Source organism: Monodelphis domestica, chromosome 2 (assembly GCF_027887165.1).
Source record: "Monodelphis domestica isolate mMonDom1 chromosome 2, mMonDom1.pri, whole genome shotgun sequence".
Classification (NCBI taxonomy): domain Eukaryota; kingdom Metazoa; phylum Chordata; class Mammalia; order Didelphimorphia; family Didelphidae; genus Monodelphis; species Monodelphis domestica.
The window spans coordinates 164,765,072-164,836,636 of record NC_077228.1 but is presented as its reverse complement, the minus strand read 5'-3'; the positions used below and the strand labels follow the sequence as shown (position 1 = coordinate 164,836,636).

General features: G+C 43.2%; 2 protein-coding genes across 2 annotated transcripts; one reads left to right on the top strand and one right to left on the bottom strand.

The window, feature by feature from the left end:
• Window positions 1–21,804: 21,804 nt before the first annotated feature.
• Window positions 21,805–43,109, top strand: KCNJ9 (potassium inwardly rectifying channel subfamily J member 9). Its single transcript, XM_001379439.4, has 4 exons — window positions 21,805–22,007; window positions 24,745–25,678; window positions 34,201–34,547; window positions 42,994–43,109. The coding sequence occupies exons 2-3, from the start codon at window positions 24,769–24,771 to the stop codon at window positions 34,530–34,532; spliced, it is 1,242 nt and encodes a 413-aa protein (XP_001379476.2). The 5' UTR covers window positions 21,805–22,007; window positions 24,745–24,768; the 3' UTR covers window positions 34,533–34,547; window positions 42,994–43,109.
• A 128-nt stretch (window positions 43,110–43,237) lies between these two features.
• IGSF8 (immunoglobulin superfamily member 8) lies at window positions 43,238–53,071 on the bottom strand. Its single transcript, XM_056816173.1, has 8 exons — window positions 52,570–53,071; window positions 48,124–48,359; window positions 46,712–46,850; window positions 45,771–46,232; window positions 44,958–45,365; window positions 44,299–44,712; window positions 43,833–43,965; window positions 43,238–43,569 (listed from the first exon to the last, which is right to left on the bottom strand). Exons 1-7 carry the CDS (start codon window positions 52,637–52,639, stop codon window positions 43,850–43,852), a joined length of 1,845 nt encoding a protein of 614 aa, XP_056672151.1. The 5' UTR covers window positions 52,640–53,071; the 3' UTR covers window positions 43,238–43,569; window positions 43,833–43,849.
• Between the last annotated feature and the right edge of the window lie 18,494 nt (window positions 53,072–71,565).

Here is a 71,565-nt window from a genome sequence, read left to right as displayed (position 1 = left end):
AGTCCTCTATCTGTACCCTGCCATCCTCTCTAGCATATAGCTCCTACAATCACAATTCCCTGTAGCAATCATTCTACCTTTCTTGCTTGTCTTTCTAAGTCAAGCTCCTAAAAGGGGAAAAGGGGAAGAGAATAAGCCTACTGTGTGTCAAGAACTATGCTAATCACTTTTTACATTTAATTTTCACAACAAAACCCTGTAAATTAGGTGTAGATTTTAATTTAATTCTCACAACAAAACCCTGTAAAGTAGGTATAGATATTATCCCCATTTTACAGTTGAGAATTGAGGTAGACAGAGAGATGAAGTGATTTATCCTATGATATATAGTAGTAATATTAGTTAGCATTTATATAGACTTACTATGTGCCAGGCATTTATAAATGCTTTCTCATTTGTTCCACACAACAACCCTAGCAAGTAAATGCTATTATTATCTTCTTTTTACAGATGAGGAAACTGAAGCAAACAGAGGTTAAATAACTTGTCTAGGGTCATGCAGATAGTAAGTATCTGAGGCTAGATTTTAACTGAAGTCTTCCCATCTCCAAGTCCAGCACTCTACCACTTCTAGAAAAAGCTGTCTCTACTACTGCCTCTACTTCTTCTCTTCTCTTATTCCTTTGCAATTTGGCCTCTGACCTTAGTACTCAAATAAAATTGCTCTCTGCAAAGTTACTAGATCTCTTATAATGATCTTTTCTCAGTCTTCAAATGTACCTCTCTGCACCGTTTAATATAGTTGATCTTACACTCTATTCCTATACATGTTCTCCTCTCCAAGTTTTCAAGACACAATATATTCTCCTGTTTCTCCTGTCTGACCTTGCTAGTGAATCATTCATATATATACTGTAACTATGAGTGTTCCTCAAGGCTCTGTCTTGGATTTTTTCCTATTCTGATTCTATATTCCCTCACTTGGTTATTACATTACCTCCCCATTGGTTTAATTATAATTTCTATAGAGATGACTCATATATGTGTATATATGTATACATTATATATTTAAAATATTTATATATGTATATATCACAGGGTCATATATTTGGAGTTGGAAGGGACCTAAGAAATTAGTCATTGCTTTTGTTGTTCAATCATTTTTCAGTCATATGTGACTTTGGGTGACCCCATTTGGAATTTTCTTGGCAAAGACACTGGAGTAGTTGGCCATTTCCTTCTTCAGCTTATTTAGCAAATGATGAACTGAGGCAAACAGAGTTGTGTCTTGCCCAGGGTCATGTTACTAAGTGTTGAGGCCAGATTTTAACTCCAAAAAGATGGCTCTTCCTGCCTCTAGAATTGGTGATCTATCCACTACACCACATAGTTACCTCATCCATCCTATTGATTCTAGCTCCAGGGGACTTCTGGGTTAACATGGCTGCAATCTAGACGCGAATTGCTTCCTCTCCCTGGCACCAAACGAAATAGACTACCTCAAAAGAGCATAAAAATCACCTTTGGAAGAATGGAGGGACTCTCCAGTACCCCGCAGAAACAAAGGTATGTGTGGCTTGAACATTTCCACACTATAAGAAGGAGGAAAAGCCTGCACAAAAACGTGAACTGAGCCGTCCTTCCCCTCCCCAAAACCCTCCCCCCACCAAACCAGAGTAAGGTATCAGAGTGCTCGCTGGGACAGCGAGTGAGTGAGGAACATCTCTCAGGGGGCACACCAGGGTCTTTGGGATCTAAAGACTGCAAGGAAACGACTTCTCAGGGCGGTTTCACAGGAGAATCCTGCGCTGAGCAAAGGGGTGGCCGTGCTGAACACAGGAGAGGTTGCACTGAGCAAAGGGGCAGCTGCGCTGAGCAAAGGGGCGGCTGTGCTGAGCAAAGGGGCGGCTGTGCTGAGCAAAGGGGTGGCTGCGCTGAGCAAAGGGGTGGCTGTGCTGAGCAAAGGGGCGGCCTCGCTGAACACAGGGGCAGCTGCGCTGAGAACAGGGGCCTGCACTCTAAGAAACCTCAGAGGCTGGGAAGAACTAGTCTGAGGCAACCTAAATTCACAGAAAACCCACCCATATCACCCAGACCCCAGACCAAAAAGGAAAGGGGAACAAAACCACCAAAGGGATGGCTCACATGGCCCCAAATCAAGCCTCCAGGAAAAAAGGGAAAAAGGTGACTATGAAAACTTTTATGGTGGGAGTACCCAAGGAAAAGAAGAAAAAAATGGTGAAACCCAAACAAAATCAAAACATGCCTCCCAAAATGGAAATTATCCACAAGCTCTGGAAGAACTCAAATTGGAGCTTACTCAAAAAAAGGAAACCTTCTGGAAAGAAAAATGGGAGAAAGAGATCAGCAGTCTGATAGACAAGACTTTACAATTGGAGAAAGAGCTGGAAGCATCTAATAGAAGGGCAGACAAAGCTGAAAAGCAAAACCAGTCCCTAACGACCAGAATTAAGCAACTGGAAGACACTGAGCATGCAAAACAGCAATAATTAATAAAGAAAAGCCAAAAAAAAAATAGAATTAGAAGAAAACATAAAATATCTCACTGAAAAGGTCACAGACCTGGAAAACAGAGGAAGAAGAGACAACGTGAGAATTATTGGTCTGCCGGAAAAACCAGAGATAAACAAAAACATTGATGCTATACTACAGGAGATTATAGAAGAAAATTGCCCACATGTTCTGGAGCAAGGGGGCAAAATAGAAATAGAAAGGGTTCATAGAACACCCTCTATACTAAATCCCCAAAAGACAACCCCCAGGAATGTAATCAAGAGCTTCCAAGAAAAGGAGAAAATCCTACAAGAAGCTAAGAAGAGGAGCTTCAGATATAGGGGGGTTCCCATAAGGATCACACATGACTTAGTGGCTAACACACTAAGAGACCGCAAAGCATGGAACATGATATTTAGAAAGGCAAGAGAGCTGAGTCTCCAACCAAGAATCAACTACCCAGCAAAACTGACTATATACTTCCAGGGGAAAGTATGGGCATTCAACAAAATAGAAGATTTCCAAGCATTTGCCAAGAAAAGACCAGAACTTAGTGGAAATTTTGATATCCAATCACAGAAAGCAAGAGAAACATGAAAAGGTAAATATGAAAGAAAGAGAAAAGTAGATAAATCTTATCTTTTTCTTTAAGTCAAACTCTCTTCTATAAGGACTATATTTACATCAAATTAGATATATTAATATGTGAGGAAAATGTACTGTGTAACTCAAAAATTGTATGCACAATAAGAGTAGTTAGAAGAATCATGCATAGAGAAAGATTGGGGCATCAAGAAGATTTTGTGAAAGGGGGGACAAAGAAAGGAAAAGGGAGGGAGGAAGCATCGACAATACTAAGACTTACTTCAAGAAATGGGGGGGGGGACTAAATAGAATAATCTTTCCCATACAACTAGTCTGAGTTGTGTCTGAGGCCAGATTTGAACTCAGGAAAATAAGTCAAGCCCAATACTCTATCCACTGCTCCACCTAATTGCCCTATGCTAAGGATATTTCTAAAGCATAGATCTGACTATGTCACTCCTATGCTCAGAAAGTTCTGATGGTTTCCTATTGCCTCTATGTTCAAATATAAATTCCTCCCTCTGTTGGACATTTAAAGCCTTTCACAATCTCACTCAAGCCTCCCTTTCCAAGATTGTTGAAAACCATTCTCTTTCATACACTCGAAGTTCCAGCCAAACCAGCTAAATGACATTTTATCTCTGTCCTCCAAGTTCTTCTAAATCCTGTCCCTGTAATGAGCCCCCTTCTTATTTCTATCTCTTAGAATCCTTTGCCTTTTTCAAAGCTCAGTTCAAGGTCTACTTCTTCCCTGAGGCCTTTTCTTTATATATATATATATATATTTTTAAATTTTTTTTAAAACCCTTACCTTCCTTCTTGGAGTCAATACTGTGTATTGGCTCCAAGGCAGAAGAGTGGTAAGGGCTAGCAATGGGGGTCAAGTGACTTGCCCAGGGTCATACAGCTAGGAAGTGTCTGAGGCCAGATTTGAACCTAGGACATCCCATCTCTAGGGCTGGTTCTCAAGTCACTGAACTACCCAGCTGCCCCCTTGAGGCCTCTTCTGACCCTATAGACTGGTCCCTTTATTCCCAAATTATTTATATATAATTTCTATTTACTTATATGTAGGCAAGGCACATGTTCAGATTTGCCTTTATTTGTGTTTTACATAGCAGGTGCAGAAATTTCTTGCCTTTCAAGAAAGATTTCATGTAGGAGGTAGTATTTGTTTGAAGAAGATACAAGAGGGTAGCTAGTTAGCTCAGTGAATTGAGAGCCAGATCTAAAGAAGGATGGATGGTGGGTGGTACTGGGTTCAATTATGACCTCAGATATTTCCTAGCTGGGCAAGTCACTGAATCCCCATTGCCTACCCCTTAGAACTCGCTTACCTTGGAATCAACACACAATATTGGATATAAGACAACAGATAAGAATTTTTTTAAAGAAGATAACAACACAGGGATCTTTGGGGGGCTGCCCTCTCATTGAATGTTTCTGACAGGCTTACACCATGTGATGAGGGAAAGGGCTCTAATTGACTGCTAAGCCTAAAGAACAGATGAACTCAGAAGAACTTTGTAGATCTGCAAAAGGGTGGCCTGACCCTCATTTCCTTTCTGTCAAACTCTGAGTATAGCTATGTGATTTTGGACTGCCTCCCAAGCCAAATGGAGAGAAGGTTAACTGTCTTGTGGCTCTTTCCCATCTAGCCGTGGTGGCTGTTAATATATGAACACTTCGGTCTCTTTGTATTTTCTCTTTACAAATCAGAGGTGAATGAGTATCCAGAAAGAGAATTGTTTAGGTGAAAACATTACAATGATTCCCTCTTTTAAAAAGCTTTTAGATTCATACTTGTGATCTTTAAATTTTCTAATTTAATTTTTATTCTAAATTTGGACACAATTAAATGGATTTTTCCATTTCCATTGGATAATAGTAATAGCAATAACTAATATTTATATGGCACTTACTTTGTGCCAAGCATTTTACAATTATTATCTCATTTGATCCTCACAACAGCCTTAGGAAGGAGGTGCTATTATCATCCCTACTTTATAGATAAAGAAGCCCAAACTAATAAGTTAAATGTCTGAGACCAGATATGAACTCAGGCCTTTCTGATTCTAGGGCTGTAATTCTATCTATATAAAGACATCTATTAGGAAAGCTAAGTATTGCAGAATATATGCTTTTGAACTGTGGTGATGTGGTAGAGAAGACAAAAAAATTTTATTATAAAGATATTTTATTTTACCAATTACATGTAATAACAAATTTCCACACAAGTTTTTTGAAGTTAGATGATTCAAATCACCTCACTCTTTCCCTTCTTTCCTCTCTCCAGAGTTGGCAAGCAATTCAATCTGGGGTACGCATGTATTATCATGCAAAACATAATTCCATATTGTTCACTTTTGTAAGAAAGTAATCATATAAACCCCAACTCCCAAAATAAAAACAAATGAAATAAAGTGAAAAATTGTATGCTTTGATGGATGGACATCTGATTCTAGCAGTTCTTTCTCTTTGTCATAAGTCCCTCAGAATTGTCCTGGATCCTTGTATTGCTGATGGTAGTTAATTGATCACCCCACAATATTGCTGTTACTGTGTACAATATTCTCCTGGTTCTACTTATTTCACTCTTCATAACTTCCTGTGGATCTTTCCAGCTTTTCCTGAAATCATTCCGCTTATCATTTCTTACAGTGCAATAGTATTCCATCACAATCATACCACAATTTGTTCAGCCATTCACCAATTGATTGGCATCCTCTCAAATTCCAATTCTTTGCCACCACAAAAAGAATAGCTATAAATATTTTTGTACAAGTAGATTTTTTCCTCCTTTTAAAAAAATCTCTTTGGGATACAGACCTAGTAGGGGTATTATTGGATGAAAGGGTATGGTAGCCCTTTGGGTATAGTTCCAAATTGCCCTCCAAAATGGTTATATCAGTTCACAGAGCCACCAGCAATGCATTACTGTCCCAATTTGCCACATCTCCTCCAACATTTATCACTTTCCTTTTCTGTCCTATTCGCCAATATGATAGTTGTGAGGTGATACCTCTTGCTTTAATTTGCATTTCTCTAATGAAGAGTGATTTAGAATACTTTTTCATATGATTATTGAGAACTTTGATTTCTTCATCCGAAAACTTGTCAGTTGGGAAATGAATTGTATTCTTATAAATTTGACTTAGTTTTCTATATATTTGAGAAATGAGACATTTATCAGAGAAATTTGTTACAAAATTTCCCCCAGTTTGTTGTTTTCCTTCTAATCTTGGTTACATTGATTTTGTTTGTACAAAAACCTTTTAGTTTAATATAGTCAAAATTATTCATTTTACATCTTGTAATGTCCTCTGTTTCTTATTTGGTCATAAATTCTTTCCTTTTCCTGACAGGTAGACTGTTTTATGTCTGGAGAAGACTTCTGCAAGTCCTTTAGGCAATAAAGAGATCAAATAAGTCAGTACTTAAAGAAATTAATTCTGACTATACTGGAAGATCAAATATTGGAGCTGAAGCTTAAGTATTTTGGCCACATAATGAGAAGACAGGGACTCACTGGAAAAGACCCTGATGTTGAGAAAGATGGATATCAAAAGGAGAAGGGGACAGCAGAGGATGAAATAGATAGATAATGCCATGGAAACAAAAAACATGAACTTGGACAGACTTTGAGAGATAGTGGAGGATAGAAGGGCTTGGTGTACTATGGTCCATAAGATTGTGAAGAGTTGAACATGACTGAAAGATTGGACAACATTTTCTCCATTGTGCCACCTAGATGCCCAGTATAACAGAAAAAGAGAATCATAAGAAAATTGAAGCTCCCTATACTGTACAGTTTATTTTTCTTTTATATATAATGTATGTCTATGTACATCTATATGTTATAAATATGTATAATATGTAATTCAATATAATCAATTCAACATGTAGTTGACAATGTAGTAGACAATTTAAAAATTGTCCTACATTAATTTGCTTATGATGTCATCCTTTATGTCTAAATCATGCAACTGTGATTTATTCCTGGTCTTTTTTCTGCTCTCTTATGCATTTTGTTGTTGTTGTTAAAAATGCTTCAATCACTTTCTTTTCTTTCTTTTCATTTTTTTGTTATGGTCTCCCCTTCCCTGCTCTCCCTGCCCTCCTCACCTCCATTTGGAAATAAATAAATATAAATGAACCCTTGTAACAAATATGGATAGTCAAACAAAACAAATTGCTACTTTGGCTAAGCCCCAAAATGCATGTCTTAATCTACATCTTGGTTCATCATCTCTATCTACAAGTGCCTAGCAAGCATCAGTCCTCAGGGACAGTATATTGTTACACTTACAAGTTCCTAGATACTTCAGAGTTGTTTTTTCTTTATAATGTTATTATATGAATTGTTTTCCTGTTTCTACTCCTTTTGCTCTGCATTAATTCTTGCAGTTCCTCAAATGTTTCCCTAAAACTTTCTCATCTGTCATTTCTTACAGTGCAATAATATTCCATTATATTCCTAGAAGATAATTTTTTTAGTTATTGTCTAATTGATGGGCATCTTCTTTGTTTTTATTTCTTTGCTACAACAAAAAAGTCAATATTTTTGTATGTATGTATCCTTTTTCTTTTTTTAATCTTTTTGGTGGTTTGGGGTTAACAATGGTATTTCTGGGTCAAATGATACATATTGTTTAGTGAAATTTTGGGTGTGCTTCCAAATCATTTTCTAGGTCAACTGAGCTATGGTATTCACAGGTATGCCAACAGTGGATTAATGTACCTATTTTCCTACAGTCCCTTCAATTTTTGTTATTTTCCAATTTTGTCATCTTTGCCAATCTCATGGGTGAGGGGTAAAAATTTAAGAGTTGCTTCAATTTGCATACCTTTTTAATTAATGATTTGGAGCATTTTTTTTAACATGATTGTTGATAGTTTGGATTTCTTCCTTTGAAAACTGAGCATGCATATCCTTGTGCCATTTATATATTGGCTTTTGTTTTTATAAATTTGAATCTGTGCCTCATATAATTAGAATATGAGAACTTTATCAGAGAAATTTACTGCAAAGATATTTTCCCCATTTAATTGATTCTCCTGATTTTAGCTGCATTGGTTTTGTTTGTGCAAAACCTTTTTAATTTTTTGCAATCAAAACTGTCCATTTTGAGCAAGGGACATGAATAGGTAATTTCAAGTAAAGAAATCAAAACTATCAATAAGCACATGAAAAAGTGTTCTAAATCTCTTATAATTAGAGAAATACAAATCAAAACAAGTCTGAGGTATCACCTCACACCTATCAGATTGACTAACATGACAGCAATGGAAAGTAATGAATGCTGGAAGGGATGTGGCAAAGTTGGGACATTAATGCATTGCTGGTGGAGTTGGAATTGATCCAACCATTCTGGAGGGCAATTTGGAACTATGCCCAAAGGGCACTAAAAGACTGTCTGCCCTTTGATCCAGCCATAACACTGCTGGGTTTGTACCCCAAAGAGATAATAAGGAAAAAGACATGTACAAGAATATTCATAGCTGCTCTCTTTGTGATGGCAAAAAATTGGAAAATGAGGGGCTGTCCTTCAAATGGGGAATGGATGAAGAAATTGTGGTATCTGTTGGTGATGGAATACTATTGTGCTCAGAGGAATAATAAACTGGAGGAATTCCATGTGAACTCGAACGACCTCCAGGAATTGATGCAGAGTGAGAGGAGCAGAACCAGGAGAACATTGTATACAGAGACTGATACACTGTGGTACAATAGAATGTAATGAACCTCTCCATTAGTGGCAATGCAGTGATCCTGAACAACTCTGAGGGATTTACAAGAAAGAACATTTTCCACATTCAGAGGAAAAACTGAGAAAGTAGAAACAGAGAAGAAAAGCAACTGCTTGATCACATGGGTCAATAGGATGGGGGGATGACTAGGGATATGACTAATTCTAAGCAATCACCCTAGTGCAAATATTAATAATATGAAAATAGGTCTTGATCAATGATACATGTAAAACCCAATGGAATTGTGCATCAGCTACAGGGTGGGGGCAGGGGAGGGGAGGGGAGGGAAAGAACATGAATCATTTAACCATGGAAAAGTATTCTAAATTAATTAAATAAAATTTTTCAATTAAAAAAACTGTCTATTTTATCTTCTGTGATTCTCTCTGTCCCTTGCTTGGTGATAAACCCTTCCCCTCTCCATAGATCTGAAAGATAATTTCGCCCCTGCTCCTTGAATTTGTTTATTGTGTTACATTTTATGTCTAAGTCATATTAGTTTGGAGCTTAATACTTAATTTCTGCCAGACTATTTTTCGATTTTCCCAGTAATTTTTGTTGAATAGGGGTCTTTAACCCAGTAGTTGTGTCTTTGAGTTTAATGAATACTGTGCTGCTGTGTTCAATATCTAATCTGTTCTACTGAATGATCTTTCTATTTTTTAAACAGTACCAAATAGTTTTAATGATTACGCTTTTGTAGTATACTTTGGTATCTGCTACTGCTACTTTTCCTTTCATGCACTTCTTTTCTCTGTTATTTCTCTTGGGATTCTTGATTTTTTGTTCTTCAAGGTAAATTTTGTTATTTCTTTTTTCTAGTTCTAAAAAACAATCCTTTGAAAGGAAAGAAACAAATATTTGTTAAATGCTCATTATTTACCAGATGCTTTATAACTATTACCTCCATTTTAATTTCACAAAAACCCTGGAAATGTAGGCACTATTATTATGTCCACTTTACAAATGAAGAAACTGAGGAAGCCAGGGGTTAAATGGCTTGCCAGGGTCACAAAACTAGGAAGTGTCTAAGGACACATTGGAACTCAGGCCTTCCTGATTCCAAATCAAGTTGTACTACCTAGCTACATCTATGTAGTTTGCTTAGTATGGCACTAAATAAGTTAATTAATTTAAATAGTATTGCCATGGCTTGTCCCAAGGTAATTAATATTTCTCCAGTTATTTAAGTCTATCTTTCTTGTTTGTTATGAGTTTTTTGTTTGTATATTTAGGCAAAGTCCCAAATATTTCATGCGCCCTGCTATTATTCTTTTCCCATATCTTCTGACTGGGTTTTGTTGGTAACATAGAAATCTAGATGATATGTACAGATTTATTCTATAACCTGTAACTTTACTGAATTGATTCTTTAGTGTTCTCTAGCTAGATATCTGAAAAACCAGGTTATTTTATTTCATTTTTGCCTATATTTAGTTTATTGTCTTATTTGCTATAAAAAGTATTTCTGGCATTATGTTAAATAGTGGTGGGGATATTGGACATCTTCACCTTTGGCATTATTGGAAAAACCTCTAGCCTGTCTCTACTATACATAATGTTTGCTTTTGGTATTAGGTAAATACCATATTCAAGAAAGGTCCATTTATTCCTATGCTTTCTAGTGTTTTTTAACAGAAATGAATTTTGTAAAAAACAAAACTTTTTTTCATCATTTATTGATATAATCATTTGAGGTTGTTTTTTTTTTTAACTTTACCTATCGTGTTTGTAATTTTCATTATATTAAACAAAACTTAGATCCCTAATATAAATCTATATAGTCTTTAATCTTTTTTATATGTTGTTATAGTCTTTTTTTTTTACTAATGTTATAATGAATATTTTGTTCATCAGGGATATTGGCCTATAGATTTGTTCTATACTTTATCTCTCCCTGGTTTAGATATCAAAACTATATTTATATCATAGATCATAGAATTTGGAAGGATGCGGGTCTTTCTTTTTTTTTAAGTTGCATAACATTAGAATTAATTGTTCTTTGAATGTTTAATAAAATTCATTTTAAAATACATCTGGTTCATTGTCTCCCCTTTGGAAAGATTATTTGTGGCTTGTTCAAATCTTTTTTCTGATAGGACAAATAAAATAATCTAGCTCTTCTGTAAGCCTGGGTATTTCAAATTTTTATAAGTGATTCCATTTCATTTTTATGTTTTTTTTAAATCTCTTATTTTCAAATTTTCTATTTTGGTGTTTAGTTGTGTTTTTAAAAATGTCTGGCATTTCTAATTTTTTTAATTGTATGCTTAATTGTGTCAGTTCTTTTTCTTGCTAATAAAAGCATTTGTTTTCCCATTAAGAAAGTCTCCTGGGGTAAGCTAGGTGGCTCAGTGGATTTAGAGTCAGACCCAGAGATAGGAGGTCCTGGGTTCAAATATGACCTCCAGATACTTCCTAGCTGTGTGACGCTGGGCAAGTCACTTGACCCTCATTGCTTAGACCTTACCACTCTTCCACCTTAGAACCAATACACAGTATTATTTCTAGGATGTGTATTAGGGGATTATTTTAAGTGGGAAATGATAATTCAAGATCAGATATGCCAATTGCCTCTCTTCTCCCTCCTTCCTCCCTTCACCCTCCCTGTCTTAGCTCCCTCTTCCCTTCCTCCTCCTCCCCCAATTAGTTGATTCTTCTGTTAGTAGCACTGAAGTCAGCTCAAAGTGAGTATTATATCAAACAAAAGCACTCTCTCTCTCTCTTTTCTAAATTTAAGTAAGGGGGTTTATTTGGGGAAAGGGGAAAGGTAAGAAATTGAAGGGAGATAGGGTTTGAGGTTTCCCTAATACTAAGACAATTCCTAAATTTGAAGGTGGTGGAATAAAGTTCAGATTTGGGAAAATGGTCAACAGTTTTGAAGATCCAGTCACTGTAGTATAGTAGAGAGAAAACAGAGAGCAAGACCTTTGTCCTTCCTCCTTTCTGTACCCAGGGCAAGAGACCAAGTTTTTCAGTTTGCCTCTTCCTTTTTCAAGGATCCTTCCTGGTCCCCATTCTACTTAGAATGTCCATCTTGATTGACAGTTTCTGCAGTCCTAGCTTCTCCAGCTCTATTGCAGACCTTTCCCATTTTCTCTACTCCACAACATTACAGATGGAAGGTAAGATTTTATAAATGAAAATTTTTTTAATTAAAAAAAAAAAGCTTTTTAAAGAGTCTCCTGAGGGCTATTTTAGCTGTAAAGTCTTAGCTTGTTTCTTGGTTTGGATCTGTGATTTGCTTCTGCTTGTTTCTATTCTGAGCTTCAACAGAATTCTGACAGAGTTTTGACTTTTTTTTAAAAAATACTGTCTTTGGGTTCTCGATTTCTTTAATTAAATATTCTATTGTTTCTATAATTTTTCTTTGACCAGCCAATTTTTTAGTATTAAGCTATTCAGTTTCCGATTAATATTAACCCTCTCTTCAAAGGATCTTTATTGACTATATTTTTAATTATATTGTGGTCAGTAAATGATTTATTCAGAATTCTTGCTCTTCTACATTTGTTTATGAGATTTTTATGACTCATTATGTGGCCAGTTTTTGTACAGGTGCCATATATAAATGAGAAATATATAAATTCCTTTCCATTCCTAGTCACTAGTCATCTTTCATTTTTCTAAAGTTCTATTCAAGCCTTTAACTTCTTCTTTATCTTTATTTTAGATTTGTCTAAATCTGAAGGGGATACATGAAAGTACCTTCCAACTGATCAAATGTAATCACCTTCCTATGTTTCTCTTGACTCTGTGTTTGCATTTCAATGATTCTGCTTTATTCTGGTCTTTTCATTGGAACTTCTTGGAAGTCCTATTTTTCCTTTAGCATCTATTTTTTTCCCTCATAGAATTATACTGTTTTGCCAGAAATCTTATTCTTGATTGTTAGCCTTTATCTTTTGTCTTTTGAAATATTGTATTTCCCTTCTTATATCACATCTTGCATGATGCTAACTGTGGCCCTTTGGCACTTGAATTGTCTTTTTAACTACCTAAAGTATTTTTTCTTTCACCTGGAAACTCTGGAATTTCCTTTAATCTTTCTTCTTATCTCATGTAGGCTTTGCTTTCTGTTCTGTTTATTCTAGATTTCAAAAAAGTAAATTCTTGTGCAATCTTCTAAACAATTAACTTTCATTAACATTCTCTCTTCTCTTCAAATGTAATTGACTTTACTACTAAAAGCAATGCAATAATCCAGGACAGAAAGAATGCTATCCACATCTAGAGAAAGAACTGTGGGAGTAGAAATCCAGAAGAAAAAATATGATTTTCACTTGTTTATATGGGTGTATGATTTGGGGTTTTGGTTTTAAAAGATTACTCTATTACAAAAATGAATTATATGAAAATAGGATTTGAGTGATAATATATGTATAACCCTGTGAAATTGCTTGTCAACTCTGGGAATGGGGAGGGAAGAGGGTAAAGCGACAACAAGAATCATATAACCATGGGGGAAAATTAAAAAATTAATTTAATATTTAAAAAGTCTCTCTTCCCCTAGAGGTTGTTTTCTTTAACATTCATTTCTTATCTCTTCTTTCCTTTCTTTCAGAAACACTTATGGTTCTTATGGTCATGTCATTCTTTTCTCTGAAACTTTCTCTGGACTTATTATAATTTTCTCTTCTGGAATTATCTCTTGGACTTTTCTCAGTTCAAGGTATTTCTTCATTGTGTTAACCACTTTCTTCTCTTTATTTATATTTCTAGCCTCAATTTCTTTTTTTAATTTTTATTTATTTATTTATTGAGTCAATTTAGAACATTATTCCTTGGTTACAAGAATCATATTATTTCCCTCCCCTCCCTTCCCCCCATCCTTCCCATAGCTGATGCGCAATTTTACTGGGTATTACATGTGTCCTTGATCAAAACCTATTTCCATGTTGTTGGTGTTTGCATTAGGATGCTCATTTAGAGACTACATCCCCAATCATTCCCCTCTACTCATGTAATCCAGCAGTTGTTTTTTTTTCTGTGTTTCTACTCCCACAGTTTTTCCTCTGAATGTAGATAGATGCCTCCAAGTTGTTCAGGATCACTGCATTGCCACTAATGGAGAAGTCCATTACATTTGATTGTACGACAGTGTATCAGTCTCTGTGTACAATGTTCTCCTGTTCTGCTCCTGTCACTCTGCATCAATTCCTGGAGGTTGTTCCAGTTCACATGGAATTCCTCCAGTTTATTATTCCTTTGAGCACAATAGTATTCCATCACCAACATATACCACATTTTCTTCAGCCATTTCCCAGTTGAAGGGCATCCCCTCATTTTCCAATTTTTTTGCCAACACAAAGAGCACAGCTACAAATATTCTTGTACAAGTCTTTTTCCTTATTATCTCTTTGGGGTACAAAACCAGCAGTGTTATGGCTGGATCAAAGGGCAGACAGTCTTTTAGTGCCCTTTGGGCATAGTTCCAAATTGCCCTCCAGAATGGTTGGATCAATTCACAACTCCACCAGCAATGCATTAATGTCCCTACTTTGCCACAGCCCCTCCAACATTCATTACTTTCCATTGCTGTCATGTTAGCCAATCTGCTAGGTGTGAGGTGATTTTTTGATTTTCAGAGTTGTTTTGATTTGCATCTCTCTGATTATAAGAGATTTAGAACACTTTTTCATGTGCTTATTAATCATTTTGATTTCTTTACCTGAAAATTGCCTATTCATGTCCCTTGCTCATTTATCAATTGGAGAATGGCTTGATTTTTTGTACAATTGATTTAGCTCTCTATAAAGTTGAGTAGTTAGACCCTTGTCAGAGGTTTTTGTTATGAAGATTGTTTCACAATTTGTTGCTTCCCTTCTAATTTTGTTGTATTGGTTTTGGTTGTACAGAAACTTTTTAATTTGATGTAATCAAAATTATTGATTTTACATTTTGTGATTTTTTTCTAGCTCTTGTTTGGTTTTAAAATCTTTCCTTTCCCAAAGATCTTTACCCTCAATTTCTGAACTGGGGTTTTGTGTTTGGGTCAGACTCTGCTCCATGCTCTTAGATGGTGTGGGCAAGTCCTATTCCTCTAGTGGTACATAAAACTAGGAACCACGTTCTATAGGAATTTCTCGGTTTGGTTTCAGTCTCCTAGTGACGCAACTTAGATGTTGGTATTGGTTCTCCTTTTCTTCTTATGTAGTTTGAAACTGATTTGGCTTCTATCCCTTGTTGTAAGCCTAGTGGGTCTCAAAAATATGTTGTTTGTGTTGGTAACAGGTCTCCGAGGAGACCCTAGATACTGTGTTTCCCAGGTTCTGCCTTGGCCCTTTCTCCTGCTGTGGCTCAAGAATGGGCTAGTTGGGTACTACAATTCCTGTGTGCTGACTTGTCCTTATTCCTACTGTGCCTTAGGCAGGGCTGCCCAGGCACTGACTTGCTTGAGCCTTGAACTTCCATGATGTTGCAAACTGTGTTGTCTGGGCACTTGCCTAGTGCAGTCTTTTGTGCATTCTCTGGGGCTCTCGGTTACTGAGAGCCGAGCTGCCTGGATGCTGTACATTGTGCTGCCTTCATAGTGCCAGTCTGGCACTGTCCTCTGCTATGCCTTCTTTAAGGTTGACTGGCCAGTGAGTGCTGTGCTGCCTGGGCACAGTGCCTGGGCACTGATCTGGCCTCATCTCCTGCTATTCCTCTGGCAGACTGCCTATGTGCGAACTGGCCTTATCTTATTTTTGGTTTGGGTCCTTGCTTTCTTTTGATTGCCCAGGCCTGTTTCTGCTCTGCGACTCTGAGTGATGGAATTTATTATTGCTCTTTTGCAATGTTTTATTTTTTGTTTGTTTTGTTTTTGCTGTAGTCCTGGACTAGGTAGAGGAACTTATACATTTTTCTCTTTGGTTTTCTTTACCATTGTTCCTTCTGGCACATTTCTAGAACTCACCTAGTTCTTAATACAAAGTTGTCTTCCCACTTACATTGTGAGTGTCTGGAGGTCTGGTTCTGGCAGTGTTCACTAGAATAGTAGTGGCCTACAGCTGTGGAAGGGCAGTTAGGTGGCACAGTGGATAGAGCACTAGAGTCAGGAAGACCTGAGTTCAAATCTGACCTTAAGTATTTAACAGCTGCATGACCCTGGGCAAGCCACGTAACCCTCTTTGCCTCAGTTTCTGCATCTGTAAAATGAACTAGAGATGGAAATGACATACCACTCTGGTCTCTCTGACAAGGGACCCCACAGTCTTAGAAGAGTCACAAAGAGTCAGAAACACTGAAACAAGTGAACAATGTCTATAGAACGTTCTATATCAGGAGAGGATTAATATTCTGAGGACAAATATAGTGTTACTAAAGGGTGATAGCAGCTTCAGGGAACAAGAGCCCTGATGGAGGAGAGAATTCCAGCTCTGGACTCAAGAAAAACTTGGATCTTAGTAACCCAGCTGAATAGCCCATCTAGCAGAGAACTATATGTAAGGGGAACTTCATAAAGATTCAGTGAAGGTACTGTGCTGCACAATAGTTTATTTATAGTTTTATTTGGGGGTTTTGGTTTTATGTGAGTATACTCTTACAACAATGACCAATATGGAAGTATGTTTTACATGATAACCCACATCAAATTAGAGACCTAAGAGAGCAGAGGGAAGGGAGGGAGGGATTTTAAAATTTTAATTTTATTGATTAATTTAGAATATTTTTCCATGGTTACATGACTCATGTTCTTTCCCTCCCCTCCTCCTACCCCTTCCTATAGCCAACAAGCAATTCTACTGGGTTTTACATGTGTCATTGATCAAGACTTATTTCCATATTATTAATATTTGCATCAGGGTGATTGTTTAGAGTCTATATCCCCAATCATATCCCCATTGACCCATGTGATCAAGCAGTTGTTTTTCTTCTGTGTTTCTGCTCCCACAGTTCTTTCTCTGGAGGTGGATAGTGTTCTTTCTCAAAAGTCTCTCAGAAATGTTTTGGATCATTGCATTGCTGCTTGGAGAGAAGTGGAAGGGAGGGAGGGAGGGAGACAATTTGGATCTTATAATTTTGGAAAACAAGGAAGGGAGACAAGGACTTCCAGGAATAGGATCTGGGAGGCATTTTGTCATAATCTTTTTTTTTTGTTTGGTTTTTGCATATAGCTCACTAATGTTGTACTTGAAGTCTAAAGTCAATCTCCCCCTGTTGTGTATGTGGGAGAATGTTCCCCTGGTTTGGGGGGAAGTATTCTTACTGTAAGATTTCAGTAAATGATCTTTCTAAAAGTTAATGGAGGCTATTGGCCGATTATTAATAGAGAGCATTCTAGTTGAGGTTTGGAAAAGACAGGGCAAGAAGCACAATCAACAGAATTTCCCTTAGAACCCTGATCCAAAGAGAAATAGTCTTTCACATCCCCTTGGGACCCAACTTCCCAATTCCCCTTGGGAGTTCAGGTAGTAAGCCCAGAGAACACATGTAAGTGTACATGTCTTCCCTACACTTGCTCTCAGACTAAGCTCCTGGATGCAGGAAGTTTTTTGTTTTTGTTTTTGCTTATTGTAGCACAAGTGCTTAGCATAGCACTTGGCACTTAGTAGGTGATTAATAAAAGTTTGTTGGTTGATTGATTGGTGGATTGAATTTTTCATCTGTAAAATAACCTGGAGAAGGAAATGGCAAACCACTCCAATATTTTTACCAAGAAAACTTCAAATGCATCACGAAGAGCCAGACATGACAGAAAAATGACTAAAAAAACTGCAATTGTACCAATCTCACAGTGTTGTGACAAAAGCATTTTTAACTCTTAAAGCACTATATATAAATAAGACATATTCTGCCCTTATAATTGTATCTCAAGTCTTTCTCCTTCAGAAAATGATCCGAGTTACACCCTCCAATCTCTAAATAACCAATACTATCTCTAATCTTGTCCCAAACCATTCTTACAACTATTTTTATGTATTTCTATTAATGTTCTAAATGTCTGCTTTTTTTCCACTCAATAAACCATGAACTCCCTAAAGGCTAAGAAACATGCCCTATCTCTATTCTATGCACTAAGGCAGTGATGGTGAACCTTTTAGAGATGGAGTGCTGGACCCTGCCCCCACCCCACCCACCAGAACTAATGTTGTGCCCCTCCCCAACAGAGTGCCAGGTGTGCCCTGCTCCCCCCTTACTTCACACAGGGGAGGGAGGAAGTGTTCCCATTGGGGTGCTGGGCAGAGGGGTAGGTGAAGTAAATAATGTCCTTAGCAAGTGTAGAGAAGGGGGAGAGAAGTAGCCCAAGTGCTCTGCTCCCCTCCAATTCTTCTGCCTGTGAGCTGCCCCCTTTACCTCCTATAAACTCCCATTGTGCTGCTGGGCAGAAAAGGGTGGGGGATATGAAAAAAATGTTGTCAGGCACAGTGGAGAGGGGGAGGGGAGCAGCCCCACCCAAGTCCCTCTGCCTTTCTAATAACAAACTGAGGTGGGTGGGGGTGATGTATGGCCTCGTGCCCACAGAGAGCACCCTGTGTGCCATCTTTGGCACCTGTGCCATAGGTTCACTATCACTGCACTAGGGCATAGGATGCTATTATATTCCCTGTGACCATTCAATAAATATTTGATGATTATTGGGCAAGTGAGGTTAGACTACAAGAAGGACTTCCTAACTACCACCAGGGACACTAGAATGGGAGGTTTATGCAAGTAGTAGTCTCTGTTTTCCTCGAGAGCTCTAAGAGCAAGAGAGATCTTCCTTAATAAATGTGTCTTGAATTGAATTGAATATGACATCCCAAGAGCACAGCCAACCTTAGGAGTCTGTTTTTCTCTCCTCTAGGAAATGGGGCCAGGTCCATGCAAATGTGGCCTTGTGAGGAGTTTGATTTCCTCTGCTCAAGCCCCTGGCACAGTGGTGCCAACTTGAGCTGCCCCTTGGCAAGACAGATAGGGGCAGGCCAGCAGCTCCAGGCTCAGATGACAGGGCTGTGGCCAGAAGGCGTGGATGATGAGTAGGGCTTTAATAGTCTCCTTGATGCCAATCTTGGGCTGAAAACCCGATATTTCCACTTAGAACAACAAGAAACATGAAGGTGGGGCACTGGTTTGGGGAATGGAGTGGGGAGGGGATGTATCTGGAGTGCCCCCTGCAGATCACATCCATAGGTGTCAGGAGGGGGAGGCAGAAGACAATTTATTCAAATGTTCATTAAATGCCTACCATGTGCAAAGCCTTAGCCAGGTTCTAGGGAAAGATATATCCTGCCCTCAAGAATCTTATCATCCCCTTGGCAAACATGCTTATAATACAGAATAGAATATGCTAAGTACACAGCTCAGTACAAATCATGGATTATAGAACACAGCAACACGCAGGGTTGAGCAACCTTTTCTAAACTATCATTGGACAGATGAAGGACTATCAAAGGACTGAAGACTTACTCAGCTAAGGGCAAACAGCTAGTGAGTAGCTGATTTGGGATTTGAATCTAAACCTTCTGATTCTCAATCCAATACTTATCCACCACGTATCCTCTCCAAGAAAGGAAATCCTAACCATTTCCAGGATTCTTCCTCAGTGGCAAGACTGCAAAGTAGATGCCATTATTATTCTCATTTTGCAGTTGAGGAAACTGAGGTGAGCAGAGGCTAGGTGACTTGCCTTGTGTCATAAAGCTAATAAGCATCTAAGGTCAAATTTGAACTCACGTGTTCCCACCTCCAGACTCAGTCCTCTATCCATTGTACCACCTAACAATTGGATAGAATGAAGGACTTGTAATCTGGAAGACATGAATCAAATCAGGCCTCTCCCACTTACTAATTGTGTGGCCCTGGGCAAGTCATTTAACCTCTCTTTGCCTCCATTTCCCTATCTGAAAAAGGGAGATAATAAAAGCACCTGCTATTTAGGTTTGTTACAAGAATCAAATGAGTTAATGTATGTAAAGTGTTTCTCTTTTTTCCTTTTCTTTTTAACCCTTACCTTCTGTCTTAGAATTGATAAGTATTGCTTCCCAGGCAGAAGAGAAGTAAGAGCAAGGCAACTGCCCAGGGTTACATAGCTAGGTAGTGTCTGAAGCCACATTTGAACCCAGGACTTCTAATCCAGGCTTGACTCTACCCTGTGAATGCAGTAAAGTATTTTTCAAAACTTAAAGCACTATATCAATGTTAATGAGGAAGAAGAGGGAAGAGGAGGACAATGACGATGACCCTCCCCAAGTCTAGTTAAGTGGTTAACAAAAATTCAGCCCATTACTCCGCCTATGTGAAAGAACATGCTGATTCTTACATTCTGCTAGCACAGACTTCAAGAAGCCAGGGCTAGACTATCCATGCTAACACGAGGAATCAAAGTGGGATACCAGAGGAGAACATAATGGTAAAGAATGATAATAATCTTTTTGACATCTTGTATTGGGATAGTATCACACACTTAAAAGCTCTTCTGATGCTTCGCTGCAGAGTGGCTGTGGAGCTAATCAGGGAAGACACAAACTCTGCCAGACCTTACTGAAGTGGAATGACACTTTGAGTGCGAGTCTTGGGAGAGTGTCCATTTGCCATTGGAGGAGGCATCTGTAAAATTGGGGTAATAATAGTACCTATTTCCCAAGGATAGTTGTGAGGATCAAATGAAACAGTATTTCTGGAAGCAACTAGGTAGCATAGTGGATAAAATACCAGGTCTGGAGTCAGGAGGACTCAGGTTCAAATTTGACCCCAGACACTTTCTAGGTGTATAACTCTGTACAAGTCACTTGACCCCCATTGCCTAGCCCTTATTGCTTTTCTGCCTTGGAACCAATATTTAGTATTGATTCTAAGGCAGAAGGTAAGGGTTTTTTAAATGTCATTAAATATATGGAAGAGTAATAACAACAACAACATTCGTAGCTACATTTATCTAGTGTCTACTATGTGTCACTGTGCTAAGTGCTTAACAAAGTTTCTTTTTAAAAAAAAAAAAAACACCCTTACTTTCTGTCTTAGAATCAAAACTAAGTGTCAGTTCCAAGGCAGAAGAGCAGTAAGGGCTAGGCAATGGGGGTCAAGTGACTTGTACAGAGTTATACACCTAGAAAGTGTCTGGGGTCAAATTTGAACCTGAGTCCTCCTGACTCCAGACCTGGTATTTTATCCACTATGCTACCTAGTTGCTTCCAGAAATACTGTTTCATTTGATCCTCACAACTATCCTTGGGAGATAGGTACTATTATTACCCCAATTTTACAGATGAGGAAACTAAGGCAAACAGAAGCTAAATGACTTGCCCAAGGTCACAACTAGTAAGTATCTGAGGTCACATTTTAACTCACATCTTTCTGACTTTAGTCCCCAGCATTCTATCTACTATAGCACTTCTGCCTCTGTGGATCATTGAAGGGACTACCTACATAGATGGAATCATGCTTGTATTATGTATCTTTTAAATGTTTTTATATTATTTTAAGGTGATACAATGAATCAGTGAATTAGGTAAAGGGAAAAGGATACTGGGATTATATGTATATATATATATATATGTAATATATATATATAATAAAGGAACTGAAGCACAAAGAACTTAAGATTATTTATGTGACTTACTCTGGATTTCATAGCCCCTAACTTTCTGCCTGCTAATACTTCCTCAATGCCTGTGCCACTTCTTTTGATCAACCTGAGACTCCTCTCAATCTCCCCTGCACTCACTTCAGGGTAAAGTTGGACTAATACAACCTGAAGAATCTCATGGTTGGTTGGATTCAAGTCAGGGAGGAGCTCATTTTGCCTATATATTCCTAAAAGATGTGATTTTACCTTTTCCTCTTGGGGGAGATCTCTGATATCCCCAGGAAGCCCAGCTCTGCTCCTATCTTCAAACCTATTAGATCCCCAAAAGGAAAAGGAGTTTCTGTAGACTTCATTGGTGGTAGAGGGGGGGAGGTCTGGTGCAAGGAGTGGAGAGGAGTGTGGTAAATATTAGCTAAAAATAACCCTAGTGTGTTGATCAGCATCTAGTGGTACCCAGGATTGGGGGAGAGTAGAGAGAGGGCGGGAGCCGTCGCCTAGGAGGCCACCAGACTGGTTACCGTGGAAACAAGCAGGAGCAGGGGAGCCTGGGAAGTTAGGATGACACAGATAGCCAGTCCTGGTCGGAGCTGCCGCTAAATTTAGGAAAAACATTGGTGTCCTCGACTTCCAATCTCCTGGGGGGGCTGCCCTGGGGGGGGAGGTGTCAGGGGCATGGACGCCACCCCCCGGGGGGCCCTGCTGCTGTCTCCTCTGCTCCCTATGCACTGTGAGTTGAGTTGTGGATGGGGGATTCAGGGTCTGGGGGTCCCGGTTTCTGTGGCAATAGGGAGGATGGGATGAGGGATGGGGGGATTAGATCCCTTAAATTCTCTTCAGACCACCTTGTGGAAGGTTACTCTCCCAATACTCATATTTTCCACTGCCTGTGGTGTATGTTTTGGGAGGGGGCAGTGATACAAAAGGAGACTGAAGGACTGAGGATCTTTGGGAATGGGGAAAAGGAGAGTCCACAGAGGATAAGGTAGGAAGGTGGGGAGAAATGCAAAGAGAGACTGGGTAAATCCTGGGATGGAAAGTGATTTGGGTCTTTTCACACCCTACAAGGGAGAGGGAAGTCTCTCTCTAACCTAACAGGAACAAAGGGGTTAGGACGGGAAAAGAATGGGAGGAGGGTCAGTCCTAATTCTGGAATAATGCATGAGGGGAGAAGGTTACTAAAGACTGTTCTGAGGGAGATGAATGTCTGGATTCCATTCATAGCCCTGAGAAGGAGGGTCATCTAGCAGACAGGATGGGAGAAAGAACACCAGAGACTGTAATGGAGCTGGACCACTTTGAGAGGGGCTAGAGGGCCAGCTGAGTAATTTTTTGAGTGGCCTAGGACTTCTGAGTTGGCAAATGCTTAGAAATCACTCCAGGAGGACAATTCTAGCCGCAGTGGAGGAAAAAAGAGGTCAGTGATGGGAGGAGGGGGGAGAGGGAAGGAATTGTCTGTTACCATCCTGTTCAAAGTTAGGGTAATACTACACTGTGTGGTTAGAATGGTATTCCCTGAGCTTTCCTGGAGAATATCCAGGAATGGTCTGTCCCTGGGGGCCCTGAAACATTTTTTTCAAGTTCCTCTCCTATAGAGGATATGGCTATAATAGCTCTAGGGCCTGTAGGTAAAAATCTAGACAATTTTTCTGCAGATCCTGGACAGATTCTGAAGCCAACAGTGACCCTTCTATCAATTCCTCTCCCTCTCTTCCACTCCATAATATCCCTCTTCCCTGTTATTACCATCCTTTTTCATTCTGTTCTCTATATTCTCTAATTATCAACTTAAGTTGGACTCCATATAATTTGGGGTTGGAGTCCAGGCAACTTTCAGGTGCTGATTGCTGGAAGAGGTCTTTTGTGATGGAGAAAAAGAAAGGAGGGGATAACAGGACTAATCAGGATAAGATTCATGGAAAAGGCCAAAATTAGGGAAGGGGAAAGAGTGGATTAGTCAATGTAAAATAGGAGGCTATGCCAGATGCTAAGAGGGATGAGGAAGAGGGATCTGAAGAGGATAGGATGTGGACTAGAGCTTCATTTTATTGTTCTAATATTTTTCTTCAAATGGAGAAATCCAGGCACATTGAGAGACAGAACCCACCACCAGTTATTCTGAAGGTACAAGTCCAGCCTCCTTTAAACTCAATTCTGTTGCCCTCTTTATTTCTGAGGCCCTCATGGTCTAAAGGAGGGCACTTCTCTCTTTCTCATCTTTCTTTCATTGAACAGGACCAAAAGAAAACTGGGCTAACCTTGCAGCAAAGAGGATGGTGACTAGACCTCAATTAGAATTTCTAGAGGGAGTTTCCCTAGCCCAGAAAGCCTCCACTTATTTTCTAAACCCAGAGTTCCATTTTGGCCTTCCTATAGAGGTAAAATAGTATTAGTGGAAAGACTCCTGGATTTAAAGTCAGAAGATGAGATTGAGCCTAAATTAAAGCAGAGAAGGCACATCACCTCTCTGACCTTCAGTTTCTTCATCTGTAAAAGAGGGATAAAAATATTTGCACCACCTTCCCTGCAGGCTTATTGTAAGGAAAGAATTTTGTAAACCATGAAGAGCTAAATAAATAAGAGCTATTATTATCTCCTTATGGGGGTAGAGAAGAATGGGGGATTGAGGTGAGATGGGTGGAAGGATGAAAGACTCATTTTTCACATTTCCAGAGTAAAGGGAAAGGAGAACTGGGAAGGCAACAATGAAGAAGAGAAGGGGTGGCCAGAAATAATTCATAAAAAATTGTGTTTTAGGTCCTGGACAGGGTAAAATGGCAGTAATTCCTAGTACAGAAAGAATGGAGGCTATTTAGTAAAATGGAATGTATAGAGCTCTCTCTGGATTAGGATGCAGGTACCTTGAATTTCCATGAGATTAAAGAATGTTTACATAAATTTAATTAAAACCCACTAACATGCATTTAAAAATACTAATAACTTATGTGTACCCTTAGAGCTTTAGGGTTTGCTCAGTCCATTACTTTCTGTCTCATCTGATCCTTACAACTCTATGAGGTAGATGATACCTCACAGGTGATGACACTGCAAACACCATCTTCATTGTATATCTCACTGTGTGCTGGGCATTATTCGAAGGGTTGGGAATAAAAGGCAAAAAATGAAGTCTGTCTTCAAGGAGCTACTAAGAGTAGCATTCTACTTTTAGAGCTAGAAGAGGCTTTGGAGATCACCTAGGCAAACGCATCATTTGACAAACGAGGAGCCTGAGGGCCAGGGAGGTGAAGTCCGTGTCACCCTGCCCAAGGTGACAGAGGTAAAAGTGGGCAGGTAAGAGATTAGAATTCAGGTCCTCTGATGCTAAATGCAACTCATTGGTTCTCTCTGCACGCCTGCCAGTCAGGGCCACTGAAGGTGAAGCAGAGGTGGAAATGGAGAGAGGTTCGTTCGGTTTCAGTACCTCCAGACCTCGTTCTAACTTTGCACTGTCCCCTCCATCCCCGCAGCCTACGAGAACCGTCGCTGCTGACATGGCTCAGGAAAACTCAGCCTTCTCTCCTGGGCCCGAGGAGCCCCCCGGGGGTCTCCCCCGCGCCCTGACGGCGCGTGCTGAGCCGCGTGAGCCTCCTGAGCGTCAACCCCGACGTGGCCGCCAGCGCTATGTAGAGAAGGACGGCAAGTGCAATGTACAGCAGGGCAACGTGCGGGAGACGTACCGCTACTTGACAGACATCTTCACCACGCTGGTGGACCTGCAGTGGAGGCTCAGTTTGCTCTTTTTCGTGCTCGCCTATGCGCTCACCTGGCTCTTTTTCGGCGCCATCTGGTGGCTAATCGCCTACGGCCGAGGGGACCTGGAGCACCTGGAGGACACGACGTGGACGCCTTGCGTGAACAACCTCAACGGCTTCGTGGCCGCCTTCCTCTTCTCCATCGAAACCGAGACCACCATCGGCTACGGGCACCGCGTCATCACGGACCAGTGCCCCGAGGGTATCGCGCTGCTGCTGCTGCAGGCCATCCTGGGCTCCATGGTCAATGCCTTCATGGTGGGCTGCATGTTCGTCAAGATCTCGCAGCCCAACAAGCGCGCCGCTACGCTCGTCTTCTCCTCGCACGCCGTGGTATCACTGCGTGACGGGCGCCTGTGCCTCATGTTCCGCGTGGGTGACCTGCGCTCGTCTCACATCGTGGAAGCCTCGATCCGCGCTAAACTCATCCGCTCGCGCCAGACGCTCGAGGGCGAGTTCATCCCCCTGCACCAGACCGACCTCAGTGTCGGCTTTGACACTGGCGATGACCGTCTCTTCCTTGTCTCCCCACTTGTTATCAGTCACGAGATAGATGCCTCCAGCCCCTTCTGGGAGGCGTCACGCCGTGCCCTCGAGAGGGACGACTTCGAGATCGTGGTGATCCTTGAGGGCATGGTGGAGGCCACTGGTGCGGGGACTGGGGCAGGGAAGAAGGGGGCAGGGTGGGGGTGAAGAATATGAGGGGGTTAGAAGACAGGGAGAGTGGGAAATGGGGCAAGTACCCGTGGTGGGAGAAGAGAGGATTATAGACATTTTTATGAATATGTGGAAAGGAGGACAACTAGGACAGTGTGGAGAAGGTAATGCCCTCTGGCAGATGGGCAGGAGGTTGAAGGGCAAGAAGATAAGAGATTATAGACCTAAGGGATTAATGGAGAATTGTTCAAAGGTAGACAAAGGAATGGGAAGAGCTGCTTTAGAGGCTGAGGAATAGAGCGGAAGATGGAGATTAAAGTAGAACAAAGTATTGGGGAGGCTTGGGGATGGGGAGGGAGATGCAAAATCTGGAAATTTTAAGAGTTGGAAGGAACCTTCGAGGTTATGTTATCCCAGAACAGGAATCTTCTCTACAGCAACCCCAGAGGGGAAAACAAGCAAACAAACCTCATCACTATCTGAGGCAGCCCATTTCACTTTTGGTCGACTCAAATTGTTGTGAAATTTTTCTTTATTTGAACCTGAAATCTATCTCTTTGCACCTTCTACCTTTTGTTCCTAGGCTTGACCCTTTGGAATCAAGCAAAAAAGTCTAATCCTTCTCCTGCATAACCTTCAAATATTTGAAGACAGCTCTCACATCTTTCTAAGTCTTCTTTTCTCCAAGATAAACATTCCCAGATTTTAGGAAGACAATCTCCAGGCCCTTTACACCCTTTAGACACTCTCAAGCTTATCAATGTCCACCCTAAATTATGGTACCCAAAATTAAACACAATACCCCAGATGAGGTCTGATTAGGTCAAAGTACAGCAGAATTATCACCTTTGTTCTGTGCCTCTCAGCACAACCTAAGAATGCATTCACTTTTTTAGCTGCAGACAACAGACAGGTGTCTGGGAAATAGGGAAGTATAAAGTTAGGGGAATGGATGGGCAAAGTTACAGAACAGAAGAGGGACTAGGGATACTAGAAGGTGGGGAAGGTTTTTTTTTTTTTTAAGTTGAATCACCCTGAGATTGGAAAATCTGGGGGGAATTACAGCCAAATGGCTGGGAGAGGAGAGAAACAGGCCCAGAGACCCAGAGAAGAGCAGGGGCTGAGACTGCAAATAAAATTGGAAGTGGGAGAAGGGTAATTAAGTAACCCAGTGTAGGGTAAAGGATAGAGACAAGGAAATAGGAGTGTGGGGCAAGGGACAAGTGCCTGGGAGGTCAGAATATGAGGACACATAGAGATGGAGGTGCTCATTTGGAGCAAAGAAATGCATTGTTTCTGTGTCAGTGCCTTTAAATGGTCTTCTCTAAAAGTTCTCCCTCCACCTCGCCATTCTAACTCTCCTTCCCAGTCTCTCAAAGATTGAGGGATATTGGGAAGGAGCTTAAGGTCATCAGAGAATGGTACCCAGTCACTGAAGAACTGTAGGTTGAGACATCCCCTACTCCCAAAGCTGAGAGCTTTCAAATTGCCATCTGGTCGTCTCAGAGCTCCTGCTGCCCCCTGCTGGTTTCTCCCTGTCAAACGAATGTGTCAGAATCAACCTCTTCAGCATCTACCCCTTCTCCCAATATTTCAACTAGCCTCAATCTTGTTCGTTTTATTATCTCCCCATCATTCCATCATGCCTCTGGGGCACCACTCCAGTCTTCTCCCTTCTCTTCCTAGTGCTTCTAAAGTCACTAATCCACTTGCCTCTTTCCTCATCATTATCCCCCGATACCTGTCCCTCCCCCCACATTACCCCAACCTAATTCCAATAGTACTTCATATGCCATGGGAAAAATAAAATCTTATTCTACCCAGAGATATCTCAGGTTACAGGTTCATAGTTTTGAGAAGGAAATTGGTCTTCTATGGCAGATCTATAGGGATATATCTATGGGTCTAACTTTCCTGAACTTATTTACTAATACCAAAGTATTGTTGTCAGTTCTGGGCACCATACTTTTTAAATGATGTTGGCAAAGTTGGCAAACGTACCCAAAGGAGCATAATCAAGTTGATGAAACCTTAAATTCTTGTCACAGGAAGGACAATTGAGGGAATGTGGGGTGTTTGATTTGGAAATGACTAATGACATGTGAGAGCTGACTTCAAACCTATGTACAACTGTAGAAGAGAATAGACTCATTCCCTGCTTCCCAAGAAAGCTGAGCTAGAGAGGGTAAAGAGGTAAGACATATAGGGCAACACATCTTGACTCAACATAACTACAGATTGACTAACAATGAAACAGATTGCTTCTCAAAGGATAGTCATCATCATCATTAGAAATGTTTAAGCAGAGATTAAATGTCCAGTCTCTTAATGCTGAGGAGGAGCTTGAAAATCTAATCACTGAACCATAGGAACTAAAAGTTTTAAGGGATCTTAAAGATCTCCCTTAACAATTGTAAAGAATGTCCCACTGAAAAACCAACCGAGAGAGGGTCTCCTCGCCAAAGAACCAAGGAAGCAAACACAATATCATTTGCAAGTAGTTATTCAGCTTTTATGAGACTTCCAGGATTGGAGAACCCAATTAGCCACTCAAAAAGCATTTATAAAGCACCTACCATACAAGACAATGATAGTAAATGTGGTATAAGTGGATAGGTTTTTAAGTCTCATCAGCTGTGTGACTACAGGTAAGATATTCAATCTGTTAGTCTTCTAAATGACTCTCTAGACTATAACTACATGATCATTTCCAGATCATGCTTCCTGTATTCTGTCCATATTCCTTACCCCCTTTTCATTAGTGCTTGGACTCTGCTGCAGGGACTCTGAGCTCTAATGAGAGAGTTTTTACCTTATCTTTCCTGGAACCAGGTCTCTACTTCATTTTTCAGCCATTTTTAAACCATGCCACTACTCACATTCCCTTCTCCTTTCTTCCTCCCCTTTATGTGTTCATTGTCTTTCCTCTTTAGAATTTAAGTTCCTTAAACTTATTCTCTTTGGTCCTAGAGAGCAAAACTGGAATTACAGGGTAAAAGTTACAAAGAGTCAAGCCTAGGCATGATATAAGCAAAAAAATTCCTAACAATTAGCTCTATTTAAAAAAAACAGAATGGGCTGCCTCATTAATTAGTAGGTTCTCCGTTATTTGAAATTTTCAAGCACAGGTTGGATGATCATTTCTGGTTTATGTTTGTACAGGGAATTTCTATCCAAAGATGAATTGAACTAAATGGACTCTGAGGTCCCTTCCAACCCAGAAATTCCATGATTATATTATAAAGTTCATAGTAAAAGACAAAGAACAGATTCAGAACACAGAGGGAATGATGGAAGGACCGAAGAATGTGAAGAGAATAGGGGATTTGAGAGTTCAAGATCATGAAGGTTTTGAGTCAAGATGAAATCTGCCAAGGGTAGCCAAGGTCGAGGAAAGAGAGGGTTGAGGAAGCTGATGAAGGGGAGGCCAAACCATGCAAGGAAGCTTATCACCTTAAATGAGAGACTGGGCATGGACAAGGAATGTTAAGGTAGAAAGAAACACCTACAAAACATCCTTTTAGTAAAGTGTCCTAGAACTTTGTTGGTAGAAGTCAAACTTACTTATTTTACCTTTTTTTTTTTTTAAAGCAAGACATTTGCTCTAGCCCTGCAGCACCTATCATCTTCTCCAAAACCTTTCAAATATTTTGGCGTCATAGCAGGCCCATCTGTCAGTTGTGTTAATATCCTAGGATGTAAAGTCCAAGAGCCAAGTCATCAGGATCTATTGATTTGAATTATTGAGGTCAGCCAAATATTGTACTGTCAACTCCTCAACTAGCTTGGCTTTCCATTTGTGGCTAGCCATTTTTATTCTGTCTTTCCTCATCTGAGGATCCTCCCCCTTGGAAGATTAAATAGAAACAATATAAACGGATTAGTTCTACCTTCTTACCATCATTAGTTATAATATTTTCATTGCCTAAAGCAACGATTTCATCCCTTCTTCAGTCTTCTCCACGTGGCCACTCCCCACAATTTATAGAAAATAAAAACAAGGGGGCAGCTAGGTGGCTCAGTGGATTGAGAGTCAGGCCTAGAGATGGGAGGTTCTGGGTTCAAATTTGGCCTCAGATACTTCCTAGCTGTGTGACCCTGGGCAAGTCACTTGACCCCCATTGCCTAGCCCTTACCACTCTTCTGCCTTGGAGCCAATGCACAGTATTGACTCCAAGATGGAAGGTAAGGGTTTAAAAACAAAAAACAAAACAAACAAATAAAAAAATCAAAAATTCCTTTAGAGGCAGCTCAACATAGTAAGTAGGGCATTGGATTTACAGTAAAGAATCTTCTGGTTCTTCTCCCTTAATTCTGTATCAGTTCATTTAAGTAATCTCAGGTTTCACTGAAACCATCCCTCTTATTATTTCTTAAGGCACAAAAGCATTCCAATTTGGTTATCCATTTCCCAATTAATGGGCATCCACTTACCTTCCAATTCTTTGTTTCCACCAAATGAAACTGCTATAAATACTTTTGTATATAAAGACCCCTCTTTCCTGATCTCTTTGCGAGTAGAGGCGTGGTAGTAATATTGCTAGGTCAAAGAGTATGTATAGTTTAATTACTCTGGGGACATAGTTCCAAATTGCTTTTCAGAATAGCTGGACCAATTCACAGCTTCATCAATAGGTCATTAATGTGCCTGTTTTCCCACAGGCCCTCCAACATTTGTCAGTCTGCTAGGGGTGAGGTTCAGCTTTGCTTTAATTTGCATTTCTCTGATTTGAATTATGTTTTCATATGGCTATTGATATCTTGAATTTCTTCCTTTGAATATGCCTATTCATACCCTTTGACCATTTATCAATGGCAATATGTCTTCCTTAATGTAATTTCCACTGATGAAAACCTGTTTCTGATCCTGAACTATTTGACAGTGACAAGAGCTTTGTGGTGAGAACTTGCCTTTTCTCATCTTCAATAACTGTGTCTGCTAAGGAGGCAGGGCTCCATTATCTTCAGAAGCAGTTGCCAGGATGCATCTTCACAAGAGTTGCTTCCCAGTGTGACGGCTTCAGGGGGGAGGCTGGTGGTTTGGAAAGTGCTCTCACTCCCTGGATTCATGGACTTACTTATGCCTGGGTGAAGGTGGGCCTCTTCTTCACGGTGATTACTCCCCTCAATGATGGCTCTAAAGCCCTGGCTGGAAGCCAGGGACGAGGGTCTGGGGGCTCAGGGTTTGAGAGAAGGTGATTGTTGAGGTGGTAACAGTGTTTTGACTTGCCTGGCACATTCTGCCTCCTGTCTTTCCCTCAGGGTGCCTTGCTGCTTCAGTAGGCTGGCTTGCCTGCCTTGTAGATGGCAATTGGTAGGGATGGCTGGTCCCTTTTCCACGAGAGCTATTTCCCCTAATAATAGTTTCAAGAGCTGGGCTAGAAACAAAGCTACTGATCTGGGGGATGTTGCTATTCCCAGCTCTTGGACCTATCTGGTGGCAGATGGCATTGGTAGTGGTAAGGAAGGGATTACTTCTCTCAGTAACAAAAGCTTATAGGTTTATAAAGCACTTCCCTCATAACAATTCTGAGATGTAGGTTTTTTATGTTGTTGTTCAATCATTTTCAGTTGGTTTACCTCTTTGTGACTCTATTTGGGTTTTGTTTTTATTTTTTTGGCAAAGATACCAGCATGGTTTGCCCTTTCTTTCTCCAGCTCATTTTGTAGCTAAGGAAACTGAGGCCAGCAGGGATAAGTGACTTGCCTAGGGTCACACAGCCAATAAATCTCTGAGGTCAAATTTGAACTCAGGAAGTTAAGCCTTCCTGTCTCCAGGCATGGCACTCTAGCCACTGTACCACCCAGTTGCCTTAAGAGGTAGGTAGTACAGGTATTATTATGTACATTTTTAACCTCACCCACAATTTCATCCATCCTAGGAGTTCCCAATGAGGAACTTCCTATATAATGCAGATTGCAACCTTCTAGTCCCAAAGTTACCTTGGGATAAGCGGATAGTGGCTTGCCCAAGGTTACACAGTTAGAAGTTTGAGGAACAAGTCTGAAGCCTGACTGATGGCTATCCCTCTCCTCTATACACGATTGCTTCCCTAGTCCCATTTTACACATCAGCAAACTGAACCTGAGAGATGAAGTGACTTGCAAGTATCAGAGGTCTCCTGATCTCACTACCATTTCTTCTGCAAATAGGCAGAGTGGTAAAGCAGAGTCATGAAAACCCAGTTCTGACTCATCTTCCTGAGTTCAAATCTGGCCTCAAATTCTTACTAGCAAGTCACTGAACTATGATGACCTCAGCTTCCTCATGCGATGGTGAATGAAATAGCAAATCACTCCAGTATCTTTGCCAAGAAAACCCCAAATGTGTTCACAAAGAGTCAGAGATGACTAAAACAACTGAGTAACAACAATTACTAGCATAATTGCCTATGAGGTCTAATTTGCTTCCTAGAAATTACAGTCTCTCGGAGCAGGTAGGTTGCTCAGAGGATGGAGAGCCAGATGTGGAAATGGAAAGCCCTGAGTTCAAATCTAGCCTCAAACATTTCCTAGTTTTGTGACACTGGGCAAATCATTTAATCCCGAGTGTCTAGTCCTTACCCCTCTTCTGCCTTGGAACCTATACTTAGTATTGATTCTAAGACAGAAGATAAGGGTTTTAAAAAATAAAAGAAAGTCGTATCTCTAGCTGCCACTGATTTTTACTTATTCTTTTGAATTTAGGCAACTGAGGCCATGGGTAATGCTTTGTCCCTTTTGGGATACTCTCCCCCATGAGCATGCTCCTATAGCATGCTACTCCATCAATACATCAACAGAGATTCATGAAGTGACAATTATGTGCCAAGAATTTGCTAAGCACTGACAATACAAAGATAATAATGGAAATAATTCCTGTCTTCAAGGAGTTTACATTCGAATGAGGGAGACGATATGTACATCTATGTTTACACAAAATAAATACAAAGTTTTTGAGGACACAAGGAGGAGCTATTATGAGGAAGAAAGGCTTCATGTAAAAGGCTGTAAGCCTTGAAAGAAAGCAAAAATTCTAAGAGGTGGAAGAGAGTGAGGAATACGTTCATTCAAGGTAAGGGCACTGGCTGGTACAAAGACATGGAAATAGAAGATGGAGGGTCAAGAGTAAAGAATATAAAGAACTCCAGTTTGGCTGGACTGCAGCATGGAATGGACAATAAGGCTATAAAGAGAGTCTGGGGCCATGTTGTAAAGACCTTTAAATGCCTAACAGAAGGAAGGGGGAAAACATTTATTATGTGCCTACTGTGTGCCAGGCACAGGCCTAAGCATTTACAATTATTTTTTCATTGGATCTTCACAATAAGCCTGGGAGATAAGGACTCTTATCATCCCCATTTTACATTTGAGGAAACTGAGGCAGACAGAGGTTAAGTGACTCGCCCAGGTCACAGAGCTACTTTGTGTCTGAGGTTGGGTTTGAACTCAGGTCTGACTGCAAGCCCAATGCTTGATTGTGCCACCTAGCTGTTTCAAGGTGATTCAGGAGGAGGGATCACACTTGATTCTAGAAGCAATAGTCATTGAAGTTTCTTGAATAGGGGAGTGACATTGTCAGACTTAAACTTTAGGAAAATAACTTTGTTAACTGTGGAGAAGAGGGAGACTTGAGTCAGAGAGACCCATTAGTAGGCAATCCAATAAGCCCAACAAGAAGCTATGCAATTCTGAGCTAAAATAGTGGCTATGTGAATGGAGAGAAAGGGTTGCAAGGAATATAGCAGTTATAAAGGGATTTTGCCTTTGTTGTATCTATTATAGATAAAGATACAACATAGATATTCATGATACCAAGTTCTTAAAATTTTTCCTTTCTCTTTTCATTTTAACGCCCACTATATCATGTTCCCAGGACACCAGGAAAATATGTTTTACTAGCCCTTGTTGAGTGTATTTTATTCCTACCCAAGGACCAAATATTCTTCTCTTTTAAGTAATAGTCTCTCCTTTGACAGCTAAGAAAACTGAGGCAGAGAGGCTTAGAGATTTGACTGCTAAGTAAGAATAGAGCTAAAAATAAAACCAGTACCTGGTCCACCTGAAATGAGATACAGAGTAGTGGATAAGATCTTTGTAAAATAAATTCCAGTATTAGGAGGGGTGGTGGACTAGGTGATTTGCAAGACCCTTTTCATCAGAAAATTATAATAGCAAATGGGCATATTCCTAGACCATTCTAGGAGACAGGAAGGTATTGAGAGATATAAGGTGGTCAGTAGGGGGCATCCTTCTGGAAGATGGGAATGTGAATCAAAGTTTTAACAAATCTGAAAGGAGGAAAAAGATAGGGAAGAAGAATGATTTAGCAATAAAATATAATAGTATCCATAATAAGGTGGGGAAGAAATAAGGTGAAGTGAAGATGCTGAGTGCATGTGGGAGGGTCTCTAAGATGCCAAGCAGAGGAGGGCTGAAGAAGCCTTGGGATGAAATAAAGTTTTTAGGGATGACAGAGGGAAGGATGGAGTCAGGAAGCCCTTTCTTGACTCCTTCTGCTCTTCCAATTCCTAGGGATGACATGCCAAGCCAGGAGTTCCTATCTGGTGGATGAGGTGCTGTGGGGTCACCGCTTCATGTCCGTACTGAGCCTGGAGGACGGCTTCTATGAGGTGGACTATGCCAGCTTCCATGAGACCTTCGAGGTGCCCACACCCTCCTGCAGTGCCCGAGAGCTGGCTGAGGCTGCTGCTCGGCTTGACGCGCATCTCTACTGGTCCATCCCCAGCCGGCTGGATGAGAAGGTGGAGGAGGAAGGGGCTGGAGAAGGGCCGGACTGGGGAAATGGAGGAGACAAAGAGAAGAATGGCCGCCTGCCGCCCCCAGAGAGTGAGTCCAAGGTGTAGCTATAGCCAGAAGAGGTAGGATATGCCCCTTCCTCACTATCTTCCAACCCCCAGTGTCAGACAGATGGCTAGGATCAGGATAGACAGGAAGAATGGCAGCGGAGAAGCCCAAGTGGAAAAGAGAAAAAGACTTAAATACCTAGAAAAAGGCTGAAGTTCAATGGGCCTTTTAGAATCTCAAGTCTAGGATCAACTTTGGGGGGGAGAGAGCTAGTGCAGATGTTAGGGGTAGGATGGAGAAACTATCCATTTGCCATGGAGATAGGGTGGGATAGGAGAGGGGTTATGGATCATTGCAGTTGTGTTTGTTATGAAACCTAATTAAACATAGAAACACATATGAGTGGGAGAGGGTCAGATCAGTATTTGGGTGAAAGATATTAGGGGGAGAGAAACAGGATTTAATGCACATATGAGAATTCAGAGTTTTATGGGAAGATGGGTAGAGAAATGGATGGAGTGATAGGATTAAGATTAGATTGGATTAAATTGTTGAATGGATAGATATAGGAAATTGTGTGGGAAGCTGAGAAGTTGGATGGATGAATGGAAAGACAGAGGGAGAGAGAAAGAGAGATACATGGATGGTAGCTGAGTGGGTAGGAATGAATGGCAGAATGGATAGAATTTCGATAGGTGGTAAAATAGGAGGGAGGAAGAAGAATATAAGAATTTCTCTTGCTGTAGGCTTGTAGGGCAGAGAGCTCTGTGTGAGAGGTGAGAGGAGATAGAATCTGTGCCTGTTGGGAGGAAAGGAGCCATGGATAGCTGGCTCTTCAGATGGGCTTTTAAAAAACTTCTATATTAAAAGAATTATATGTATATACAGATCTATTTTTTAACTGTGGGGTGGGATGGGGGTGGTAAGGGTTTGAAGATGATTCCAGTACATTGAAGGTAGCTCCAGGGCAGGTGAGGGTCAGAGGAAACTAAGAAAGGGCATCACAAGTGGTAGAGGGCATTGTGAAGGGTGGTGGGCATTCAGACAGGGGTTATGTAAGCCAGAGCTGAAGAAGGAAGGTCTTCTATCATTGCTATCACTTTTGAGTAAGTTGGGAGATGGAGGAAAGAGAGACTCAATCAGTGCTATTGAATGGGCACAGACCTGGGCACCATTGGGAGAGGCAATGGGACATGAGAACTAGCCCCTGTTCCTTGCCGTCCTTTTGGTAAGAAAGAATAAGCATATGAAAAAAACTGAACAGACAATATACCAATCGAGGAAAATCAGCCTAACTCAGACTGAAACTAAGTCCCGAGCAGTGCCAAATAATAAACAGATAAGCTAGGAAAGGGTAAAGGTCTTGGAGGATGCCTTTATCCCGACTTCTGAAGCATTTAAGATATCTGGGCAAAGAAAGGCCCTTCTTTCTGGGTAGAGGCAATACATAGAGATAGGGAGGTGGTAATGGGAGCTGACAAGCTTGGCAGAAACAGGGAAAGTGGGGTTCCTGAGCATGGCGCAGAGAAATGAGCCTTGAATCTCAAGATTAAGAATTTGGATTTTACAGAGTTGGTATCAAGGAATTATTGATGATTTTTCAAAGGTTCAATAAGCATTGGTTAAGTTCTTTAAAAAAACAACCAAAAAAAACTCTTACCTTCTACCTTAGAATTAATACTGTATTGGTGTCAAGACAGAAGAATAGTAAGGGCTAGGCAATGGGAGTTAAGTGACTTGCCTGGGGCCATACAGTTAGGAAGTACCTGAGATCAAATTTGAACCCAGGACCTCCTATTTCTAGGTCTGGCTCTGAATCCACTAAGTCACCTAGCTCCCCCACCCCCATTGCTAATGTACCAGGCACTGAGGTTACAAAGGCAAAAATGAAACAGTCCCTGCCCTCAGGGAGCTTATATTCTATTGGAGGAAAACAACATTTGCACAGGTTAATAAATAGAAATTTAGGAATAAGGACCAGATCAGTGATTTCACTAGAAAAGAAATGTGCTGGTTGAAGAAATTCCCTCCACCAAATTCTCTTTATCAGTGTAATAGTTGGCGCCTTCTCTGCAACTTTTTAATCTTTGAGAGGTTCCTAGATCTCTGAAAAGATTAAGTGACTTGCCCAGGGCTACAAAGCCAGTATAGGTCAGAGGCAGGACTTAACCTGTCTTCCTAGATTCTCTCTCCACTACATACACAGCAAATATGCCACAACTGGGGAGGAGTAAGGATGCAGAGAGAAGTACAGGAAAGGATGAGGAATCACAGATGATGCCTCTAGGACTGAGCTGAGCCACGTAGGGATGAGCCCTGTAACGATGAGGAAGGAGAGCATTTCAGGAAGGGAGTGTGTGTGTAGGGGCAGGTGGGCAAAGGCACAGAGACAGGAGGGATAGATATAGAGAACAGAAGGAGAGTGACATAGACTTATGACGAAAGTGCACTTTGGGAAGATTTGTCTGATGATGACTGTAAAGAGAGAAGGGTGGCACAGACCTCCGGAGGGAATTAGGAGGCAATCGCAGTAACTAGTCCATGAGAGGACTGGAGGAAATGGCATTTAAACTGGTCTTCAAAGGTTTAAAGGCTGGATGTGAGCTGGGGTTCCATCAGTTGATTCCCTGGGACTTATTCCTCTGAGAAACAAGGACCTGAATTAGAGTGGTGGCCGTGGAAAGGGAGACGATCTCTTGGCCAATAAAGATGACCAGGATATGATAATGGGCGGAATAAGAGAAGTGAAAGAGAGCAAAGGTTCAAAGATGACTTTAACTGTGACTGTGGCCTGCTGTCTGTCTGGGCTGCTCGGACTGGGAGCCCCCCAGAATAATCTCCCCTTCATAACCTCTTATATCTTGTCTGCCCTTCCCATCCTTCTGCCCCAGTAATTAAAAGAGTAGATGATGAGGGATAGGGGTGGGGGCAAAGCTCAGATGGTAAAGTGGGATGAGAGGGAGGCAAAACCTCTGGGGCCATTCTTCTTTTAAAAAAAAAAAAGTGAAAGGAAACATGGCCACTGGCCAAGAGCACCAGGACCCTGGTCCTGCCTGCCCCCAGAAGGGAGGGAGGCCGTATTGGACAATCCTGGCTTAGTAAGGGTCCTTTGCTCCACATCTCTGACTTCATACTCGCTCCTGCTCTTTAATAAACTTACAGCCCTTCTGGGGGGGAAGAACCCTGGTCCCATGTCTGGTCTGTCCCAAGCTTAATGGAGTGACAATGTGTGTGTGTGTGTGTGTGTGTGTGTGTGTGTGTGTTGGGAGGAGTGGATAGGGATGGGAATAAATAATAAATTAATAAATAACAAAATTCTCCTGGAGTAGGGTTGATAGAAGACACGTAAGAACCAAAAGTTTTTAAACTCTTACCTTCTATCTTAGAATCAATACTGTGTATTGGTGCCAAGGCAGAAAAGTGGTAAGGGCTAGGCAATGGGGGTCAAGTGACTAGCCCAGGGTCACACAGCTGGGAAGTATCAGAGGCCAAATTTGAACCCGGGACCTCCTGTCTCTAGGTCTAGCTCTCCATCCACTGAGCCACTCAGCTACCCACACAGGACATTTAAGGTCCTTTCCAAAATTATAATGACTATTATTATGACTACCAATAGTAACAGATGATAATTATGTAGTGCCTAAGGTTTTTACCACACCTTTCATACATTTTCTCATTTGATCCTCACAACAATCTACACGAGGTAGGTACTATAGGTATTTTTATTCCATGTTGACAGATGAGGAAACTGAGATTCGAAGAACGGAAGTGATTCTGCCATGGTCATGCAGGTAATAAGCATGAAAGGCAGCATGGTTGTTTGCCAAATGTGTAGGAGACGTGACATTGAGAGCCAAATTTATCTGGATGCTAGAGGCAGGATCCCCAAAGATCCCAGCAGACTGGGATGACGGATCAAATCCCATGGCTTCATCTGCCTGCACCGTCCCTCTACCAGTGTAGATCACAGCTCCTTTTTTTAAATTTCATTTAATGGATTAATTAAGAGAATTTTCCCACGGTTACATGATTTATGTTCTTTCCCTCCTCTCCTCCCACCCCCATCCCATAGCCAACGTGCAGTTCCACAGCTCCTTTCTATCTGAACAGATGGATTTGGAGAGTTATTCCATTCTCAGAACTTCAATAACCCAGTGATTATCCAGGTAATGACTTCCCTGTCATTTAGCTAAACGGTCTTCAGGCAGAAGATATCATTAGGTCTCAGGGTGGTGCCGTGGAGATAGTACCTGTCTGGGAGTCAGGAAGACCTGTGTTCAAATCCACATTCAGATAGTTACTAGCTGTGTGAAACCTCTGTTTACTTCAGTTTCCTCCTCTGTAAAATGGGGATAATAATAACACTTACCTCCCAGGGTTGTTATGAGGAGCAAATGAGAGATAATAATTCTAAGTGCTTAGCATAATACATGGAACATAGCAAACACTATATGAATGTTAGCCATTCTTTTTCTCTCACATGAGGAGTGCACAGAGAGTCTTTCAGTCTGGTCAAGACTTGACAATGCGTTCGTTGCCTCTAAGAACTAAGATTTACCTCCATACCATAATGAAACATGGAATAAGACTCTGGGAGGAGGATCAGGATCGAATCAGCTGGAATTCAATAGGGATGTGTGTAAATTCCTAGACTTGACTTCAAGAAATCAACAACCTAAGGGCAGGATGAGGGAGATCCCGTTGCTGGGAAAAGAGGTGCTGGTTTCAGTGGGTTGAGAGCTTAATATATCAACAGCTTATCATAGTGGCCAAAACCCCCTGAAAAATGTATTCCCATCCTTCTTTGAATAGTATAATGTCCAGAACAAAGGTGATGACAGTGCTCTGTCCTTGTAGTCCCATTTGAAATATTGCATTTCCTTTCTAGATATCCTATTTTAGGAAGGACCTTGACGAACAAGAACCCTTCCAAAGGATAACTAGCATGGAAAGGAAATTGGAGTCCATGCCATGTAAGGATCATTTGAGGGGAATAGGAGGCTCAGTTTGGCAAAACAAAAAATTATGGGAGATGTAATAACAGTTCTCAGGTGTCTGGAGGGTTGTCACCTAGAAGAAAGATTAGACATTTTGTGCTTAGCCCCAGTAGGCATGACCAACACAGGGTGGCAGATTTCAGCTTCATATGAGGGAAAACTTCCTGACAAAGTTGTCCCAAAATGGAAATGTTCTGGTAGCTGGAGGTCTTGAAACTGAGGCTGGATGACCACTTCTTGGGAATGTTGTAGAGGGATTCTTGCTCAGGTAAAAATCACAGGATTCTGAGCTGGAATGGGGCTTTTGGGATCATCTGGTCCAAATCCAAATTTGCTTCCTCTTAGGTACTTAGCACCCTTTTGTATTAGATCTTAAAAAATAGACCTAGCTTAAGGGCTTTTGCCTCACTATAAGTATGACTTAAGTACTTTTTAGTTATTCAGTAAGGAGTTTACAACTTTATCTTCCCCTAAAGTATGTCTAAGTATGGGTGGAGTGATGTTAGAGTTTTCACATTCCTGATCAAGTACCTTCATTGTTTAAAATGGGGAATGTTCTAAGGTAGAGTCTGAGAATTCACAAGTCTGAGAAATTTTAAGATTCACAATCCCCTCTGATGATCATTGGGAGACTAGTCTCCCCATTGATCATTTAACATAATCATCTTGTAGTCCTAAATGCACTTCTAACTACAGATTCATACAATATTCAATTTTCTAAGAGGAAATTAGAGTAGTGAGGGAGGAATAGAAAAAAAAAGAAAGCAAAACCAATGTTTTGCTAGGCGCATTGACAGAAAGCCAAATTAGGGACAGTCCCTTTTGGCATAAATGTGTACATTTACAATAAATGTTCAATCAAACTTCAGTTCAAACAACCACACCCAAAGTTCATTCTTGATCTTCTTGATGTAGTGTGGATTTTCCAGCATCTTTCTGCAACAATTCATTCTCTGGATATTCTTTGGATTTAGGAGTTATCAAACTTCTTCCTTGAAGATCTTTTCTCAAACAAAATCAAAATCTTCAATTTTTATAAAAATACAATCTCAAACAAAAGATAAAAAAATCTTGGATTTTAAATTAAAATACAATCCTGAGCAAGTCATTTAACTCCAGTTGCCTAATCTTTACTACTCTTCTGCCTTGGAACCAATACTTACTATTGATTCTAAGATATAACCCTCTGACAACAAATATCACTCAAGGCAGAAACCTGAGAGATGGACTATAAGGTTGCCAAAGGTGTTTACTACTGTGATGGAGGAGATCCAATGCAAAGTCCAGTCTGAGGTGACAGTGAAATCCTCCAGATGCTCCTGTTTGGGGAAGCTATTGTTGTGATTGAATGAAGTCCCAGGATAAAGTAGAGCCTAATGATAGAGATCTGCAAGCATTCAAGGCGTTTTGGTATATCCATGCACATAGGGAAGATCAAGTGGATGAAGAATGTCTGGTGCCCCTATGTCAAACATACATTTGGATGCATATTCCATAGAACAGTGTTTCTTGACTTTTTTCCCATCATAGGCCCTTTTGGTAGTCTGGTGAAGCCTATTTAGATTTCTTCTCAGAAATAATGTTCTAAAATCTGAATTAAATTTCATTTTCATTTTAAATGCATGAATACACAGGATTACAAAGGAAACCAATTCTATTGAATTGTTTTCAGAAAATTGCAGGGTTCTTTTGCTGAATCTAAGCTTTCTCAGAAAGTAAAGAATCACTTTTACCAGTAACATTTTATTGATGTTATTATAGGGAACAAGACAAGGGGCACAGATAAATATTACCCAGAGGGCAATGGAGAGGGGCATCGTAGAATAGGCTGTGATGTATAAACAATAAGGGACTCTGAATGGGAATGCAAGATACCATCAAAGAATTGCATGTGATAGGAAGAGAAAGATGGACTAGTCAAATGACAAGAGGAAGGGATGGCCAATGGATAGCCATATAACTGGTTGTTGTTCAGTCATGTCCAACTCTTCATGACTCCATGGACCATATTGTCTATGGGGTTTTCTTGGCAGAGATACTGGGGTGGTTTGTCATTTCCTTCCCCAGTAGATTAAGGCAAACAGAGTTAAGTGACTTATGTAGGATCACACAGCTAATGTATCTAAGGTCAGATTTGAACTCAGGTCTTCCTGACTCCAGACATATTTCTATCCACTAAACTATCTAGCTGATTCCTAGTTAAAACTCACTTAAGAAATAATATCTCATATAACAGCTGTGGCCAAGGGGTCTCCTCTTGGCAGAGTACAGGGGACAGAGACCAGATGGTGTGTGTGTGTGTGATGAAAGGGGGGCCTAAATCACCAAGAGGGGGGATTTAAAAGAATTTAAGGACCATCAACCTCAATGGGAAACATGAGGTTTTTCTAAAACATCTCTCATAAATGGTCCAGCCTCCACTTTAACACCTCTGCGAAGGAGGAACTCATTACCTCCTGAGACAGCTCTTGCTGTTTTGAATGAATGCAGTAGGATTTTCCTTACATTGAACAGATATCTGTCTCCCAGTAACTTCCACCCATTGGTTGCATTTTGCCTACTGGATCCAATTCTAATAGTTGCTCATATTTCTATCTTCGCTTTATGACTTGCAAAATACTCGTTTGCTTCTTTTGACAGCCCTCTGAGGTAAGAGCTAGAGAAATTAATATCCTCATTTATAAAAACAGAGGTTCAGAGAAGTCAGTAGACTTTTTTTGTGGATAATAAGTTTGAGTTGGGTTTTGAATCCTGGTCTCTGTTTATTCCAAATCCAAACAATCTTCCCTCCACACTATATCACCTATTGTAATAACAACCCTTCAAGTCCTTGAGCATAGCAATCCTGTCCCTTCCAAGCCTTTTTTCTTCCAGGATAAATAATGCCACTTTCCTCAATCTCTTCTTCTTTTTTAAGCCCCTACCTTCTGTCTTAGAATTAATACTGTGTAAGGGTTAGGCAATGGAGGTTAAGTGACTTGCCCAGGGTGGCAAAGCTAGGAAGTGTCTGAGACCACAATTGAACCAAGACTGCCTGTCTCTAAATCCACTGAACCACCCTGCTGCTCCTCTTCAACCCATTATTTATGCTGCGATGCTGGGTCTTCATTAGCCTTCATCCTCCTCAGGGCATCCTTAATTTTGCTGGTTAATGGCTGGTCTAAAATTTGGCACACTAAATTAGCCATTACCCTCCAGATGGGTCAGACCCAGGCAGAATTCAAGAGAACTCTCACCTTCCCCTTCTGGACACTGTCTCTCTAAGGGTGCCTTTTCTAGCTACATCACAATGCTGACTATCCTGAATTTAGATTCTCTTGGAATTTCCAGATCTTTCCCACATAAACTGCTTTTCTAGCCCATTTCCCCCTTCCTGTTCTTGTACAGTTGGTTTTTTGAACCTAAGCATAGGATCTTACATTTATCTTTATTAAAACTCAAGCTGTTACTCCAAATCCTTTTCATCTTATAGAGATTTTGTGATCAATGATTCTAGCCAATCAAGATATTTGCTTCTTTTCAGCTTCGTGTCATACCAAAATTGTGTCTGGCTCCAAGTCACTGCTAAGAATACGCAACAGAAAAGGGCTAAACAGAGAACTCAATCAAGGCTAAATAGAGAACTCTGCTGGACATCTCCCTCCAGGCTGATATTGATCTGTTAATTTATAGGCTTCTCAATTCATACTCTTCCCCCACCTCCCGCCCTCCAGGAATCCCCTCCACATATGTATTAACGCTAATTCAAACAACTTAGGAACAGGACCTGTCTGGTACCAGATTTTATTAGAAAAAAACAAACAAACAAACAACTTTATTCACATTTTAGAAAAACCAATTTTGGGGTCATGGGAAAGGGCATGCCCACAGGAAGGAGGAAAGGCCAGATAAGAGAGCCAGGATTTGTAGGGCACTGATCCCCACTTGAGGCAAGTAGAAGGATTGGGGCCGTGCCTGCGGCTTTGAAGAATCTCCCAGCCTGACAGAGCAGAGGGGGAAATCCTGGTCCCCCCAAATAAAATAAATAAAAAGGGCGAAAGACAGACGTGTAGGGCAGAGAAATCCGGGTACTGATGTTGGGCTGGAGGACAGCTTGTACCTACAGAAACAAGAGAAAGAGCTGAGGAAGGACATGAGCTTGAGCTTCTTGTCCTACCTCCCTCGTTACGGGGCGCAGTCTGATACCCCAGAGGAGAACAACCTAGATGGCCCTGTGGGATCCTGAGGCAAGGACACAGTAAAGAAGAACTAAGATATCCAATGTCATCGCCTCTGCTCCGGTGGGAAGAGTCAGGAGCAGTTCTTATGTCCACTCTGGTCTAAACAAAGGAAGGGAAGAGTCCAGGGGTCCCAAGCCCTCACCATGATGGGGTGAGGATTCACCGCTTCCTCAGTCTCTTCATGAAGCAACAAGTAACAGTGCTAAGGATAGTGATGCCAGTGACCAGGGCGACGCCTGTGCCCACTAGAAGGGGCACAAACAGAGTGTCCAGGGCTGAAAGAGGAGAAAAGAAAGGGGATCTGTCAGTGGCATCTGCCCTTTCCCCCCACTTTTTATAGCTTTGGTCTTCCCCAAATCTACTCCCCCAATTCCCATCAAGCCTTCTACCCCCACCAGCCTCTGCTCCCACAGTAACCTCAATATTCAAGTCAACCATAATTAATGGTGGGGATGGGAGGGGGGTGTAAAAACTCTCATTTCTAGAAACCCTCTAAGGTTTAACAGTCTTTTCCTTCCTGTAAGGTAAAGGGGCAGGAGCTGAAGGGAGGGGAGCTGAATCCGTGGGGGTTAGAGGACAAAGGGTGCCGAGGGAGGGAGGTCACTCACGACGGGTATAGGGGTAGACGGTGATGGCCTCGGAGCGGGCACTGCCTGCCTGGTACCAGCTGTAGTCGGCATGCTGCACCCAGGCACTGGGGGCACAGTGGTAAACTCCCTCATCCTGTGGCCCCAGGTCGTGCAGTCTCAGTCGGTGGCTTCGAGGGCCCACCTGCTCCACGCTGACGGCACCCCCGCCTGGCCGGACCCCCAACTCTGCCACACCGTCCCAGGCCATGCCGCCGACCAGCTGGGGAGCGGGCTGGACCAAGCCCGAGTCCCCCGACCACTCCACCCACCAGCTATTGGCCAGCCGGAGTCCCGGGGGTCCCCCTCTCACGGAAATGTTGCAGAACAGGGAGGCCGTCTCTCCCCGGTACACGACGCCCCCTGCCAGCCATGCCATGGCTTCCAGCACCACACCTGGAGGGCACAAGAGCCTACGGTCAGGGTTGCGGGGCAAAGAAATGCGGAAAATTGAGGCGTGTGAATCTCTCCCGCTTTATCTGCCATTCTGTGTAAGCCAGAGACTCGGGCAAGGAGGGAATGGACAGAGGAGGAAGGGAAGGGGGGCATCCTCCAGATGGCGCCCTTCCCTGCCCTTCCCTTGAGGAGCCGCCTTCTTGCCCGTGTGGATTGTACCCCTCGGGTCCTGGACATGCTCTCACCTTCTTCCCTCACGTGCACGGGGAGGGGCCGAGAACGAACACTGGCAGCCTCCCGAAGCCGGGCCCCGGGGCCCCGAACGTAGGCTCGTGCCAGGCAACGGTACGTGCCTGCATCCCCGGGCCTCGCCGCCTCCAGCCGCAGACGGTAGGTAATAGGTGCCACCTTTTCCATGGAAATGTGTCGTTCCTCGTAGCCTGGGCCCAGGCTGCCTATGCCCTCTGTGTCCAGCTGGGCCACCAAGTGGCCAGGCCCAGGGGCCCCCGCAGGGGCCATCTCCCAGCCCACGGAGTAGGCAGCATGCGGCCCCGGAGGCGGGAGGGCCCCCGAGACGTTACACAGCAGCTCGAAGGGCTCGCCGGGGCCCACCCGCCGCTCCCCAGGACCCACGACCACTGCCAACTGGCTGGCTGAAACAGACAGCGGGACAGAGAAGAGAGACCAAGATGTCAGCGTGGGGGATTCTTCACCCTCACGATCATGACTCCAGTTTCTTCTCCCAAATGATATCCCCAAGACAGATTTCATCCCCATTCTCCCTCCGGGGGCCTCTAAGCGGTGGCGAGGAAAAAGGGGACAGAACAGAACCCTTCAGGCCACCCTGCCCTCATCCCTAAGCCTCGGGCCTCAGGCCTGGCCACTCTCGATTCAGGCTCCCAGCCGCAGGCCGAGGGGGCATCCGTGCCAACTTGCCTCACCCCCCCCCCCCCGGAAATGGGTTTCTAGAACCAGCCTCAGTTCATCTTGCTCCCTTTGGCCCCCGGAACTCAGCTCTGCCCACGTTAGTGCCCACCCTGGCGGCTAGGAACACTCACCCAGGGTCTGCACATCCACGTGGGCCAGCACCGCCCGCTTCTCCCCAATCTGGGCCCAGCTGCCATCAGGGTCTTGGATCCACTCCGCCGCGGTGCAGTGGTAGGTGCCAGCATCCTCTGGCTGGGCCCCCCCCAGCACGAGCCGGTACCGTTCAGCACCTTCTTTGCTCAGCCGCAGCTCCCCGGCCGTCAGTCGCTCGGCATAGGGTGCCCCGGCCTCCACTGCCAGGTCAGGCCGAAGCCCCGCCACTTCCTGGAGCGTGGCCCTTCCCACGGGTGCCTCAGGCACCGCCCGCCCAAAGGACACCGCCAGGTGCGTGTGTTCCCGCGTGCTCGTCCGAGCCACACAGCCCAGGGCCAGTTCTTGGCCCTCTGGCACGACCAGGCGTGGAGGAGAGGACGCGCCCTGGCGGCCTCGGGGCCCCGGAGGGGCAGCAGACACCTGTAACACATCTGGAAGGACTAAGAGAGAATGGCCAGAGTGAGGGCAGTGCGCATCAGGAAGAGCAGATCTTGGGTCACCGTTCTATATAAAACACACGCACACAGAGGGATGTGTGTGTGTGTGTGTGTGTGTGTTTAGGTTTGTTCTGGTTCCCCAGATGGGCAACGTTCACTCTTCTCTAACCAATGTAGGCAGAGCTCTCCAGGGTGCGGAGTAGGAAAAGCCACTTGTCTTCCCACTAGGCCTTTCTGGGGGCTCCCTGGGACTCCCCGACCAGACAAGAAAGGGAAGAGAAGATCAACGTGACTTCCTTTGGAAGGCAGTGGGGTATGGCAGCCTGGGAGACAGAGGACCCGAGCTCTAGCCTTAGCTCTGCCGGGCCCGTTTCCTCATTAATAAATAGCTGGACTCAGTCTTTAAGGTCCCTTCCGCCTCGCTGACTTTGCGATAGACAGAACGCTCCACCCTCACATGCCCCAGCAGCCCTGCCTGGTACCTCTCAGTTCCACCTTGCCACTGTAGCTGCCCAGGTATCGGGCGTCTGTAGAAGGCGTGTAGCATTCATAGACGCCGGCATCTTGGGTCTGCAGACGGGAGATCCGAAGCACCACGGCATCCCCCTGGAGCCGTTGCACCTGTAAGATGAAAAATTAATATCCACTGCTCTGAGTAGTATATTTATGTAAGATTTTATGAATAAAGTAGAGGAAAGTAAAACCATCAGGAGAGAGAAGTCTGCCCAGACCGTGAAAAGCAGGAGGAGAGAGAGAGGAAGGGAGAGGGAAAGGGAGAAGGATGGAGGGAGAGAAGGAGAGGGAGAGGGAGAAGAAGAATGGAGGGAGAAAGGGGGGGGAAGGGAGAAGCATGGAGGGAGAGAGGGAGAGGGAGAGGGAGAAGGAGAAGAATGGAGGGAGAAAGGGAGAGGGAGAAGGAGAGGAATGGAGGGAGAAAGGGAGAGGGAGAAGGAGAAGAATGGAGGGAGAAAGGGAGAGGGAAAGGGAGAAGCATGGAGGGAGAGAGGAAGAGGGAGAGGGAGAAGGAGAAGAATGGAGGGAGAAAGGGAGAGGGGAAGGGAGAAGCATGGAGGGAGAGAGGGAGAGGGAGAGGGAGAAGAAGAATGGAGGGAGAAAGGGAGAGGGAGAAGGAGAGGAATGGAGGGAGAAAGGGAGAGGGAGAAGGAGAAGAATGGAGGGAGAAAGGGAGAGGGAAAGGGAGAAGCATGGAGGGAGAGAGGAAGAGGGAGAGGGAGAAGGAGAAGAATGGAGGGAGAAAGGGAGAGGGGAAGGGAGAAGCATGGAGGGAGAGAGGGAGAGGGAGAGGGAGAAGGAGAAGAATGGAGGGAGAAAGGGAGAGGGAAAGGGAGAAGCATGGAGGGAGAGAGGGAGAGGGAGAAGAAGAATGGAGGGAGAAAGGGAGAGGGGAAGGGAGAAGCATGGAGGGAGAGAGGGAGAGGGAGAAGAAGAATGGAGGGAGAAAGGGAGAGGGGAAGGGAGAAGCATGGAGGGAGAGAGGGAGAGGGAGAAGAAGAATGGAGGGAGAAAGGGAGAGGGGAAGGGAGAAGCATGGAGGGAGAGAGGGAGAGGGAGAGGGAGAAGAAGAATGGAGGGAGAAAGGGAGAGGGGAAGGGAGAAGCATGGAGGGAGAGAGGGAGAGGGAGAAGGAGAAGAATGGAGGGAGAAAGGGAGAGGGAGAAGGAGAGGAATGGAGGGAGAAAGGGAGAAGGAGAGGAATGGAGGGAGAAAGGGAGAGGGGAAGGGAGAAGCATGGAGGGAGAGGGAGGAGAAGAATGGAGGGAGACGGGTTATACACCTTTTATCTATACAGACATAAGGATGCAACATGAGGATGAAAAAGGAAAGGGATGCTGGGAGATGTAGTTCAAGGGTACAAAATTCTAATTACACACACCTGAATATCACCTGATGCCACCCGGGGCCCAAATATGGCATAGGGGAAGCGGGCATCCCGGGTGCTGATTATACCCAGCGCTGCCTCGGGGGCCTCGGGGCGGTAAAGGAACCACTCGAAGTCCTGCTGTGAGGGGCCCTCGTAGTGGCTGACGTTGCAGGAGATGGAGATAGCTGTGCCCGCCACTCGGTACAGGGGTCCTTCAGGAACCACCACCTCCCGGGCACCACACACACCTGCAGGGAACATTGGAGACATCAGGGACAACAGGCCGGGGGTCTGAAAGTCTAGTGACCGGTGGGGGTGAGCGTGCAGCCCAGGAGCCAGAGAGCATCTGGGCCTTAATCGGGAGTGAAAGTAGTAGAACAGAAGAGACTCAGGCTGGGCATCTATTATTCCCTGCTTCATTCTTCCCAGCTCCCTCTGCTCCGATTACCCCTCTGCCTGCCCCTCTGCGGATAGCACAGTGAGGGTGGGATTCCCAAGATGAAGAAGGGCATCCCCTCTCTGCCCCTTCTGCCCCTCTGCGGATGGTACAGTGAGGGTGGGATTCCCAGGACAGGCATCCCCTCGCCTCTATCCCTTGGGCTGCCCTTCTGCCCCTCTGCGGATGGTACAGTGAGGGTGGGATTCCCAGGACAGGCATCCCCTCGCCTCTATCCCTTGGGCTGCCCCTTCTGCTCCTCTGTGGATGGCACAGTGAGGGTGGGATTCCCAGGACAGGCATCCCCTCGCCTCTATCCCTTGGGCTGCCCCTTCTGCCCCTCTGCGGATGGTACAGTGAGGGTGGGATTCCCAGGACAGGCATCCCCTCGCCTCTATCCCTCTGGCCCGCAGGGATGGGACATGAGAGAAGGTCTCGGTCAGAAGGGCCCATTGTCTCAGCTGCTCCCGTTAGGAGGGCTGCACCACCTGGGGCAATGGAACAATGGAGCCAGTGGCCCCGAGCTGGGCAGCGCCTGGACGCAGATGGAGTCATTTCTGCTCCCGAGACAATGCGCCCATCCCCAACGACTCCCCTCTCCAGCTGCGGACGGTGAGCTCACTGACTTCTCCACCTCCAGACAGATACCCCTGCAGCTGAGGTCGACCGTGCCAAAGCCTGCCCCCAGGAGAGCCATCACGCCATCTTCCCCTCCCATTGAATCTTGACATCTCTCCCCCCAGCCTCTGCCAGCCTCCCAGACTTGTCTTACAGCTGCTGTGGGTCCCTTCTGTCTCCTGGGGGCCCACACAATAGAGCCTGGCTGGCAGAGTGATTTGCATCTCATTTACATACTCATTTCATGTCAACATTCATGTCAACTCTCTCCTTTCCCCCTCCCTAACATCCTCCTAGGCTGGGCACCCCCCATATTGCCCCTCCTCACTCCCCCACCCCTCAGGACATTCCTAGTGGTGCTCTGCTTTGGATCAGCTCCCTTTCCTTATTTCTTCCTCGGTGCCTTCATTTCCAAAGCAGTCTCACTTCTCAATTGTTCTCCGGTTGTCCCTACCTCCCAGGCTCTCAAGGGGGCATCCCTAGGGTCTGGGGGAAACCCAGAGGCTGCTGAAATCTCAGAGAGAAGGCTCAGGGTCTGACTCCAGCGACCAGAAAATCCTGGGCTCTTGCTCCTTAATTATCTAGTGCTGCCATTCCTATTCACCCCATTCTACGGGGAAACTGACTGAGGAGGGGGCTGGAGAACCTCTGGTTCCTGGTTTCCCCCTGGGTCACTAACGTTCTGTAATGCTCCCAGCTCCTTCTTCCAGACCTGATCGCCTAAGGGTCAAAAGAGGAGGATGATTAGAGGAGGGGCTCAGGGTAAATAATGGCAATTAAATCCTTGCTGACGGGGTGGTTGTAGATGGAATAAGAACAATATCTCAGCCTTTACAGTTAAATCCATTTACATGCATTTTCTCATTGTACCCTTAGAACTATCCTGTGGAAAAGGTTTTGTGATTCCTATTCTGCAGGTGAAGAAACTGGGGCTTAGAGAATTTAAGGAATTTGCCCAAGACTAGTAAGTGGATAGAATATGGAGCTTCAAATCAGAAAGACTGGGGAGCAGCTGGGTGGCTCAGTGAATGGAGAGCCAGGCCCAGAAATGGGAGGTCCTAGGTTCAAATCTGGTCTCAGACACTTGCTAGCTGTGTGACCCTGGGCAAGTCACTTGACCCCCATTGCCTAGCCCTTACCACCCTTCTGCCTTGGAAGCAATACACAGTACTGATTCTAAGATGAAAGGTGAGGGTTAAAAAAAAAGAGAATTCTAAAGACCCAACTTCCTGGGTTCAAATGCAGTCTCAGTCCCTTTCTAGCTGTGTGACCCTGGGCAAGTCACTTCCCCCTGTTTGCCTCAATTTCCTCATCTACAAAATGAGCTGGAGAAGGAAACAGCAAATCATTCCAGTATCTTTGCCAAGAAAACCCCAATGGGGTCATGAATGGCCCCGACTGAAAATGACTGAACAACAAAAAGCCAGTGGTAGAATGGGACAATTAATTCTCTTTCCACTTTATACTGCTATTTCTATTACATAACAACTCAACACTTAACTAGTTCTATAAGCACAGGCAAGTCACCCTTCCTCTTTAGGACTCAATTCCCTCATTTGTATAATATAAAATTTAAGTGAGATTATTTCCGAGGTTCCTTCTCATTCTAGAATTTTATGAGTCTGTGAGTCAGAAGGGCTCAGCCTCCAGCTGGTTTCATAACCAGGAAGGCAAGAGAGACCGAACCACTCTCAGGTTACTCAATTGCTTCAGATTTGGTCTTCTGTTTATAAGTGAGGCTTTTCCCACCCCAAAAATTCTGTACTTTCATGCTGATACGCCAAGATCCCCATAGAAAGCACCTCCTCATCTCTGGAAATAAGCACGCTAAGGTTCCTGTCCCTCCTCCCACGCTCCTTCCCCCCCCCCCAAAAAAAAACCCCTTAGGACTCCTGCCTGAGCATCATACTGCCAAATGGGAGAAGCAGGCTGTGTACTAAGCAACCAGTTCCTGTGGGTCCCTACTTCCCGACGGCCCAGCCCCAGGGACAGGTGGAGAAAAAAGACACCCTCCAATGACCCACCCAGGAGTCCACTCAGTCCATCTCTCAGAGGGTAAGCTCCAGGAGTTTAGAGCTATCATGAAGCATCAGCAGAATTCTGGCCTAAAATAGAAGTCTAGGAAAATTATTGACATCCTACCAATGCTGAAATGTGTCCTAGAAGATGTGATAGAGCATTGGTTTTCCTAAGGTTAGAACAGAATTGAATCCTGCGATAGTCTTACTTCTTCCGACTCCCAGCCTCCTCCAGGAAGCCCTCTTGTGCAAGCCAAGCACACCTTAACTGGCTATGGCATCCTATCTTCCTGCTCATGTTCCCACAGCAGCCCTTCCACGGTGCTTGGCATAGGAAGGCCCAAGGCCCACATTTCCCCTCGGCACCAGTTAGCTCCCCTAACTCACCACAAGGCCAGGAGCAAGAAGCACTTAGCATCCCTCCTGGCCAGCACATTTTGAGCCCCCATAGGACTGTGCACTAAAAAAGTCCCCACAACTGCCATAGCCTAGCCCGAGAGGACGAATGGCTCAGGAAGGGAAATACCACCCATGAGAGAGCCCTGGGGGAATGTGGAAGTGGTGAGAGAGCCTGAAGAAAGTTTGGAGAAAGTAAGAGGCTTGGGATGGAGGAGGTCTGGGGCAGGAAGAAGAGAGTAGGGGCTGGAATGGAGGGCCAAGCAGAGTCGAGTCTGGAAAGCTGGGACACAAAAAGGGAGCAGAGACACGGAGCCCAGAATGGAGAAAAAAGAGCCAGAGGGGTCACTGTCCCTGAGGAAACAGTCTTTGGGTGAAGTCAAGGGGGCAATTAGGGGAAACTTCAAAGATTCTGGGCAGAGTCAGCCCCTAGGCCTCCTGCCAAGGCTGGGGCAATTAGGAGGGCGGGCACTGCCCACGCCTAGGCCAGGCACAGAATGCCTCGGTGCTTCTAGGGTCTGGCTATGCGCACCCTAGAGCATGGCATCCTAGAGCTGGCCATGGCGTTATAGCGCGGTGGGGTAGCCCCCTTCAGTAGCTCCTCACCCAGTCCTCAACCAAACAGCTGGAGAGGAGGAGCCAGGAGTTAGGAAGGAAACCCCTTTCCCTCCCACTACACCCTCTTCCTAATCGACTCAGCCGGAGGCCACGGAGGCCATATGGGCACAGTCCTGCGCGCACCCAAGCCTGGGTCTGTAAGAGCCCTGGGGGCAAGCATTGAGGGCGGGAGGCCCGGAGCAGCCCAGCCTGGGCTGAAACGACCTCCCATCCCCGCGAGGCCGAGGATGCCCAGCTCTCTGCCAAGGTTGCCCGCCCTGCTCAGGCGCCGGGAAAGGGGACGGGGCAAGGTTCAGGTGGGAGGGAATAAGTCGGACGGGCAGGACGTGAGGCAGGAAGGGCACGGGGAGATCCGCGGCAAATGTTTCTTACCGAGCATTAGCAGCAGCAGCAGCAGCAGCAGTAACAGCCGCCGCCGTGGCGTGCTGCCGGGGGCTCCCATGCTGCGCGCTGCAGAAACCGGGGAGGATCCGGGGGGCGGCTCGGACTCTGGGGGGCCAAAGGCTCTGGGGGCGCATGCCCGGCTGGAGATATTGAGGCGCACGAAGCGGGAGCCGAAGCGTTCCCTCCTTCCTCTTCCTCCCCCTTCTCCCCCCAGCTTTCTCACTCTCCCTCCCTCCCTCCCTCCCGGCTTCAGGGCCTGGCCGCCAACAGGGCTCCGCCCAGGCCCCTCCCCTGCCCCTCCTCTCCCCACCTCTTTCTCGGGGAGCGAGTGGCTGGCCCTTCTCTTTGGTCCTTCTAATTCCCAATTTCCTAGTCCTGAAATCCCACTCCTATCCTCTTTTCCTTCCGGCTTGCCCCTAGGGCCCCGCTGGTCCCCCAACTTCCGGAGAGGGGCGAACCCTTAGCTAGGGAAGAAGAGCAGCGTGTCGCTAGCGTGGGGTTGGGGCCAGCTGTTTCCTGCTGGGCCTTGGGGCCTTCCCAGCTGGCAGGAAGGACCGCGGTGGGGTGAAGGGTAGGGCCAGGGGGACCTGGGGAAAGGGAATGAGCAGACCCCGGGAGGAGTTTGAGGGCTCCCTCAAATTCTCTAGGAAGAACGAAAGGCCCCTGCTTTTGGTCTCTATTGCTGGTAGGAAAAAAAGTGGGGAAGGGGGCAGAAACTTCTGTGATGGGAATTTAGTGTAGGTCTAAGAACTGCCTCCGGGTGGGGCTGGAAGATGATGCCTCAAGGCCTGGCTGAGTGGGAGATCTATCTATCTAGGTTCCTTCATGTTTGGCACGCGTGATTCACAGAGTCCTAGGATTTAGGAACCGAAAAAATACACCATAGACGTCTTCTAATTCAACCGCTCATGGCACCGAAAAGTTCACTGTGGCTCAGAGCTGGGCAATGACTTGTTCAAGGTCACCTACTTAGCAAGGAACAGAGCTAGCACTCAAATGGAGACCCTTGCACCCCCAAGCCAGTGGTGTGGGACGCCTGGTTTTCTTCAGCACTCCACTCAAGTGCCCCCTTCCTCCGAAGTCTTTCCGAGCCCCCTAGCTTCTAGGCACCTTCTCCCGAAGCGATCTTGGATTCCTTTTGTATCTCTTCTGAATATGCTGGTGTGTACACTTTTTTTCACTTTCATTAGAATGTAATCTCCTGGAAAACAGGAACTGTTTTGCTTTGTGTGTGTGTGTGTGTGTGTGTGTGTGTGTGTGTGTGTGAGCATGTGAGCACATTAGCTGGCACCTACTGAAAGATCAATAAATGTTGATTCACTGGTTTTTCTTCTCGCTGATATTTGCTTGGCCCCTTATCGTTGTCATCGATGGGAGGTACGTAGGCAGCTGGCTCCTGCTCCAAGCACAAAGGAACTGACTGGTAGAGGGTACAGATGAGAAAGAAGGTACAGACAGTTTCTACCCCTACAAAGCTGATGCTCACATTAGAAGATGGACAGCTCTGGAAATACAGGAATCTTGCAGACCAAAGGAGGTAACTGTCTGTAAGAAGAGGTGTGTCCTAGGAACTGGGAGGAAGAAAAGCAAGGCATCTCTATCTTTAGTGATTGGAACAGAGGGCCTTTGAGGAGGAACCTGAGGCCTCAGGACAGAAAGGGAGACTTTATCTACTCCCTCCAGTCCCCCTAGCCCCTCGAGAACCCAGTGGAGGTGGAGGGAACAAAAATAGCAGAGCTCTCGTTTTTACTGACATTCTGGCATAGAATTTGAGAAACTAATGCATCAACTTTTTTTTAACTCTTACCTTCTGTCTGAGAATTGATACAAATATTAGTTGCAAGCAGAAGAGCAATAAGGACTCGGCAATGGGGGTTAAGTGACCTGCCCAGTCACACAGCTAGGGAATGTGTGAATCCAAATTTGAACCCAGGTCCTCCTGACTCCAGGCCTGGTACTCTATTCACTGAACTACCTAGCTGTCCTTTCTAGGTAAGACAAGGTCCTTAACCTTTTTTTTTTTTAATGTCATGGACTTCTTTGGTAGGCTGGTAACACCTATGGACCCATTCTGAAGTAAAGCATTTATTATGTGCTAGGCACAGTGAATAATGTTTTTAAATGTGTAAAATAAAATTCATAGGATCACAAAGGAAACCAATTATACTGAAATACAGTCAGCAGTAACAATGACCAACTGTGAAAGATTTAGCTACTCTGATTAATACAATGATTCAAGGCATTTCCATGATGAAAAATCCTATCCACCTGCAAAAAGAGACTAATGAACTCTGAGCACAGACCAAAGCATACTGTTTTGACTTTCTTTATTTTTCTTGCTTTTTTCTGCAACATACTGACTATTGAAATATTTCTGTTTTGTTGCAAGACTTCACACGGATAATGGGTATGATATTGTTTGCCTTCTCAATGAAGGGGGAGAGGCTGGGGCAAAGCAGAGAACTTGGAACTCAAAAGAAATTTTAATGTTAAAAAAGACATTCATAACCTATTTTTAAAACAAGTTCATAGACCCAAGTTATTTTGCAAAGCAATCAGCAATGGTAATGGGGGTTCCAACAACCAGGAGTTCCCTATTCCAGTAGAATCACCAATCTTGTCCCCCGCAGCCCCCTCCCTAAAAATGGAAGGTCTCCCTACCGTCTAGGTCTACGTAGGACCTATGGAAAGTCATGAACAAGAATCACAAAGGACAAGGAGACAGGGAGGGTTGTGATCCTCTGCTTTAGTGGATGGAGTACTTAGCCCTCATTTCTCTCCTAACTTGTTCTTTCGTCCACCACAAAAAGCAAATACTCAACCCTGGAACTCACGGCTAGCGTATGGAGGCACCAAGTTGGGGTAGGGTTGGAGGTAGGGGCTGTGCTTAGTGTCTGTTTTAAGGCTCCCCCCACCAAAAAAAGGTGAACTCTCTGCCTCCTCATCCCTAATCTCTGAATTCTGAAGGCCATCGGCAGGGGGAGCCCATCGTTCAGTCCTGGCACAGCCCATCAGACGCTTATGTAACTTAAGAAAAACAGGCCTGGGAGGGGAAAACAAGGAGAGAACATGTGAGCATACACACAGAGGACCATATGTTTCTTACACAGAGAGAAACACATCCTGGGTCAGGAGGTAGTGGACACACAAAGAGAGAACGCACAGCACGTTCAAGTACATCGTGGGATTATTAGAAACCAGGAAAGCCAGGGACACCGTCGAAACCGGGAGAAGGAATAGAAAAAGCACTGTATTGGGAATCAAAAGGCAGAGATCTGAATCCCCTCCCTACCCCCTGCTAGCTGTGCGCCCTGGGACAAAACACAACCTCCCAGGTCATCGACGTCTTCTGTTAAAAATAAAGGAGGCTCAAATAGATGATCTCCAGCCCTTAAATCGCACGATTCTATAAGGCAGGACCAGGGAATAGCATCATCAGGCACCTGGACTCGGGCTAGTTAGGTAAGCCCGCACCCTGCAGGGGTGGCTGAGCAGAAGGCAGCCGTGGAGGAGTGCCAAGTCAGGCTCTGGATGACTATGGCAATGGGTAACAACCGAGGCTGCCACGGAGATGGAGACACAGATGTGTGTGGTGGGGTGGGTGGGTGTTGGGCACAGCAGTACAGGCAGAAGCTACAGAAGCCCTTTCGCTTTCCGTGTTTGCTGCCCATCACCAACCTGCCACCCACTCCCCATCTGCCGCTTGATGTCGGCACACACTTCGCACAGGAGCGGAGGCATCCTGGCATCACGTGTACCCAGAGGCAGTCACGTGCCACTCGCCCACCCACTGGCGAAGACCCTTCTCCTGCCCAAAGATGTAACTAACAGACACACACCAGGATACACAAAAACAAATGCAAAACCCCCTGGCACAAATAGAGGCACACAATCAGCGGCTCAGACCCACGGGGAGCCGCCCACAGCAACTAATATACATAGTTCAATAGATATGATTTCATCCGTGTGTATACTCCTTCCACCTACACAGATAGAAATAATAGGGAGCATTTAGATAGCACTCCGCTTACAAGGCATCTTACAACAAACCTAGGAGGTAGGTAGTCTTGGGATGATTAACTCTATTTTGCAGATGAAGCAATTGTGGTCCAGAGAGGTTGCAACTTGCCCAAGGGTAGGTACACAGCTAGGAAATGGGATTAAACTTAAGTCTTCTGACTCCAAACCCAGTGTTCACTCCACCGTATAACTGCATAGAACCTCCAAACCTTAGGCATGTGGTTTTGGGGTAATCAGGTGACTAAACTCCTTACCTGGTAGCCTTATTTTTGGTGCTGGGCTCCCCCAAACTTACCTAAACTCCTACTAGGTCTTATCCCAAAGAGATAAAAAAAAAGGGAGGGGGGGGGGGAGAAAGGACCCACTTGTACAAAAATATTTATAACAGCTCTTTTCAGGTGGCAGAGAATTGGAAATTAAGGGGATGTCCATCCATTGGGGATGGCTGAACAAATTGTATAGGATGGTGAAGGAATACTATTGTATGATGATTAGCCGGATGATTTCAGAAGAAGTTGCAAAGATCTGCATGCATTGATGAAGAATGAAATAAGCAGAACCAAGAGAAGACTGTAAATAGCAACGGCCACGTTGTGGGATGATCAACTGTGAAAGACTTAGCTATTCTCAGCAGTACAATGATCCAGAACAATTCTGAAGAACTCAAGACAAAGAATGTTATTCACCTTCAGAGAAAGAAGAGCTGGAATGCAGATCAAAGCGTGTTATTTTTCATTTTCATTTATTCGTTTTTATTTGGGGGTTTTGGTTGTAAATGAGTATTTTCTTACATCAAAGACCAATATGGGAGTATGTTTTGCACAATAATATACATATAACCCAGATCAAATTGCTTACCATCTCTAGGAACGGGAGTGGAAAGGGAGGAAGGGATACCATATGGAACTTATAAGTTCAGAAAATGAAGATGTAGGTTGAAAATTATTGCATGTAATTGGGAAAATAAAAAAATTAAATTTTTACAAAAGAATTTACCTTGGCTAGTCATCAGACTAGCCATCTTTGGGTCTTTCTTTTGCCATCTTTGGACATCTAGGTAGTTCAGCACATATAGCACTAGCCTGGAGTCAGGAAGACCTGAGTTCAAATTTGACCTCAGAAACTTACTAGCTGTGTGACCCTGTACAAATTGCTTGACTTTTATCTACCTGTTTCCTTAACTGTAAAATAGGGATAATAGTAACATATATTTTCTAGGATCAAATGAAATAATATTTGTAAAAGTCTATAACATGGTGCCTGGCACACAGTAGGCACTTAATAGATGCTAATTTCTTTCTTTTAAGTCTTTCCAGCTTAGTAGGACGTGCCACAGCTAGTCTGCAGGCACATAACTTTCTTTTATTCAAAGATATTTTATTTTCACAATTACATGTTATAACAATTTTTAATGTATGCTCTCCAAAATCATAAAATCCAGATTGTCTCCCTCCCTCTTTTCCTTCTCCCTTCTCAGAGCCGATAAGCAATTTGGTCTGGGTTATACATATATTATCATGCAAAGCATACTTCTTCCATACTGGTCACTGTTGTAAGAGAATAATCATATAATGCCAAACCCCCCAAATAAAACCATAAATAAACTAACATAAAAGATAATATGCATTGATCTGCATCTAACTCCAACATTTCTTTCTCTGGAGGTGAATAGCGTTCTTTATTATAGGTCCCTCAGAATTGTCCTGAATCATTTTACTGCTGAGAGTACCTAAGTCTTTCACAGTTGATCATCCCACAACATTGCTGTTGCTGTGTACATTGTTCTCCTGGTTCTATTTATTTCACTCGTCATCAGTTCATGCAGATCTTTCCAGCTTTTTTTAAAATCATGCTTCTTATCATTTCTTGCAACACAATAGTATTCCATCACCAATATATACCACAACTTGTTCAGCCATTCTTCAATTGATGGATATACCCTCAGTTTCCATTTTTTTGCCACTATAAAAGAGCTGTTATAAATATTTTTGCAAAAATAGGTCTTTTCCCCATTTTTTATTATCTCTTTCAAATATAGACCCAGTAGTGGTATTATAGGGTCAAAGAGCATACATAATTTTATAATCCTTTGGGTTTAGTTCCAAATAAGCACATAATTTTCAAGAACTTTGGGTCTTCTCCATTATAAACTCCTTGAGAATAGGGATTGTTTCGTTCTTTATGTCTGTATCCCCAACACCTAGAACAATGCCTGGCACACAATAGATACCAAATATAATGAGGCCCAAAGCCTCCTGGGATGAGACACTCTCCTCAATGCCACATACTTGTGTGAGGGTTGGAATGGAGTGGGCAAGAGAAGGAGAGAGGAGAACCGTAGGCTCCTCCTTCTCTTTGGATACTTCTAGTTTCAAAAGAAGATGGAGGATGCCAATCCAATTTTAGATTGCTAAAATGAAAATAAGGCTCTGGGAAGAAACCAAGATGAAAGAAGTCTCCATCATTAGTAGTTTCCATCACCTCCCTAACCCCAGTCTGCTACACTAGCAACTATAAGGTTCTTCTTTTTGGTAAGATCTGAGACTTGCTCACAATAAGAGAGCTCCTTTACTCAGTATTATCTGGTATTTATTCTGTATGCATATAATATATGTACATATGTTCTCTGATTTCTGTTTTACTGTTGACTTAGATAAATGGATTTACTTGCTATTTCCTATGTGTGTTTATTGCAGAACCAGTATTTAGAGGGACCAAGTCGAAGCTTAGATCTAAGGCTAGGATCCTCCTTTCCAAAGTTTAGCTTGAACCTGAAAACCACCTAACCTAGATTAAAAAATTTTGAGGAACAAATGGAAATAATTCTAGCTTAGTACTCCCTCTCTCTGAAGAGAGCAGTCATCAAGCTTCTTCTGCTTCCAACTTCTTGCTTCTCCTCCTGGCAGAAACTAAAGTCTTCCTTAGAGAAGGATATAAGAGAAGAGGCTAGAGATGCCAATTTTGTATATGTTGGTGATGGAATACTATTGTGCTCACAGGAATAATAAACTGGAAGAATTCCATGTGAACTAGAACGATCTCCAGGAATTGATGCAGAGTGAAAGGAGCAGAACCAGAACATTGAACACAGAGACCTATACACTGTGGTACAATCGAATGTAATGGACTCTCTACTAGCAGCAATGCAATGATCCAGGACAATTCTGAGGGACTTATGAGAAAGAAAGCTATCCACATCCAGAGGAAGAACTGTAGGAGCAGAAACACAGAAGAAAAACAACTGTCTGATCACATGGTTCAATGGGGATATGATTGGAGTTGTAGACTCTAAATGATCACCCTAGTGCAAATATAAATAATATGGAAATAGGTCTTGATCAATGACACATGTAAAACCCAGAGGAATTGTGTGTTGGCTATGGGAGGAGGGGTTGGAGGAAGACAGGGGAAGAACATGAATCTTGTAACCTTGGAAAAATATTCTAAATTAATTAATTAAATAAAAATTTCCAAAACTTAAAAAAATAAAGATGCCCATTTTTGCATCCCTGGAGCCATACAAATGACACTCATGCTACATGTGGGGGACAGTCCTACCCACACTAACAAATGCTTGCTGATTGATTGCTGTCATGAGGGCACATGGGAGAAGTATCATAAAAGAGGGACAGATTAAAGATATAGGCATGCATATATGTATATACATATATATAATCACATTATATATAACCCAGGAACCAAGATACACAGAGACATATATAGAAATAGATACACAGAAAGTTTCCATAATACACCAAAATATTTGCAGCTCTTTTTGAAATAGCCAAGAATTAGAAACAAATTAGATGTCCATCAGTTAGAGAATTGTTGAACAAATTGTGGCATGTGAATAATGGTATATTACTGTGCTATAAGAAATGTCTAATATGATGACTATAGAGAAACTTGGAAAGACTTATTTAAATCAATGCAGAATGAAATAAGCAGACCCAAGAAAACAACTAACATAATTATTACAAAATTAATGGAAAGAGCAATCACTACAAAATAATCAAAAGTGAATGTTGCAAAATTACAAAGAACAAACATAGCCCCAAACAAGAGATATGAGGATCTCTCACTTCTCCCCTTCCCCTCCTTTCCCCTCCTCCTTTGCCAAAGTATAAGGCCCAGGAATATGGAACATTGCATATACTTTCAGATGTTTTTAATGTATTGATTGATTTTGCTAATTTTTTTTCTCTCCTTCCTCTTTCTTTTTTTCCTTTAAAATATTCTTTGTTATGTGGGACAGCTCTCTGAGAGAGCGGAAAATCCCCGGTGAACTCTGTCGTTCAATCATTTCAGTCATGTTTGACTCTTCATGACCCCATTTGGGGTTTTCTTGGCAAAAATACTGAAGTTGTTTGCTGTTTTCTTCTTCAGCTCATTTTATAGATGAAGAACTGAGACAAATAGGGTTAAGTGACTTGCCCATGGTTACACAGCAAGTATCTGAGACCAGATTTGAACTCAGGAAGTTGAGTCTTCCTGAAGTCATGCCAAAACTGTGTCACCAGGGAAATTTAGGGTGAGGTAAAAACCCATGCTCAATAAAAATGTATTTTAAAAAGTAGATATACTCGGGGTCATAAATCATACTCTTGTACACATCAGACTTTCTTTTAAATGTGTATAAATTTAGTATCATGGTGATTTGGTGGGAACCAAGATGACATACATTAGAATGTCCAATGATGGGATGAGTTTATAGGACCTTTGCCCATGGCAGTCCTTAGCTGTGCTTTCATAACATTCTAATATTATAGGGCAATTCTTTTTCTATGGAGTCACTGAGATAGGCAGACCCAATGGAACCACATATCTCACACAGAGACATGTCATACACTCATTTAATATGTACGACTTCACCTTTCTCTAGCCTCTCTCTGGTTTGACCTAAGCCAGTTTGGTGGGAAGAATCTTTAACTGGATTCCCCCATATTGCCCTGGCTGGGTTTCTCCCCACATCTTTCCTTCCTCCCATCCCCCATCATTCCTAAATCCACCATTAGGGGAATCAAAAATACAGTCTCAAGAGAGGGGAGAAAGGAGGGAGAACAGTGGTATATAACTGCTGGGCTTGGCATTTTCTAGTTCCTGAGCCCTTGAGGGGGGCATTGCCCTTTCCCTGCCCTAGTTCATTCCTGCTGACTCCTACTCTGGAATGTCACTTATGGATCCCTCTCTCAGCTTGGAATCCCCCTCTTCAACTCCCCCTCCTCTAGGAAAGTTCTTTGCTCTGTTTAGCCTGGCTCTAACCCTTTCCTGCCCCCTACCCCGGTTCTCCAGATCTTTGTCAGATAAGAAGGATCAAAGATTTTACACCCTGATGGAATTTAGGCATCATCTACTTAAACCAACTCATTTTACAGATAAGGAAACCATGGTCTAGAGTAGGAAAGTGACTTCACAAGGTCCCACAAGGGAAACTGAGGTCCCTTAAGGGTACAAATAGGAGAAAGAAAAGAAACCCTAATCTTTCACCCTACTTATTTTGTAGGAGGGGAGGGGACTAGATTTGTGATTTCAACAGAAAATTTCCTGAGTAATGTCAGCTCAGCAACTTAGCTGAAATTTATAGTTTTTTTTAAAGAGTTTCCTAGGATATTGGGAGGTTAAATAGTTTGCCAATGGGTCACATAGCTAGTACCTATCAAAGGTAGGATTTTATCTACCATGCACCACTCTTCTTAACCCCACCATTTTAATCAACAGGAAATTAGGTTAAAAAGAACATAAAGGACTTGTAGAAGAAAAAGAGGTTGCTTAGGAGTTGCTTCTCTCCGGCAGTGGAGTCTGGATCTGGATAGCTCATACTCAACACTGGCTGACCTCTGGTTCTTCCCCAGGCTGTCACACAGCCCTGACCTAAAATACAAGCACTTATTGGTGTCCAAGGAGTGCTTATGAGCTCAGGAAAAGAGTGGGTATCCAGAAATGACCCATATGAAAGATTTAATTTGAGCCTAGAACTTAAACTGCCACTACATGCCCATATTTATATCCCTATCCACCGTATCCCCTCCTACTCTGATGGGCATAGCCATGGGTTCTGAATCTAAAAGCCTTGGGAATAGCAATGCCCTCAGACCACCAGATGTGCTTCTAGTCCAATTCCCATAGCCATCAATAAGGGAAGAAATCCTTGTGAGGAAAGGGTCTATCCTGCTCATCACCACCAAGAATAATTGCTAACCAATTGCTACCAATGGGGACAGAAGTCTTAGGAGTGGCAGCACCATTCCTTAAGTCAGTCCTTAACAAAGCTGCAAAGTTCAGGACCCTTGGTGAAAAGGATTGTCTTTTATGAACTTTGGGAGGAAACTGGGTATTCATTCAATCATTCCCTTTTCTGGAGAAGAGAGAATGAAAGAATCAATGAATGAGGCATTGATTAAGAGGTTACTATGTACAAGCATTGTATGAAGCATTGGAGACAAAAATAGAAAGCAAGATGGCCTCCTCTCTCAAGGAGTTCACATTCTAATGGGGGGAAAACACATAGGGAAGGTCTTAGCTACAAGTCAGATCAAAAAGTCCCATGGTCCTTAGGGAACAGTGGCAAAAAATATTTGATGCCTCTTCTTTAGTGTTATTTACACTGATAAAAAGCACATCCATTTCTGATGCTGAACCATTTGAGAATGCCAAGGATTTTGTTGACAAGAACTTTTGGGAGTAAGATTGCTCCCCAAAATGATGTCTGAAGGCAATGGGCAGGATTAAAAGGTGTATAAATTTCATATCATGGTGATTTGGTGGGAACCAAGATGACAGACTTTAGAATGTCCAGTGATGGGATGAGTTTCTAAGACCTTTGCCCACTACAATCTTTAAGAGCTATGCTTTCATAACATTCTATTATAGGGCAATTCTTTTTGTAAGGCTTTTGGGTTCAAAGGTCCTGGGCTGCCCCCATCAAGGTCCAAGGGCAGATAATAATCAAGATAACAGTTTGCCTGGCATATATTGCCACATGTCTTTCCCTGAGGATGCCACACTGCTTCTGGTAGGCTAGTTTTCTTGACCACTGTGTTACAGTTGGTTAGTAGTTAGTAGGGATGGATGGCCCCCTCTCCAAAGGGGTTATTACTTTAGATTATAGCTGTGTGAGTTGGGCTGGAAGTAGGAATAGTGGTCGAAGTACTGCCACTCCCAGGGTTCCTATGCCTGTTGGTAGCAATTGGTTAACAATTGTTCTTGGTGTTGATGAGGAAAGCAGGTTCCTTCCTCACAAGGATTTCTTCCCTTAATGATGGCTTTGGGGACTGGGCTAGAAGCACATCTGGTGGTCTGAGGGCACTGCTATTCCCACGGCTTTTAGATTCAGAAACCTTGGCTGACCCCATCAGAGTCAGAGGGGATATGGTGGTCAAGGTGGTGATGGAGTTTTCACTTAGCTGGCAGATACTGCCTCCTGTCTCTCTCCAAGGTGTTTCAGGTGATGGTATGTCATAGTTCCTTTTCTGCCCTCCTTTCCCTATTTGGGGAGGGATATGTGGAAAAGAGACAATTTCTAGTTAGGTTATTAGTTATAGAAGAATATGGGCAATAACCTAAAGCCTATCAGTAACCAAGAGGCTTCTCATTTGGCTGAGAGTAATCTTGTCACTGCAGACTAAAGAAAGAGCTTGGTACAATGAACTCATATGGACCAAGCCCATGTGACAGGTGGGGTGACACCAGGGAGCAATATACTAAGTATATGTTTCATAGGAAGGATGATGGGGGCCAATCTCTGCCTGCCAAACTCTAAAGATTAAATTAGCTAATTTAGCACCATGTGGTCTAAACTAGAGTCTTGTATGTGCATTTTGGACTGTGCATTATACTAGTCTTATAATTTCTATATACTCTTCTTTCCCCTTGTAAATAAACAGCACAACTCACATTCTTGCAGTTTGCTGCATGTGGTGACAGAAAGAGAAAGGGAAAGAGGGACTGTATGAGTTAATGAAGCATCCAGTTACAGTATCAGTAGCAGACTATGGGGCTTGGATATGACAGATCTCTGAGACCAGAGAACCAAGGAACTTGTCAAGTTTCAGGGAACAAGGGAACATGTCCACATTCATGGGATCCCAAGATCTCTGATACAGGTATGCTTGGCTCAGAAAGTATTGTCCAAGAGTAGCTGTCACTGATCTCAAAGCATAGAATTCCCACTGCCCAGCTCTTTGGTCTCTTCTGTCAATAATTTCTTGTTCTCAGCACAGCCCAATGCACAAAACATTCCAGTGAAAATTATCTAGGTAACCAGACTTCCCTACTCTGCAACTGCTGTGTTCTTTATAATATCAATTTCATGTTGATGTTTACATTTTCCCACATCGTTTTACAGTGTAAGAACCAGTTAAACAAAAATCAGTCCAGATCTGGGCCCTTCATGCTTTAATACGCTGCCTACAGCTACCTCCAGAATGGGAGAGAGGTTGGTGTCCTTATTAGGACTTTTGGCAGGGTTTCCTGCCTTCTTCTCCAATGGCTCTGCTGCCTTCCTGATTGGGGAAACAAAGAAGGCATAAACAAAGAAGGGAGCTCCATGCTGTGCTGAAGGCCAAGTGTAAAAGATCTGTGATGTTTAGAAAGCCACAAGACAACAGTACAGTTAGGCCGATTCCAAATGGGAAGAATGTCAGAATAGTTTCAACTTGGAGAAGGGTCTCAAGTGGAGTGCCCCAGGGATCTGTCCTTGGCCCTGTACCATTCAGCATTGTTATCAGTGACTTGAACAGACAAGTTTGACTAACATACTCATCAGAATTGTAGATGGTTTTAAAAAATAACAACAAACACCAAGAAGGAAAACAAACACACAGAAATGACAAAGTCAAGATCAAAAAAGATTTCAATAAGACAGAATGTTTGAAAGAATATAGTAAGATGAAATTTAATAGGAATACGTGTAAAAATCTGTACTTGGTCCTCTCTACATATAAGATAGGAGTGTCTAGACAGCAGTTCATCTAAAAAACATCTGGAAAGCTTTGTAGAAGTCTTTGTCCTAGACCCTTTTTACCTTCTATGCTGTCTCCCTTAATGATCTTATCAACTTCCATGGATTCAATTATCAACTCTGTAGAGGTGATTCCCAGATCTATCTGTCTGTCTATCTATCTAGATATCTATCTATCATCTGTCTTCCCCCCCCCCCCTTAAACCCTTACCTTCTGTCATAGTATCAATTCTAAGATAGAAGGGCTAGGCAATGGAGGTTAAGTGACTTGCCCAGGGTCACACAGCCAGGAAGTGTCTGAGGCCAGAATTGAACCCTTCTCCTCCTGACTCAAAGCCTGGCACTCTATCCACTGTGCCATCTCATTACCCTGACAGATCTCTATATATGGACTGATAGTACTAGTGCTGCTCTCTCACTTGAACTCTAGGCCTCCATCACCTATGTGCCCAATGGGCATTTTGAACTAGATGCTCCACAAACATTTAAAGCTCGGCATATCTAAAACTTAAATGGTTATCTTTCCCTGGAAATCCTCTTACTTCTGAATTTCCTTCTTATTTCTAAAGAAGCCACCATCTCCCCTCTAAACTAGGTTGCCAGCCTTAGAGTCATCATTAACTCCTCACTCTTATCTCGCATATCCAATCTATTATCAAATGTTTTTTCTACTCCCTTTATAACATGTCCTATACAGTTCCCCTTCTCACCACACATATAGCCACCACCTTCAGGTCTTCAGTTCCTCTCATTTAGGCCATTACAACACTTTTCTAATCATTCTCTCTATCTGAAGTTTCTCCTCATGCCAACCTGTCCTCTACTTAAAAGCCAAAGTGATTTTCCCAAAGCAAAGGAAAATCTGACGGTCACTGGCCAACTTTAATTCCATTTGCTTTCTATTACTTCCAGAATTAAATATAAAGTTCTCTCTTTTGTATTTAAAACTCTTTATAAGGTGGTTTCTTCCTTTCTCTGTCCCTTGGAGCTGTTAGACTCGGCTTACCTTATAAGAATGCCTTTATTATACTCTATGTGTATTTTATATGTACCTATTTATTTATATGTTAACTCCCCCTTTAGAATGTAACCTCCCTTATGAACAGGCAGTTATAAGATGAATAAATAAAATCTATCTACAGTCATATAAAAATGTTCAAAATCACTGATAGAGAAAACAAAAAGAAAAAAAAACAAAAAACAACTGTGAGATACCGTTCCACACCTATCAGAATGATTGATATGTCAGAAAAATAAAATTACAAATGTTGGAAGGGATGTGGGTAAATTGTACCCTAATGCACTGTTGGTGGAGTTGTGAATTGTTTCAGCCATTCTGGAAAGAGCAATTCAGAACTTTGCCCAAAAGGCTATAAAAATGTATATACCCTTTGACTTAGAAATATCATCACTAGGTCTGTATCCCAAAGAGATTAAAAAAACATTTTTTTTAAATAGAAAGATCTATATATACAAAAATATTTATATCAGCTCTTTTTATGGTGGCAAAGAATTGGAAATTGAGGGGATGTCCATCAATCAGGGAATGGCTAAACAAGCTTTGGTATGTGATTGTGATAGAGTACTACTGTGTTATAAGAAATGACAAGCAGGATGCTTTTCAAAAAACCTGGGAAGATTTACATGAACTGATGCTGAGTGAAGTGAGCAGAACCAGAACATTGTCCACAGTAACAGCAATATTGCACAATGAGCAACTGTTGAATGACTTAGCTATTCTTAGCAATACAAAGATCCAAGATAATTCTGAAGGACCAATGATGAAAAATGTCATCCACCTCCAGAGAAAGAATTGATGGAATCTCAAAGCAGATTGAAGCTTACTGTCTTTTTGCTTTGTTTTGGGGGGTTGTCTATATTTTCTTTCACAGCATGATTAATATGAAAATGTGTTTTGCATGACTGTACACATAAAACTTTTATCAAATTGCTTGCCTTCTCAATGGGGGGGAGCAAGGGAAAGAGGAAGAGAATTTGGAATTCAAAATGGTCTAAAAATTAATGTTAAACATTTTTAACATATAATTGGAAAAATACTTTTAAAATTTGTTTTAAGAATGAAGCTCCTTGAGGGTAGGATCTAACTTTGCCTTTTTTTTTACTCTCCTATTTAGCACAGTATCTGGCACATAGCACTTAATACACATTTGTTGAATGAATGGATGGATGCAGATTCACTTTGAATCAATACTGTGACAAGATGGCAAAAAAAGCTAGTAAGATCTTGGTCTGAATTGTGATATACACATTGTCCAGAACAAAGGAGTTTATAGTATCACAGTATTTTGCTTTACAGATAATATCTAGAATATTGTGTCCAGTCAAGGGGCACGTTAGAGAAGACACTGATAAATTGGAGAATGTTTGAAGGAGAATGGCCAGTATGGTCAAGAGTTTGAAGAAGAAAAGATCATGGGAGAAAATATGACAGAGAGGATAAGTTTTTTATCTGCTTGGCCCCAGAAAGCAAAAGTTAGGAATAACAACCTATAGGAATTGTGGAGAGGCAGAATTAGGTTCAATGTGAGGAAAAAATTGCTAACAACTTGAGCTGTCCAAAAGTGAAATGGAGTGCCATGGAAGAAAGTGGGAACCTCCATCCTAGAGGATTTCAAGCAAAAGGGAGGGAGGGAGGGAGGGAGGGAGGAAGGAAGAAAAGAAAGAAGGAAGGAAGGAAGGAAGGAAGGAAGGAAGGAAGGAAGGAAGGAAGGAAGGAAGGAAGGAAGGAAGGAAGGAAGGAAGGAAGGAAGGAAGGAAGGAAGGAAGGAAAGGAGGAAGGAAGGAAGGAAGGAAGGAAGGAAGGAAGGAAGGAAGGAAGGAAGGAAGGAAGGAAGGAAGGAAGGAAGGAAGGAAGGAAGGAAAGGAGGGAGGGACAGAAGGAGGGAAGGGAGGGAAGGAAGGAGGAAAGAGGGAAGGAAGGAAAGGAGGGAGGGACAGGAGGAAGGAAGGAAGGAAGGAAGGAAGGAAGAAAGGAAGGAAGGAAGGAAGGAAGGAAAGAAGGAAGGAAGGAAGGAAGGAGGAAGGAAGGAAAGAAGGAAAGAAGGAAGGAAGGAAGGAAGGAAGGAAGGAAGGAAGGAAGGAAGGAAGGAAGGAAGGAAGGAAGGAAGGAAGGAAGGAAGGAAGGAAGGAAAGAAGGAAGGAAAGGAGGGAGGGACAGAAGGAGGGAAGGGAGGAAAGGAAGGAGGAAAGAGGGAAGGAAGGAAAGGAGGGAGGGACAGGAGGAAGGAAGGAAGGAAGGAAGGAAGGAAGGAAGGAAGGAAGGAAGGAAGGAAGGAAGGAAGGAAGGAAGGAAGGAAAGAAGGAAAGAAGGAAAGAAGGAAAGAAGGAAAGAAGCAAGCATTTATTAATCATCTACTATGTGTCAAGCACTGTGCTAAGCGGTTTATTATCTCATTTGATCCTGAAAACAACTCAGGAGATAGGTGTTATTATTGTGTCCACTTTAAAGATGAGGAAATTGAGGCTATCAGAGGTTAAATTACTTGTCCAGAATCACAGAGTTAGTAAGTGTCTGAAGTTGGATTTCAACTCAAGCCCCCCTGACTCCAGGCCCAGCATTCTATTTACTATGTGAATAAACTTTTAAATTAATTGCTTTTTTTTTTTTGGTACTCCTTAAGATGGTGTTAGTGTGTGGAAGAGAGACCAAGGAGTAAGAAGCATTTTCCCTCCCCAAAGAGAAAGTGAAGCGTAGGCTAGCAAACAGCAGGCTGGAACCTAGTGGGGATAAGAAAGTCATCTTCCTAGTTCTCAGTACCTCTGTGAGGAAGGGGGTGGGGGTGGGGAGGATGCTATTCTCTGAATTCAAAGTCCAAAGAAAGACAAATGAAGCTGTGTCCAGGGCTTGAGCTTGTGTGAGGCCCGTGGAGGAATGGAAGAAGCTGGAGGGAGACGACTCAGCTTCCTGATAGGAGGAGCAGGGGGGGGCGTGGTGCTCTGGGCCAGCAGTTGGGTCAGATCTCTGGCCAAAGCAAACCCTCCTCAGGGGTTGGGGTGCCACTCCCTCCCTCTCCCCTCAGATATAATCAAAGGCAAATAGGAACCCTAGAGGGACCAGCTGTGTCCCTTGAACCCCATGCCCAGCATGGACCATTAACCCCATCTTCTCTGCAGCTGACACCACCTCTCTCCCAGCTTACAGGAACAAGAATCAAGCCCAACCAGTGTTCATTGTTACATAAATTAATGCACAAAAGTCCTCCAGTTCTACCCTCTCTCATAATGTTCCGCAGGCTTTCCCTCTTCCCTCTCAGTGACTCTCTAACCCTTTTTGTCCCTGCTCCTGCCCTTTCCTTCCATTATGCTCCTAGACTCTGCCCCACTGCCCCAGGGTCTCCCTCCTCTCCTCCTCCAAGTATCTACCAGTCTCTGCCTCTTTTCCTCCAGTGCCTCTCCAGACTTTGCGTCCTAACTCAGTTTTTCCCAGCCCCTGCCTCTTACCCCTTAAAGTCCCCCCCAAGTTGTCCCCTCTACCTCACTGTCTTCTGCCAAGCCATTCACATCTTCCTCCAGTATCTCCCTGGCTTCCCTCCCCAATCACAACCCCCGAAGCCTCCAACCTTCTCCCCACAGCCTTCTTTCCTTTCCTCTTAATATATTGTTCCAGACCTTCCCTTCCCAAGTTCTCTTCCACTGTCAGGTACCGAATCCAAGAGATGAACGTTTTCTCAGAGTCCATTTAGTCCAGTTTATATTTCTACAACATTCCCAATAAGAGCACCATTTTGAAGCCCTCCAGTGAAGACTACTCCCTCAGGAGGCAGCCCATTTTACTTTGGAACAATGGAAAGGAAAAGAAAGTTTTCCTTTCTGTTAAGTAGAAGTCTTTATCTTGACAACTTCCTTTTACTGACTCCCAGTTGTGTTCTCTTGGGCCAAGAACAAATATTGCTTTCACATGTCATTCCGTTGACTACTTGAAGACAAAGATCATGGACCTCCCAAGTCTTTACTTCTATAATGAATGATCTTAAGGTCCATCTTAGGTGGGACAACAGATAGAGTATTGAGCCTGGAGTCAGGAAGACCTGAGTTCAAATCCAGCCTCAGATAATTACTAGATGTATGACCTTGGGCAAGTCACTTAAACTGGTTTGCCTCAGTTTTATCATCTGTAAAATGATCTGGAGAAGGAAACAGCAAACCACTCTAGGGTCTTCACCAAGAAAACCTCAAAAAAAGGGTCAAGAAGAGTTGGGTACAAGTTAAAAAGACTGAAAAAAAATTCAGTTTGCCATCCTATTATCCTCCTCTGACTACTTTTGCAGCTTACCTATGTGTTTTTTTATTTAAACCTATGATTTTAACAGTCTGAGGAACTTCTGGGGTGGGAACTCCCTCCAGTAATAGACCGAAATTTATACTCATCTAAAGTTATATCAATTAATAAGCACATATTAAGTGCCTGCCTGTGCTATGTACCTAGCACTCTGGGAGGCCTTGAGGAACTTAGAGACTTCTAGGGTTGCCTGCAATGAGAAGAAATGAGTTGAGGTCACTTACCCAGGATCACACAGTTTCCATGTGTCAAAGGCAGGCCTTACTGACTTCGAGGCAGGCCCTCTATCTGCTATGCTTATCAATATGTGTAGTTAAATATGCCACCCTGTATTTTAATGTGCCTTAAATCTTTGTCCCTTCCTAATCTGGTTTCCCCAGTTCTTCCTTCTCAGGGAGAAGGGTTGATTTACTGCTTTCATCTCAAGGCCAGATATACCTAATTCCATAGATTCTCCCTTTCAATTGCCATCCTTCCATCAGCAAATCTTTCACATTAGCACACCGTCTGGCAAATAGTAGGGGCTTAATAAATGTTTGTTGAGGGGCCACCAGGTGGCTCAGTGGATAGAGAGCCAAGCCTAGAGACAGGAGGTCCTGGGTTCAAATCTAGATTCAGATACATTCTAGCTGTGTGACCCTGGACAAGTCAACTCCAATTACCTAATCCTTGCTGTTCTTCTGCCTTGGAACCAATTCTAAGGCAG

What these genes read in the sequence shown, in the direction of transcription:
- KCNJ9 (XM_001379439.4), top strand. Translation starts at nt 24,769, where the DNA reads ATGGCTCAGGAAAACTCAGCCTTCTCTCCTGGGCCCGAGGAGCCCCCC. An exon ending in GGGCATGGTGGAGGCCACTG is followed by an intron (nt 25,679 to 34,200) that starts GTGCGGGGACTG and finishes TCCAATTCCTAG; the next exon opens with GGATGACATGCCAAGCCAGG.
- IGSF8 (XM_056816173.1), bottom strand. Translation starts at nt 52,639, where the DNA reads ATGGGAGCCCCCGGCAGCACGCCACGGCGGCGGCTGTTACTGCTGCTG. An exon ending in TGGCATCAGGTGATATTCAG is followed by an intron (nt 46,851 to 48,123) that starts GTGTGTGTAATT and finishes TTCATCTTACAG; the next exon opens with GTGCAACGGCTCCAGGGGGA. An exon ending in CGTCTACCCCTATACCCGTC is followed by an intron (nt 43,966 to 44,298) that starts GTGAGTGACCTC and finishes CTCCTCTTTCAG; the next exon opens with CCCTGGACACTCTGTTTGTG.